Here is a 59,768-nt window from a genome sequence, read left to right as displayed (position 1 = left end):
TTCAAAGTCAATGTGTTAGGATTGCCTTGACTGTCGTGCTCGTGAAGCCATTTTGGGTAATTCAATCACTTAGAGCAAGCCATTGTCCTGGGTCCATCTGCTCAAACCTCTGGCTCCGGGTGGATCTTTTGAATATGAAAAGGTGTTTCAGATGCAAATTGCGGTGGCCATCTTGGTTGCCAGTTTTTAAAAAAAAAGTTAACTGCAGGGGTTTTCTCATTAAAAGTTTAATGTAAGTTTTCCGTCAATGAATTAAAAAATGCTCATTTGGCATATCGTGTCTTCTTGACAATTGGCAACCCTATGCTCACATCTGAAGATGAATGACAGCTTGAGGTTAGGGTGGCCACGCTGTGGTACAAGCTTCTGCAAGTTCCCTTCTGCTCCAACTGCCCTGTTCACACACTAATGCCATTGGTTGCACAGCATGTCTGCACTCGCGGTCCCAAGCAATTTGAAAGTGAGTAGACGCTTTGCTATCAGATTGGATGATTCTTGACTGTCGGTCAAACAGCTTTTTCTTCCCCATGTTCACTATTTTTTATAATTAATGAACAAAAGTCTTCTCCGGGGTTGCTTGCAGCAGTCTCCTGGGGAATGAGTGTTTAATTCCTGGAGACTCCAGGGCAATCCTGGATGGTTGGCAACCCTACAGGGGCTTGAGAAGCAATCAGATGGTTATGGACATCACTGGAATTCTATCTCAGCTGCAGGGGGGAAATGGTTTGGATAGCATGAGAATAAAGAAGCCCCAGAGTGCAAATGTTGGAATGCATTAGTATTTATGTTGGATCGAGCTCAGGGATGATCTTGTGCGGCCTCCCAGTCTCCGGGTGGTTCCCATAGTGACAGTGTAATGTTTTGCCTCGCACTATCACATGATCCTGGTGTTGCCATATGAAGCGGTCGCTTCCTGTGACTCCAGCAACTAGGCTTCCACTTTGCAGAGAAATACTTTCACCGGCAACGCCTGATTTCAGCTTTTACCAAGTTTGTATTTGCAGCAACAACAACACTTTTTCCCTGAAATTCTGCTGCGGATCAGAGGGCTGAAAATAAACTTAAAAGGATGGCCGACGGCGCCAGCAAACTGCCCCATCTGTTAGACCATCGCGGCTATTCGCTTCACATAAAAAATCCCAAGAGAAATATCTTTGTCACTCAGCTGGGAGAACGAAGGTAAAAGCGAACCGCCCCTTTAAAGTTTGGGACATTTTGTGCATTGCACTGGCACATTTGTTCAGTCGTTGTCGCTGTGCATGCCATATTTTTGGACGATTTATTTTATGACTATTACTGCTCAAATCATCTTTGCATAATTCCTCTTGGGTGTGTCGTGTTATCGGGTGCTAGCAACATTTTCAGCAGTGGTGTTCCAGCAAGGGCACCCACCAATCCTGCCACTCACATCCCTGGATATGACAGCAGGAAACTGAGTCTGTGCCCAAGTGATAGAGTGTCACAACATTCTAGACCTCTTTTTGAGGCTGGTAATGGGGAACCATAGAATGATAAAACTTTACAGCAGAGGGAGGCCGTTGAGCTAGTCATGTCTGTCTTAGCTATTTACTAGACCAATTCAAAACTAACCTCATTGTGCTGCTCTCTCTCTCTCCATTATAAAATAAAAACAGAAAGTGCTGGAAATAGCAGGTCTGGCAGCATTTGTGGAGAGAGAGGCAGAGTTAACGTTGAGTTATGTGACCTTTCATCTCTGTCCATTGTCCAGTACCATTCTCCGCTTTAAAAAAAGGCAAATGGTATGTTGGCCTTCATAGTGAGACGATTCAAGTACAGGAGCAGGGATGTCTTGCTGCAATTATACAGGGCCTTGGTGAGGCCACACCTGGAATATTGTGTGCAGTTTTGGTCTCCTTATCTGAGGAAGGATGTTCTTGCTATAGAGGGAGTGCAGCGAAGGTTTACCAGACTGATTCCTGGGATGGCGGGACTGACGTATTAGAAGAGATTGAGTCGGTTAGGATTATATTCGCTGGAGTTCAGAAGAGTGAGGGGGTATTTCATAGAAACCTATAAAATTCTAATAGGACTTGACAGGGTAGATGCAGGAAGGATGTTCCCGATGGTGGGGGAATCCAGAACCGGGGGTCATAGTCTAAGGATACGGGGTAAACCTTTCAGGACTGAGATGAGGAGAAATTACTTCACCTAGAAAGTGGTGAGCCTGTGGAATTCGCTACCGCAGAAAGCAGTTAAGGCCAAAACGTTGTATGTTTTCAAGAAGGAGTTAGATCTTGCTCTTGAGGCAAAAGGGATCAAAGGATATGGGGGGGAAAGCAGGAACAGATTACTGAGTTGGATGATTAGCCATGATCATAATGAATGGCGGAGCAGGCTCAAAGGGCTGAATGGCCTACTCCTGCATCTATTTTCTATGTTTCTATGTTTATCTGCTTTCGTTTAAAAGATGTTCTCCCTCAACCATCCCGTGGTAAAACATTCCATGATCCAACAATGCTGCACTTAAAGAAATTTCTCCTGAACTATCTCATCACTCAGTGATAATTTTAAGTTACTGACTGCTCTTCACTGACTCACCAGAGGGAATACTTTCCCTATTCACCCTATCAAAACTTTATAATTTAACAAAAAAACCCTGCTGAATCTCTTATACTTTACTCCAGTGGAGGTGGTGCAGAATGAGGTAGGAAAGAACTGGGTGGCCTCATTTTCCACTCCAGGATATCCTCCTCATATTGCAGCATCCCTGGAAGGAGGCAGAGTAAGAACCACTTGGGGGGAACAGTTGATGGTTTCTGACACTGGCAATTCCAGTCCTATGGTGCATTTTACCAAGGAGTGTTCTTGGTGGCAATAGCAAACTTTGCATTTGGCTGTCTGCTGATTCCAGCCTGTGTAACCAGTTTTACAAAGACTGACTTTGATGCCTAAACTGTTGAGCATCAGGCTACCTGCAGGCAGACACAGTCAGCCCCTGGAGCAGCCTCAACCACCTGTTTTCCTTCCATTGTTTCTCCTGTTCTCCCAAATGATGGGAGATTCTCAGTGAGAAACTCATTGGGCTGGATTTTCCCGGCCTTGTGGAGATGGGGATGGAGGTGGGACAGTAGCTCCCTGACACATTCCCTCCTCTGAGGGACTGTCCCAGGGTGGACTGGGAACCAGGTCGGCTTCCCGCTTCATGGAGGCAGGCAGCCAATTAGTGCAATTAAGGGACCATTTTGCACCGGGATGGGTATTTTAATGATGTCAAAGTGGCTTTCCCACACCCCCACCTCCCCCCGCCTGGCCAACTGTGTGCAGAGGCTGCCAGCTCAATCGAGGTGGCCTCCGGTGGCAAGCCAGGGAGCCATTGCAGCCAGAGACTCCATGTCCCAATGACAGGACCATGGGGATGAAAGGCTGCAGTCCCAGCCCTCTCCATGACTAGCCCTGCAGAAGGATTTCCCCTCCAACCTAATGTCCCTATCAGCTTCGAGCCTCTTTATTTAATGAATTCTATGCAGACAACAGAGGGCGCCTCCAAGTTTGCCTACCTGCCTTGGCAGCACCCACCTCTCCTGGTTGGGCTGCTGGCCTGACATCACTGCGGGTTCTCCGATTGGGCCTGCAGCCTTGGGAGCCCGCCTTAAGGACGGTAAGCACAGAGACAACCAATTAGGAGCTCGCCTCCCAGAAGGTTGTGGCAGCGGTGCACTGATAACATACTCAGGCTGGGGATCCCCATATGGGCCTGATGTTGGCTGTGGGTGGGGGGGAAGGGTCCCAACGCCTCCTGGAAAATCCTGCACATTGTCCCATATTGTGAATGTAACAAAAATGGCAGTGTCAGAAAACAGCACTAAGTTTCCTGAATTACTATGGAAACAGGGAAGAAGTAAAAATCATAGAAAAGAGTTCAGCTGTAGTCAAAACTACACTGGGTGGCGCAGTGGTTAGCACCGCAGCCTCACAGCTCCAGGGACCCGGGTTCAATTCTGGGTACTGCCTGTGTGGAGTTTGCAAGTTCTCCCTGTGACCGCGTGGGTTTTCGCCGGGTGCTCCGGTTTCCTCCCACAGCCAAAGACTTGCAGGTGATAGGTAAATTGGCCATTGTAAATTGTCCCTAGTGTAGGTAGGTGGTAGTGAATATGGGATTACTTTAGGGTTAGTATAAATGGGTGGTTGTTGGTTGGCACAGACTCGGTGGGCCGAAGGGCCTGTTTCAGTGCTGTATCTCTAAATTAAAAAAAAACATAAAATAAATAAATAAAACGCTGATATAAATCTTACTACAGTGATTTTCATAAACAATACACTCTGGCACCTCTGGGTGTCCAAATTATATGGCCAGGTAGATTCTGAAGGATACAACAGTGCAATCACTGGGAATTTGAGTAAATAGAAGGAAAGCAAGACTTGCATTTATACATAATCTTTCATGACTGTGGGATGTCCCAAAGAGCCAATGAAGTACCTTTTGAAGTGTTGTCACTGTTGTAATGGGTAAGGTAGCATGATGGTTATGTAACTGGACTAGTAATCCAGTGGCCTGGACTGATGATCCAGAGACATGAGCTCAAATCTCACTACAGCAACTGTGGAATTTCAATTCAATTCATTAAATAAATCTGCAATTAAAAAGCCGCTAGTATCAGCCATGTGACCGTGAAACTACTGAATTGTCATTTAAAAAAAACCCATCTGGTTTAATTTTTTAAAATTCATTCATGGGATGTGAGCGTCACCGGTAAGGCCAGCATTTATTGCTCATCCCTAATTACCCTTGAGAAAGTGGTGGTGAGCTGCCTTCTTGAACTGCTGCAGTCCATCTGGTGCAGGTACACCCACAGTGCTGTTAGGGAGGGAGTTCCAGGATTTTGACACGGTGACAGTGAAGGAATGGTGGTATAGTTCCAAATCAGGATGGTGTGTGACTTGAAGTGGAACTTTCAGGTGGTGGGGTTCCCATGCATCTGCTGCCCTTGTTCTTATAGAGGTCACAGGTTTGGAAGGTGCTGTTGAATGAGCCTTGGTGAGTTGCTGGCATGCATCCTGGAGATGGTACACACTGCTGCCACCATGCGCCGTTGATGGGGAGAGTGAATGTTTAAGTTGGTGGATGGGGTGCCATTGAAGAATTCCCTGTCTCTGACCTGCTCTTGTAGCCAGAGTATTTAAATGTCTGGTCCAGTTAAGTTTTTGGTCAATGGTAACACCCAGGATGTTGATGGTGGAGGATTCCGCGATAGTAATGCTGTTGAATGTCAAGGAGAGGTGGTTAGATTCTCTCTTGTTGGAGATGGTCATTGCCTGGCACTTGTGTGGCACGAGTTTGACTTGCCACTTATCTGCGCAAGCCTGAATGTTGTCCAGGTCTTGCTGCATGCGGGCACAGACTGCTTCAGTATCTGAATGGAACTGAACAGTGTGCAATCATCAACGAACATCCCCACTTCTGACCTTATGATGGAGGGAAGGCCATTGATGAAGCAACTGAAGATGGTTGGGCCGAGGACACAACCCTGAGGAACTCCTGCAATGATGTGCTGTGACTTAGATGTTTGGTGTCCAATACCCACAACCATCTTCCTTTGTGCTAGCTATGACTCCAAAAGAGTCAGAGAGTCCTTTACGGCAGAGAAGGAGGCCATTCTACCCATCGCGTCCATGCTGGCTCCCCATAGAGCAATCCAGTCAGTCCCACTCCCCAACACGATCCCCTTAGCCCTGCAAGTTTATTTCCTTCAAGTACCCATCCAATTTCCTTTTGAAATCATTGATTGTCTCCACTTCCACCACCCTCGTGGGCAGCAAGTTCCTTGTCATTGCCGCTGCGTAAAAAAGTGCTTCCTCACATTCGCCCTGCATCTTTTGCCCAAACCTTTCAATCTGTGTCCCCTAGTCCTTGTACCATCAGTTACTGGGAACAGTTTTTCCTTGTCTACCTTTTCTGTCATAATCTTGTACACCTCGAATAAATCTCCCCTCAATCCAACTTGCGCCAGAGAGAACAAGCCCAGCTTTTTCAACATAATCCTGTAAGTAAAATTCCCCCATCCCTGGAACCATTCTGGTAAATCTCCTCTTCACCCTCAAGGACCCTCACTAAAGTGTGTCCTTCCTAAAGTGTGGCGACCAGAACTAGACGCAACACCCTTGTTGGGGCCCAACCAGAGCTTTATAAAGGTTCAGTATAACCACCTTGCTTTTGTACTATATGCTTCTATTTATGAAGCCCAAGATCCGATATGCTTTGCTAACCACTCTCTCAATGTGTCCTGCCACCTTCAACGATTGATGCACATGCACCCCCAGGTCTCTCTGTTCCTGCACACTCTTTAGAACTGCACCATTCAGTCTATATTGCCTCACCATATCCCTTTTGTCAAAATGCATCACCTCACATCTGTCTATTAAATTCCTTCTGTCACTTGTCTACCCATTCTGCTAGCCTGCTGCAGGTGATTCGTATCCTCACTGTCGGCCACTCCTCCAAGTTTGGCATCATTGGCAAATTTTGAAATTCTACTCTGTATTCCAAGATCAAAGTCATTTATATATAGCAAAAAAAAAGCAATGGTCCTAGCACTGACCCTTGGGGAACACCACTGACTACTATCCTCCAGTCTGAAAAACAACTATTTACCACGACTCGCTGTTTTCTGTCCTTAAGCCAAGTTTTTATCCAACTGGATACTGACCCTCCTATTCCATGAGCCTCAATTTTGTTAACCAGCCTTTTATATGGTACTTTATCAAACGCTTTCTTAAAATCCATACAGACAACATCCACTGTATTCCCTTCATTAACCTCCTCTGTTACTTCATCAAAAAATTCAGTTAGATTAGTCAAGCATGATCTGCCTTTTGCAAATCCATGCTGGCTAACCTTAATTAACTCAAATCTCTCCAAGTGCCTGTTGATTTATTTCCCTGATTATTGTTTCTCAAACCTTACCCACCACTGATATTAAACTAACTGGCCTGTAGTTGCTAGGACTGTCCTTAGACCCTTTCTTGAATAAGGGTGTCATATTTGCCACTCTCCAATCCTCTATCCCCTCTCCTGTATCCAGGGAAGATTGGAAAATCATGGCAAGCCCTTCTGCTATCTCCACCCCCACTTCCTTTAGCAACCTGGGATGCAAGCCATCCAGACATGGTAACTTATCTATCCTGAGGATAGCCAGCCTCTCCAGTACCACCTCCTTCTCAATTTTTCCCTATCCATTGTCTCTACACTCTCCTCTTCTAATGATATTTTGTCAGCATCCTCTTAGTAAACACCAATACAAAGTACTCATTAAGTATTCTAGCCTTGCCCTGTGCCTGTAAGGATGTCTTACCCTCTTTGTCCCTAATAGGCTCTACTCAACCTCTTACCACCCACTTACTATTTACACACTGGTAGAAGATTTTTATGTTGACTGCCATTCTATTCTCATATTCTCTCTTTGCCAGTCTTATTTTCCTCTTCACCTCCCCTCTCAACTTATTGTATTTGGCCTGGTTCTCACTTGAAGAATTCACTTGATATGCATCATACACCCTCCTTTTTTGTTTCATCATATTCTCTATCTTCCTTGTCATTGCAATGACAGTGTTTTTGGTTCCCCTACCTTTCGTCCTTGTTGGAATGTGCCTAGCCTGTACCTGAAGCTTCTCTTCCTTGAAGATAACCCATTGTTCCATTACAGCTTTTCCTGTCAGTCTTGGGTTCCATTTTATCTTGGCTCGATCTTTTCTCGTCACATTGAAATTAGTCGTCTTCCAATCTAGCCATTCTACCTTATATCATTCCTTGCTTTTCTGCATTGCGAATCTAAACCTTATGATATGATGATCACTCTTACCCGAGTGCTCCCCCACAGACACTTGGTCCACATTTCCCAGCACCAGATCCAGCAATGCCTCCTTTCTAGTTGGCCAAGAATATGCTGATCAAGGAAGTTCTCCTGAACACAATCCAGAAATTTCTCCCCCTCCTTTCCCTTTACTCTAACATCATCCCAATCGATATTTGGACAATGAGTGAAGAAATTCCTCCTCACCTCAGTCCTAAATGGCCTGCCCCTTTATTATGAGACTGTGTCCCCTGGTTCTAGACTCCCCAGACAGGGAAAACATCCTTCCTGCATCAACCCTGTCGAGCCCTGTAAGAATTTTGTATGTTTGAATGAAATCACCTCTCATTCTTCTAAACAGAGAATAAAGGCCCAGTCTTTTTAATCTTTCCTTATAGGACAATCCCTCCATCCCCGAATTAGTTTGGTGAACCTTTGTTGCACTCCCTCCATGTCAAGTATATCTCTCCTTCCTTAGGTAAGGGGACCAACACTGTACACAATACTCCAGGTGCAGTCTCACCAAGGCTCTATATAATTACAGTAAGACATCTTTACTCTGATACACAAATCCTCTTGTTTTGAAGGGCAACGTACCGTTTACCTTCTTAATTGTTTGCTGTACCTGCATGTTAGCTTTCAGTGACTCATGAACAAGGACACCTAAGTCCCTTTGAAATTCAACACGTCCCAGCCTTTCACCATTTCAGAAATATTCTGGATAACCTCACATTTCTCCACATTGTATTCCATCTGCCAAATTTTTGCCCACTCGCTTAGCCTCTCCAAATCCCCTTGAAGCGTCTTTGCATCCTCCTCACAACTCACACTTCCACCTAGTTTTGTGTCATCTGCAAACTTGGAAATATTACATTTAATCCCCGCATCCAAATCATTGACATAGATTGTGAATAGCTGGGGCCCAAGCACGGATCCTTGTGGTACCCTACTAGTCACAGCCTGCCAATCCGAAAATGACCCATTTATTCCTACTCTCTGTTTTCTGTCCGTTAACCAGTTCTCAATCCATGCCAATATATTCTCCCCAATCTCATGTGCTCTAATTTTGTTTACTAACCGCTTGTGTGGGACCTTATCAAAAGCTTTCTGAAAATCAAAATATACCACATCCGCTGGTTCCCCGTTATCTATTCTGCTAGTTACATCCTCAAAAAGCTCCAATAGGTTTGTTAAACATGATTTCCCTTTCATAAATGCATGTTGACTCTGCCCAATCCTACCATTATTTTCTAAGTATCCTGTTATCACATCCTTTTGTTATAGATTCTAGCATTTTCCCTATGACTATTGTTGAACTAACAGGTCTATAGTTCCCTGTTTTCTTTCTCCCTTCTTCCTTAAATAGTGGGGTTACATTTGCCACCTTCCAATCTGCAGGAACCATTCCAGAGTCTATAGAATTTTGAAAGATGACCACCAATGCATCTACTGTCACTACAGCCACATCTTTCAACGCTCTGGGACGTAGATCATCAGGTCCGGGGGATTTATCTACTTTAAGTCCCATTAATTTCTCCAGTACTTTTTTTAACCGATATTAATATCTTGCAATTCCTCATTTACACCATTCTCTTGATTCTCCATTATCCCGAATTATCATTTCTAGCAGCTTCCTCACCATCAAGGCTAAACTGACTGGCTTGTAGTTGCTGGGCTTATCTTTACACCCTTTTTTGAACAAGCGTGTAACATTTTTAACATTCATTCATAGGATGTGGGCATCACTGGCTATGCCAGCATTTATTGCCCATCCCTAATTGCCCTTGAGAAGGTGGTGGTGAGCTGCCTTCTTGAACCGCTGCAGTCCATGTGAGGTAGGTACACCCACAGTGCTGTTAGGAAGGGAGTTCCAGGATCTTGACCCAGCCACAGTGAAGGAACGGCGATATAGTTCCAAGTCAGGATGGTGTGTGACTTGAAGGGGAACTTGCAGGTGGTGAAATTCTCATGCATCTGCTGCTCTTGTCCTCCGAGGTGGTAGGTCACGGGTTTGGAAGATGCTGTCTAAGGAGCCTTGGTGCATTGCTGCAGTGCATCTTGTAGATGGTACACACTGCTGCCACTGTGCATCGGTGGTGGAGGGAGTGAATGTTTGTGGATGGTGTGCCAATCAAGCGGGCTGCTTTGTTCTGGATGGTGTCGAGCTTCTTGAGTGTTGTTGAAGCTGCACCCATCCAGGCAAGCGGAGAGTATTCCATCACACTCCTGACTTGTGCCTTGTAGATGGTGGACATGTTTTGGGGAGTCAGGAGGTGAGTTACTTGCTTCAGGATTCCTAGCCTCTGACCTGCTCTTGTAGCCATGGTATTTATATGGCTACTCCAGTTCAGTTTCTGGTCAATGGTAGGCCCTAGGATGTTGATAGTGGGGGATTCAACGATGGTAATGCCATTGAATGTCAAGGGGAGATGGTTAGATTCTCTCTTGTTGGAGATGGTCATTGCCTGACACTTGTGTGGCGTGAATGTTACTTGCCACTTATCAGCCCAAGCCTGGATATTGTCCAGTTCTTGCTACATTTCTACACTGACTGCTTCAGTATTTGAGGAGTCACGAATGGTGCTGAACATTGTGCATTCATCAGCGAACATCCCCACTTCTGAACTTATGATTGAAGGAAGGTCATTGATGAAGCAGCTGAAGATGGTTGGGCCTAGGGCACTACCCTGAGGAACTCCTGCAGTGATGTCCTGGAGCTCGATGATTGACCTCCAACAACCTTCTTCGTTTGCGCTAGGTATGACTCCAACCAGCAGAGAGTTTTCCCCCTGATTCCCATTGACTCTAGTTTTGCGAGGGCTCCTTGATGCTATACTCTGTCAAATGCTGCCTTGATGTCAAGGGCAGTCACTCTGACCTCGCCTCTTGAGTTCAGCTCTTTTGTCCATGTTTGAACCAAGGCTGTAGTGAGGTCAGGGGCTGAGTGGCCCTGGCGGAACCCAAACTGAGCGTCACTGAGCAGGTTATTGCTAAGCAAGTTCTGCTTGATTGCACTGTTGATGACACATTCCATCACTTTTCTGATGATTGAGAGTAGGCTGATGGGGCGGTAATTGGCCGGGTTGGACTTGTCTTGCTTTTTGTGTACAGGACATACCTGGGCAATTTTCCACATTGCTGGGTAGATGCCAGTGTTGTAGCTAGACTGTAACAGCTTGGCTAGGGTTGCAGCAAGTTCTGGAGCACAGGTCTTCAGTACTATTGCCGGATTATTGTCAGGACCCATAGCTTTTGCAGTATCCAGTGCCTTCAGTCATTTCTTGATATCACGCGGAGTGAATCGAATTGGCTGTAGTCTGGCATCTGTAATGCTGGGGACTTCAGGAGGGGGCCAAGATGGATCATCAACTCGGCACTTCTGGCTGAAGATTGTTGCAAATGCTTCTACCTTATCTTTCGCACTGATGTGCTGTGCTCCATTTGGAATTCTCCAGTCCTCTGGCACCACCCATGAGAACTGCTACCGTTCCATTGTTCTTTAGGGAAGGAAATCTACTGTTCTTACCTGGTCTGGCCTACATGTGACTCCAGACCCACAGCAATGTGTTTGACTCTTATCTGCACTCTGAAATGGTCTAGCAAGCCACCAAGTACTGAGCTGCTACGAAAAATTCTAATAACTCCCTACTTAACAGCACTGTGGGTGTCCCTGTACCACACGGACTGCGCGGTTCAAGAAGGTGGTTCACCACCACCCGCTCAAGGGCAATTAAAGATGTATCATAAATGCTGGCCTTGCCAGCAATACTCGCATCCCGTGAATGAATTAAAAATATGTAGGGGACTCGGCAGGTGATTTGCATACAGCAAGCTCCCACAAACATCAAATATGATGATGATAAAAAAATCTTTCTTTTAGTAATGCAGGTTAAGGGATAAATATTGACCAGGATGTAAACCCCTGCTCATCAAATCGTTCCATGGCATCTTTTATGCCCATCTGAAAGTGCAAGCGGGGCTTCCATTTATCATCTCGTATGAAAGATGCTGCCTCTGGGTGTCCAACACTCACTTATCTGAGATTAGGTGCTTGTCTCTGGAGTAGGATCTGAACCCCCACTCAGGGGTGAGAGTGCTACCACTGAGCCAGGGCTGATGCTTTGAAATAAATGTCTGAGTAATATCACCTGGGCTAGTTTTCATACAGTTGAAAGCTGGTGGCAATGTCAAGTGTCAGTTCAAAACTTCACCAGAAATTTGGAGCGGCATTTTCTGTGGAGAAATTAGAACAGCTTCTGTATCCGTTTCCTCAAATTGGTTACAGCTTTTAAAATTCAGCTGATTAAGGCCTATCAGAAGATAGTCCAGTACTGGTCTTAAGATTTTGAGGCCCCATCCAACCTGTGCCATTCAACATGAACCCTTGATAGTTCGTTAGACAAGATCATTTCCCGTGACTTCAATAGGAAAGGAAATTTGGGCAGGATGTACCACCAGTTTTCTGCCCAGTGGTGAAAGTTAAATGTGGTCTGCTTTTAACAGCAATATTTATTTTTTTCTCAGGGATGAAGACGAAGATGTTAATTACATTCCAATAATCAGACAGGCAAGTTCTTTTTCCTTCCACGTTATCCTGTCCAGATGTAAAAGGTTTAGCATTTACCCTCTGTTATATTGCAAGAGTCGATGTAGAGTTATTAAATTGCATTGGACTAACACCATTTTCCACTGATGTTGTGACTTCAAAAATCAGTATTGATGGTGGATTTAATCTCTAGTATTTGCCCCTGATTTGTGCAGTACAGCACCTGAGATAACATTTGTAAATATTATCTCATCAAGACAGTGCAGTTCCAAGTAAGATGATGTCCTGTTGGCTTGTAAAATGGCATCCTAACTATACAGTATTGTGTAGCTGCATGTGTTGGTGTTATTGTGGAAGTCTTTGTTGGGACTGCTTGAATCTTGTCTTCAGCTGATGAAACTGTTAGTGAATAATGTTAGACTGACTCCTCAGATCTAGTATCTGTTTGGCTGCATAGTGCTATTAACTCCAGAACAAACTTCATTAAGACTGTCAGTCTCTGCAGCAGAAAATGGCAGGAAAATGCTAAACATTAACTTACAGAGAGATATGGGCCAGATAGTGAAATGAGCTAGCTGTTAACCTATTATCTGTGAGGCAGTGGTGGACCACTTAGGCAGGGCAAAAAATCCTGCAGACACCGACTGGTCCTACCCCCACCCTCTTTCCTCATCACCATTAAAAAAAACTCATCAGAATTAATGGGAACTTATGGAAACTATAAATATTTCCCTGATTTTTCATTACTAAATGTGATAAATTTATGTGCAGTCATTTTTTTGATTAAATATAATTAAATTATTCATTGGACATTTTCATATAAACATTAATACTGCAAGAGAACATGTTTATTTGAAACATTCTAATATGCATTATAAAATCATCTTCTTCTGAGAAGCTATTACTTGTCTTATATCTATATTAATCAACCAAAATGAACAGTAACATAAATCTTGCTTATAAAACTGCATTGTTGTTGCTTGCATGTCTGACAGCTCATGCTGTGCACGCAGGAGCTGGGTTGGTCGTGTGGTATCATGCAAGTGGTGAGGCTGAGGGTTCTGGCTTGTTATCACGTATGGCCTGGGCCGTGGCATTGTGCATCATTTACTTGCATTTTGGACCAGCCCGTGGACCTCCTGGAGGACCCTCGCGGACCACACTTTGCAGTGTTTCTCAATGAGGGATTGAATCCAGCCCAGACTGATGAGATGAAAGACTTTTCTCTTGGTAGTTGTAAAAGAGCAACTTAGCCCATCTGCTACTGAAACCCTCAGAGACTATTCGAATGCTCTCTTGGTAAGCCTCCCATCCTTCACCCTCCATGGGCTGGATTTTACCAAGCCCACGATGTTGCGCTCCGTGGCGGGGGGGGTGGGGGTGCGGCCAGAATATGGGTCCGGCAGGGGCCCGCCTCAGAGGCCGATGCCGCGAGGGCCCGACCCGATCTTCCTGACGGCGGTGAGGCTCTGTGGCAGCCACCCACCCCCGCTGCTGGGCGACGGGACCTGAATTTCAATATTTAAATCAATAAAATGGATACATTTTAAATAAATTTACCCTCCATCTTCCGGGCCGCCGTGATCCTCAGTGCGGCAGCCGTCACTCCCCACCTTCAATTCCCCGTCTGGGGAAAGCCGGAGTGATACTGGTGGGGAGGGGGAGGAGGTAAGATTCTCAGTACGGGGGAGGGAGTGGGGATGGGGTCAAATAAATGTAATGGGTGTAGGGGATGGTGGGAAGGGATGAACTTTAAACTTTGTGCAGTTTGGTGGCGGGGGGAAGGTCAGATGTAAAAAGTAAGTGTTTTTGGGCAGGAAAGGGCAAAGAGTTAATGTAATTGTTATTGGGGGCGGGAAAGGGGCGTGAGAAATTTATTTGAGAACTTTTGCGGGGGTGGGTGTAGCTTTAAAAATTTAAATCTGCTGTCAGGGCTGGCTGCCCTTTAAAAATGGAAAGCCCGCTCCCTTCACGTGATTGGTGGGGGGGGCAGTGGGCTGCCCTGGCTATTTAAATGAGCCACCGCGCAGGCAATTGAGGCGGCTCTTTGGCGTGCTGGCCGCCAGTTTTTGAGCTGGCCGCCGACATCAGAGGTGGGCTCTTAAAATCCAGCCCCACGACCTTCAGCTCATTTAAAACGCTACCCTATATTAGCAACAATCTCCACTTGCTCATCACCTTCGCCCTCGCTGACATACGTTGGTTTCCGACCTCAAAGCCTCAAATTTAAATTTCTCATCCTTGTGCTTAAATACCTTCATGGCCTCAGACTTTGCTGTTTAACTTTATTACTATTTCAGGCAGCCGGTGAGATTCTAGTGAGTGACAGTAAAACACTTCAGACGACTTTAGTGCTGAAGAAAGAAGTGGAAGTTGACCAAGTTAATGCTGAACTCGCAGTTAAAAGGCAAGAGTTTTTTCAACGCATGGAAGCTATTGCCCAGCGGAGGGTGGAATTTGAAAGAAGAGAGCAGGTGGTAAGAAAATGCACAATGTTATGCTAATTACTGCTAGTTTATTAATCTGAACCTTAAATTTGATCACTCTGCAAGACCTTCTGTTTAGATCAGTGAGCACTCAAGAAACTCGACACCATCCAGGGCAAAGCAGCCTGCTTGATTGGCACCCCATCCACAAACATTCACTCCTTCCACCACTGATGCACAGTGGCAGCAGTGTGTACCTAAAAATGAAACTCTTTGAAAACCATTCATTGAATGTGGGCAGCGCTGGCTGGGCCAGCATTTATTGCCCATCCCCAACTGCCCTTGAGGAGGTGGTGGTAAGCTGCCTTCTTGAACCGCTGCAGTCCTTGGGGTGTAGATACACCCACAGTGCTGTTAGCGACAGTGGAGGAAGATGATATAATTCCAAGTCAGGATGGTGTGACTTGGAGGGGAACTTGCAGATGGTAGTGTTCCTATGCATCTGCTGCCCCTGTCCTTCTAGGTGGTAGAGATCGCAGACTTGGAAGGTGCTGTCAAAGGAGCCTTGGTGCGTTGCTGCAATGCATCTTGTTTTTTAAAATTCTTTCATTGTTGCATTGAGATTGGTGAGCAAGTGAAATATTAATTATTTGAAAGCATACCGCCTGGTACTGCTGTCAAGAGATGGTAAATGCTTATGGCTGTTTAACCTGAAGGCATTTAAACTTATACATTTTGATTTCTTCCATTCTAAACAGAATATTATTTTAGCTGCAAAATACGTAATCTAAATAATGGCATTTTGTATTCTTTTAATTTTTGTCCGTAGAATAAACAAAGAGCCCTGAAGTTTGATAAATTTCTCAGGGATACTGAGGCAAAGAGATGTCGTGCAATTAAAAAATACCAGTTTGAAGTGAAAGAAAATGAGGTGAAACAGAAGGAGTTAAAAGAGCTACTTCAGCAATTTGAAGAGGTTAAAGCCAGGTACGCAACTGAGTCTCATTGCCCCCTTAGAGCACATGGTAAACATATAGCTTTCAAATGTTGTTGCCTTGGTGATACAGGGCATTTGAACCCTTTTCTTGGGTTCAACCAACCTTCTGTTCACTGTTACACAATTTGAAAAATAGTAGTTTTGAATCTGAAGTTGGAGGGAGATGAGCAGTTGGAGGTACTTGAATATTGAAGAACTCCAGACTCACACAATAAATAACGGAGAGGTATTTTCTTGTACCCTGCAAAGAGTAAAAAGTAAGCTGTCATTGTTATAACACTGCTTAAGATAATGTGGCTCTTGTTAGCATTCCATTATTATTGTATCCTCCCCCTCCCCCGATGTAGTCTCTGCTGCTCTCTGTATGCCAGCCGCATACAATGGTAAAAATATTTAAAGAAGTAAATTTAAAAATAACCTCCACTCACTTGGCTTAATAACATCATTTCAACTTCAGAGGTATCTGTTTCTGCTTTGCAATGCCCTTCACACTGCTGTTCTGTATAATGTATAGAAACATAATGGTTTCTTAGTTTCCTTGACATGGTGGAGTGTAGTTACCCAATGGTGTGCAATGCGATTAGGCTAACATGATACCACACCATGTGATTCAATTAAAATGTGGTATTTGTGTCATGTAATTATGTAAAAAATTATATTGCAAAGGTAGGTATGGACAATGGATGCTACTTGTGCTATTTAGATCATAATTCCATGGAAATCCACTATTCTCCTATTACAGCATTTAATTACGTCTGGAATAACTCCAGAGTTTTACCTCCATGACCATATCCAGAAGACTATTCCAAGTGTTAATCATACTATATGTGAAGAAGTGCTTTTTGACATAAGTCCCATTGTCCTATACATGCTTTAATTTCAAATACCACTCATAAACATTTTCTATTCCACTTATTGGCCGTGATTTTTCATTGGTTGGGAGGCCCTGCCCACTGGCTGAAAAGTTGGTGGCGAGCCCGCATCTGTCGAATCTGGGGAGCCAGACCGGAATTTTTCGCTCCCCTTAATTGGCCTTGGGCGGGACCTCCACCTCCTTGAGGCAGGAAGTCCCGCCTAATGGAGCTACCAGCCAATCAGCAGGCCGGCAGCTCTTAGTCCCAGCAGCATCACTGTGAGCGGTGGCCACTGCTAGGACTACACCCAGCCATCGGAAGAAGATGAAGGACAGCCCCGGAAAAAAGGTATGTTTTTAGGGCCTCACTGGGGACAATCGGTCGGGCCCCGGCGAGGCGGGTGGAGGTCGGTTAGGGGGGCAGGGGGAATGTTGTTTGTTGGAGGCGGTTGGGGCTTCGGGGGCGGCCCTCCGTGGGGCACAGGGTGCCTGATCAGGAGGGCCCCCCAGCCCGCAAGAAGGCCGCCTGGTAAAACCAGGCGGGCTTCTTCAGGCCTCAGCCGCCTGCCAGCCAAGGGTAAAATACCCGCAGCGGTGGGCAGAGGCCCTTAAGTGCCAGTTAATTGACCACTTAAGGGCCTTGATTCGCCTGGGGCGGGCGGGCTGATTCTCGATGCTGCCGCTCTGCGTAAAGTTGCAGCAGGGGGTCGTGTACGGCCCCATTGCCTCCCACTCAATTTTCTGCACCCCCCGACTCGCCACAAGCCCACTCGTTTGGTGGGGGGGCGTAAAATTCTGGCCAGTGTCTTCTTTACCTCCATAAGGTTCTCTTTCCTGTGCAAGGTTGAAGAGTGGAGATTTTTCTAACCTATGCTCATAACTCTTGTCACTTGGAATAAACTTAGTCAGTTTGTTTGCGCTACTTCCCGGATTCGGATGTTTTTCTTGTGTCTTAATGAGCACAGATGCAGCCTAACCAGATCACTAAAGAGTTTCCTCAGGATTATTTTACCATCTATATGGAAGAATGTCATAGCTTCTACACTATACACTTTTGATATTAACCGCAAAAATGTGCACTTGGCACTGGAAATGATGTTTTTGCTGATTAATAAGTGAAGCAAAAATTCAGATCATGCTCTTTTTAGCAGTGCAATAGTTTGCCTTCACTTAGAACAATGTAGACACTGTGTTCCTTGGAATAATGTAATGACCTGGCAGGCATGTGATGTATGTGAGGGTCTGTATTAATAGAAATAAAAGGAATGGAAGTCATGATTGGAAGAGCATGTGCTGTTAATTTAGGATTGAAGGACTGAACTCTGGCCGTTTCTCATTTTGAGTGGTAACCAGATCAAAATCTCTCTTTGGAATGTTTCACTTTTCATCAAAAGTGTTTAAATCCTCTTCCAGGAATATTTCAAACAAAAATAAAATCAAGAAAATGTTGTGTTCATTCTATTGCTATGTACAGCAATACAGTATTATGTCTCCAGTACACTTCTTGTGTGCCCTGTGATGAACAGAGAGGCTGCAATTTTTCATTGAACAGCTGACTCAAATGCTATCCTCATTTTAAAAAAATTAAAATTAATCTGCACTTTGTCATGCTCTTTCCATCTTCTTGCATTTCTGTAGTTTGTAGAAAAATTACCTGGTTGCTGAGTGGGTCACTGCACTGTCTTGTGTCATATGGAGCCTTAGAGTGCATGAAGGCTTCAGGTTCGATTCTTGATCCAAGCTATTAGCTGATCTCAGGTAGGGTAGAGGTGGGAGTGCACGATTTGACCTCAGTACCTTGAGTCAGGGGGGTAAGAAAATCAGAAGTTTCCAATCCTGATTGCAATTCATTGTCCTTTACTAGAAAGTATAGGATGGATTTACTCTAGTGATTAGGGTGGATTTTACCCTATGGATGCCTGCTAAGTGATCGACAGGCAGAGTGCACTGGCGATGAAACACTGGAGAAGAAGACTGGAAGTGTTTAAATTATGGTGCTAGAAATATTCTGAAAATAATTTGCCAAGAAAAATGTCCAATAAGGGAGAATTGATGAGACTGAAAATCCTGATAAAAGTTGTATTCTGTCGGAACACTATTAGAGACCACAATGAATGTTGTTGGGAGTGATATGGTCTGGAAAAGTGGATGATTAAAAGTCAAGAGATAGGCAGAACATAGCTAGATGATGTATTGGAATGAACTGAAGAAACCTCTGGAGCTGATGCAATTCATTTGTGTAGAGCCCAAAAAATAGAAATTACTAGCCAATGTTCACTGGAGTACAGATGGCAGAGAGTGAGTGAGAGACCCAAGACCATGAGTATTCCATTGTGCCTGCTCCTGTCCTCCAGTGACAATTACAAATATATGAGTATTGATTTTCTGTCTTCATTTACTGAGGAATCTATGTTCCCCAGGTGTAGTGATGAGGGAAAAGTGATGGAAACCAATTTCATCAGGTCTCCCTCCTCCCTGTGCTTTTCTCAGGCTTTCTCGGGGCTTTCTTAAAAAGTGTGAGTGGGGCTGTCCATTGAACTCCCACAGACCAGAAGGTTTGCAAGGCTCCCTGGGTCAGGCTGAAAGTTAAACAGGCAATGTAAGAGCTTTTGTTTTTTAGCAAGACTCCTTCATGATGATTTGAAGCAGCCAGGAGTGCAGGCCTGTAGTTGCATTTCATCCTTGTTTATTTTATAGATGCCCAGAGGAAGAAAAACATCTTAGTCTGTAAGGCCCAACTATTCACTGGATAAACTTGCCTAAATATCAAGGCAACCATGACTGTGCTGTTACAACTAAGGCACTGTTTATTCTATTTTGCTTTTATTTCACTGTTTATTCTAGTTCTACTTCTCCACGGGCCACAACATATATTTACATTTTTTCCCACTTACCAATACGGTCAATCATAGACTCTATTTTTATCCCAGAACAAAACACACCAACCAGGTTTCTTTAATAAAAACAAAATTATCAGTTTATTATAAAACCAGTCTCAACCAATAATGAAGTGAAGCATAAACACACAGATTGAAATATTAAAGTTCCCTTTTTACTTTAGCCCCTCACGCACACTCACACACACCCCGGTTAACCGGCAAAATAAAGGGATTTTTGTTTTCAGAGCTCATTACAGACAAAAAAAAAACACATGAGCTGAATACTTGCTGATTTTTGAAGAAACAGCAGATGAGATATGTTGTGTTCCAAAACTGGCATACAGTCTGGCCTCCAAGTACACGTAGAAGGGTCACTGGGATCTTTCAAAACAGTTCTTTCCAGACGGCGTTGAGAATTAATTTAGAAGGCTTTTCTTCAAAGACAGGAGACGAGATGAGTTGTCACAGTGGACTTCTCGGGGTCTTTGCGTTGCTGGAAAGTTGAGCTGGGTTGTGGTCTTCATTCCTTCCTTGGGAATTCTCTTCTCTCCTTGAAAGTTCTGTCTATTTTTATACAGTTCAAACCCAACTCAAGACAATTCAAAAGCAAAACCGACAACAGGAGGTCAACCTTTTGATCTCCATCAATTTTGACTTGTCACTTCTTTGGAAACAACTTCTCCAGGTGTCCAGAGTTCTCCATTGTTAATAGAGCTGGAAGTCAGGTAGTTTCCCGGAAAGGCTTGTTGTTGTTGTTGCAAGTCAAGTGGTTTCCCAGAAAGGCTTGTTTTCCTCAAAGACCTCTCAGTGCCCCTTTTAAAAAAAAAAACATTTCCAAGGACTGTTTTTCAAAGTCAAGTGGGGTTTGCATGACCCACTTTGAAAACCCCAAAGTTTAACATTTCTTCAATCTTTCAAAAATGAATCTTCAAAAAATATATTTAACAAAACAGAGGCACTTTCGACACAGCTTAATTTTACTTCTAAAAGAAACAAAGACTTACATTTATATAGCACCTTTCATGACCTCAGGATGTCCCAAATAGCTGTACAGTCAATTAGGTACTTTTGAAGTGTAGTCAATGTTGTAATCTAGGAAATGTGGCAGCCAATTTGTGCACAGCAAGCTCCCATAAACAGTAATGTCATAACTGTTTTAGTGATGCTGATTGAGGGATAAATATTGCCAGAACGCTGGGGAGAACTCCCCTGCTCTTTGAAAAAGTGCCATAGGATCTTTTACATCCACCTGAGAGGGCCTTGGTTTAAAATCTCATCCAAAAGACAGCACCTCTGACTGTGCTGTATTCCCTTAGTACTATACTGGAATGGCAGCCTAGATTTTTTGTGCTCAAGTCCTGGAGTGGGACTTGAACCCACAACCTTCTGCCACAGAGGTGTGAGTGCTACCAACTGAACCATGGCTGACATGGTTCTGCTCCTAACCAGAGGCTCCAGCAGTGCAGATGGCTTTTCCCCCAGGTGCGAGTGCACATATTTTAATTAGAATATTCTACTTTCTAATAATGCAACTACTCTATACAACATGTATTCTATGGTGTCAAGTCAATTTTTAAAATTCATTCACAGGATGTGGGTGCTGCTGGCCAGCATTTATTGCCCATCCCGATGCAACTGAGTGGCTTGCTAGGCCATTTCAGAGAGACGTTAAGAACTGGGTAAGGACGGCAGATTTCCTTCCCTGAAGGATATTAGTGAACCGCTTGGGTTTTTACAGCAATCTGATACTAGCTTTTGATTCCAGATTTACTTAAAGAACTGAATTTAAATTCCCCAGCTGCCATGGTGGGATTTGAACTCATGTCTCTAGATCATTAGTCCAGGCTGCTGGATTACGAGAAACATGGAAGAGACATGAAAAATTTGCAGCATAGATGGAGGCCATTTGGTCCACAATGTCTGTGCCAGCCAATAGAGAGTTATTCAGCCTAATCCCACTTTCCAGCTCTTGGTCTGTAACTTTGTAGGTTATGGCACTTCAAGTGCATGTCCAACTATTTTTTTAAATGGAATGAAAGTTTCTGCGTCAACCACTCTTTCAGGCAGTGAATTGCAGATGCCCTCCATTCTCTGGCTGAAAATGGTTTTCCCCAACTCTCCTTTAATTCTTTGACCAGTTTCTTTAAATCTATGCCCCCTGATTATTGACCTCTCTGCTAAGGGAAATAGGTCCTTTACATCCACACTATCTATGCCTCTCATAATTTTATACACCTCAATTAAATCTCCACTCCGCCTCCTCTGTTCCAAAGAAAATAACCCAGTCTGTCCAATTTATTTCATAACTAAAGTTTTCCAGTCCTGGCAGCATCCTCGTAAATCTCCTCTGTACCCTCTCTAGTGCAATCATATCCTTCCTGCAATGTGGTGACCAGAACTGTACGCAGCACTCTAGCTGTGGCCTAACTCGTGTTTAATACAGTTCGAGCATGACCTCCCTGCTTTTATATTCTATGCTTTGGTTAATAAAGGAAAGTATCTCCTTTGCCTTATTGAATACCTTATCTATCTGTCCTTCTACCTTCAAGGATTTGTGGACAAGCACTCCAAGATCCATCTGTTCTTCTATACTTCTCAATATCCTACTATTTATTGTGTATTCCCTTGCTTTCTTTGGCTTCCCCAAATGCATTACCTCCCAGTTCTCCAGATTGAATTGCATTTGCAATTTTTCTGCCCACCTTACCAGTCCATTGATACCTTTCTGTAGTCTACAGCTTTCTTCCTCACTATCAACCACATGTCCAATTTTTGTATCGTCTGCAAACATTTTAATCACACCCCCTACATTTAAGTCTGGATCATTGAAATATACCACGTAAAGCAAGGGACTGAGTACTGGGCCCTGTGGCACCCCACTAGAAACAGCTTTCTAATCACAAAAACACCCATCGACCATTAACCTTTGTTTCCTGCCAGTGAGCCAGATTTGGATCCAACTTGCCGCTTTTTCAGATCCCATGGGCTTTTACTTTTCTGACCAGTCTGCCATGGGGAACCTTGTCGAAAGCCATGCTGAAATTCATGTAGACTACATCAAATGAGCTACCCTCATCAACCCTTCTTGTCACTTCCTCACAAAAATTCAATCAAGTAAGTCAGACATGACCTTCCCATAACAAATCCACACTGACTGTCGTTAATTAATTCATACCTTCTAAATGTCGACATATACCGTCACTCAAAAAATGTTTCCAATAACTTACCCACTACTGAGGTTAGGCTGACTGACTTGTAATTACTCAGTTTATTCCTTTCTCTCCCTTTAAACAACAGTGCAGTCCTCCAGTCTTCTGGCACCACGCCTGTTAGCAGAGAGGATTAGAAAATGATGGTCAGAGCCTCTGCCATTTCCTCCCTTGCTTCTCTTAGCAACCTAGGATACATTTCATCCAGACCTGGTGATTTATCTACTTTCAAAGAAATTAAATCCTTTACAATTTCCTCTATCACTATGTTTATCGCATCCAATATTTCACAGTCCTCCTCCTTGACTATAATTTCTGCATTGTCCTCCTCTTCTGTGAAGATAGACGCAAAATATTAATACAGAACCAGGTCCATGTCTTCCGCCTCCAAACATGGGTTACCCTTTTGGATTCTAATAGGTCCAACTCTTTTTTTCCTTAGTTATCTTCTTGCTCTTTAGGTATTTATAAAACATTTTGTACTTCTCTTGATTTTACTTACCAATATTTTTCATGCCCTCGCTTTGCTTTCCTGATTTCCTTTTTAAGTTCACCTCTCCACTTTCTATACTCATCTAGACTTTTTGCTGTCTTGAGCTTCAGGTATCTGACACAAGCTTTCCTTTTTTTTGCCTTATCCTGCCCAGTATGCTCATCACCCAAAATCAGTTTCGCTGGGCTGGCGATGTCACTCGGGTGCCTGACAACAAGCTCCCAAAGTAATTGCTCTTCTCTGAGCTTCACCAAGGCAAAAGACTCCCAGGAGGGCAGAGGAAACACCATAGGGACATTCTCCATCCCTGAAGAAATCCAACATATCAACTCGACGGGAGTCCCTGTCCCTCAATTGCTCAAAGTGGAGAGGAAACATTCGGGCAGGTACCAAGCATCTCGTGCAATTTCGATGGGAGCCATTTACGGCGTCCCAGTAAAGATTTCCTCAACAATTGCTCCGGCACTTAATTCCCAGGCTACTGTTGTTACATATTGGAGAGTAGGCCCTCTTAACACAGTAATTAAGGGCTATATTTTGCTTTGTTTGAAATAAATGGGATAAATGGCTATTTTTAATCCCAATTAATGACCAGCTAACTATTCATGGGAATGTGCAGTTTATAGCTTTAGCTTTCTGAGAATGGGATTTTGCTAGTATGAGTAAAAAAAAATCCATCAGTCAGGACAAATTTACCATAAGGATCATCTAAGACTTCTCAAGCCATTTACCTGATTGACTGTCAAAAGGTTTGTTAACTCAGCTGTGGAATGCACAATATTTGTGTGAAACAAAATGCGCCTTTCACCAACCAGACCGAGAACGCACCGATAATCAATTAAACAGAGAAAGATTTTCAGTAGGGGATCATGGCTCTCAACTATACAAGGAGGCAACCGAGAAGAAGGAATTCATAGACATCCACTCTTCTATGCTTAGGTTAGGAAATGCCCTCTGGCAGTGGTATGGAGTAGCCAGTTGGCATCACTTATACTAGCATCACTTTTGCACCATCATATAGTTTGCACAAATGACACTAAGTACTGCTTGTAACAGCAGTGGGGGTAATGTAAATACAGTGGCTTCAAGAGCAGGACAGAGGCTGGGAATTCTGCAGTGAGTAACTCACCTCCTGACTCCCCAAAGCCTCTTTCCCCCATCTACAAGGCACAAGTCAGGAGTGTGATGGAATGCTCTCCACTTGCCTGGATGGGTGCAGCTCCAAATACACTCAAGAAGCTCGACACCATCCAGGACGAAGCAGCCTGCTTGATTGGCACCCCAGCCACCACCTTCAACATTCCTTCTCTCCACCACCGACGCACAATGGCTGCAGTGTGCATCATCTACAAGATGCACTGCAGCAACTCATCAAGGCTCTTTCGACAGCACCTTCCAAACCCGTGACCTCTAACATCTAGAAGGACAAGGACAGCAGATGCATGGGAACGCCATGACCTGCAAGTTCCCCTCCAAGCCACATACCATCCTGACTTGGAACTATATTGCTGTTCCTTCGCTGTCGCTGGGTCAAAATCCTGGAACTCCCTTCCTAACAGCACTGTGGGTGTACCTACACCACATGGACTGCAGCCGTTCAAGAGGGCACCTTCTCAAGTGCAATTAGGGATGGGTAATAAATGCTGGCCTAGCCAGCGACACCCACATCTCATGAAAAATTAAAAAAAAGTTGACTTTGAACAATAGTGTAAAACTGGTGAGTCGGTGGTCTGCTTTACACATCTCTCCCAATTAGTTCCATTGCCTCCCTATCACCCATTTTACACCATCACTCAAATCTATTGCAGTGAGCCCAGCAAAGGTGACTCCCACCTGAGGCAAATCCATCATGGTTAATGGCCTTTCTATATCTCAGCCAGCTCACTAGTTGGCTATGCTGCCACCTACTGGTGCTACTTCATCAAAGTTCAGCAGACACATGGGAAGTACACCAGCAAAGCACATGGACCACCTAAATCACAAGCACTGACAAACTTTTAAATCGCTATCAGCATATCTTGCATTGTGCAGAAAAGATAACGTCAATACCTAGAAGGAAAAGAAAGTGGCTTTTATAAATTTACGTCTTCAGTTAGATACTTTCTTGGGTTCAGTGGCATCAGTCACTCCCACAACCTCATCTCCAGTCCCTCATATACTGGAGTTTACTGCTCAATATCTACTTCCACAATAGCTTAATCCAGGGCAATAATAATGGGCTCCCTTGACATGCAAACTGTATATTGTGTCCTTTGCATGTGTCTCTGTGTGTACTTCTCTAATCTTACAGTAGGTTGACGGTTTAAACTTCAGTGAGATGAGGCCAGAACAAATAATTAGGCGTTTTTATACAACAACAGTTACATTCAGACACACTCCATGTCAATCTGTATAATTTATCTTTGTGTAATGGTACAACTTGGTGAACTTCCCTATGTCAGTGTGTCATTTTCCTGGGCCAACAAAATAACTTGTCTCCTGCATCCTAACTTCCTGAATCTGGGAGAAAGCTTGTCTGCTTTCTGTTTAAAAACCTGAGTGTCAGTGAATGTTTTCTGTCTCTATTATACCTCCGTGTTCACAAACAGATCACCTCTGTTGGGTGGCTGGGATCAAGGATTTCTTAAAACAATGGATGTGAGGTGTTTAGTAACTAATGAAAGATTAATGACAGGACTAGGCACCAACATGTTGCACCATGGACATTTGACAAAATTATTGACTCAGCCACAACATGGGGACAATTAATCTGTATATAAAGTGTATATCCAATCTAATGCCGTCCAATTTAAAACCCATTTCTCCCTATAAATAGTTAAGCATACAAATATCAATGGAGAGCTGCACAACTGTAATAGCTATTTCTTTTGGGCCTCCTTATCTCGAGAGACAATGGATATGCGCCTGGAGGTGGTCAGTGGTTTGTGAAGCAGCGCCTGGAGTGGCTATAAAGGCCAATTCTAGAGTGACAGGCTCTTCCACAGGTGCTGCAGAGAAATTTGTTTGTCGGGGCTGTTGCACAGTTGGCTCTCCCCTTGCGCCACTGTCTTTTTTCCTGCCAACTACGAAGTCTCTTCGACTCGCCACATTTTAGCCTTGTCTTTATGGCTGCCCGCCAGCTCTGGCGAACGTTAGCAAGCAAAATAGTATGCAATGCCAATGCAAATTACTTTTGCAATTACTTTTGCTGCTAGGTTATTTTAAAACACAAGGTTACAGACTTGAAGCAGGGTTGTCCAACCTTTTTGTGTGGGGGGCCGCATTACAATTTTTGTCTTACATAGAGGGCTAGTGAGACATTTTCGAAAAGATAAAGGCATTAAAAATGTATCTCACTATTAATCAAAACAACATTAAAGGTGCATTTTTGTGAAGAAGCTTTAAATGAGTAGACTAATTTATTGACTTACTTTCTGGTCACTATGTTGGACACTGATTTAGTGAGACACCTGGCTTTTTCTGCTTGCACAAGGAGTCAATGTTTGCCTGGACACTTCTTGTAGCAATGCGAGGTATTCCGGATAGATATCCATTGTCAGGAATGGTCTTGATCGCGCTCTCTCCCACTTCTCTCTCTCTGTCTGTTTGTCTGTCTGGCTTTCTCTCTGTCAGTCTCTCCACCTCCCTCTGTGTGGCGTTCGCCTCCCCCCCCCCTGCTTTTTGTGTTGTCCACCCACTCTCTGTGTCATCCCCCCAACCTCACTCTCTGCCCCCCACATTGTCGCCCCCCCCACTTTGTCGCCCCCCCACTTTGTCGCCCCCCCACTTTGTCGCCCCCCCACTTTGTCGCCCCCCCACTTTGTCGCCCCCCCCACTTTGTCGCCCCCCCCACTTTGTCGCCCCCCCCACTTTGTCGCCCCCCCCACTTTGTCGCCCCCCCCCACTTTGTCCCCCCCCCCACTTTGTCGCCCCCCCACTTTGTCGCCCCCCCACTTTGTCGCCCCCCCACTTTGTCGCCCCCCCACTTTGTCGCCCCCCCCACTTTGTCGCCCCCCCCACTTTGTCGCCCCCCCCACTTTGTCGCCCCCCCCACTTTGTCGCCCCCCCCCACTTTGTCGCCCCCCCCCACTTTGTCGCCCCCCCCCACTTTGTCGCCCCCCCCACTTTGTCGCCCCCCCCACTTTGTCGCCCCCCCCACTTTGTCGCCCCCCCCCCACTTTGTCGCCCCCGCCCCACTTTGTCGCCCCCCCCCCACTTTGTCGCCCCCCCCCACTTTGTCGCCCCCCCCCCACTTTGTCGCCCCCCCCCCACTTTGTCGCCCCCCCCCCCACTTTGTCGCCCCCCCCCCCACTTTGTCGCCCCCCCCCCACTTTGTCGCCCCCCCCCCCACTTTGTCACCCCCCCCCCACTTTGTCACCCCCCCCCACTTTGTCACCCCCCCCCACTTTGTCACCCCCCCCCCACTTTGTCGCCCCCCCCCACTTTGTCGCCCCCCCCCACTTTGTCGCCCCCCCCCACTTTGTCGCCCCCCCCCACTTTGTCGCCCCCCCCACTTTGTCGCCCCCCCCCCACTTTGTCGCCCCCCCCCCACTTTGTCGCCCCCCCCACTTTGTCGCCCCCCCCCCACTTTGTCGCCCCCCCCCCACTTTGTCGCCCCCCCCCCACTTTGTCGCCCCCCCCCACTTTGTCGCCCCCCCCCACTTTGTCGCCCCCCCCACTTTGTCGCCCCCCCCCCACTTTGTCGCCCCCCCCCCACTTTGTCGCCCCCCCCCACTTTGTCGCCCCCCCCCACTTTGTCGCCCCCCCCCACTTTGTCGCCCCCCCCACTTTGTCGCCCCCCCCCACTTTGTCGCCCCCCCCCACTTTGTCGCCCCCCCCACTTTGTCGCCCCTCCCCACTTTGTCGCCCCTCCCCACTTTGTCGCCCCCCCCCACTTTGTCGCCCCCCCCCCACTTTGTCGCCCCCCCCACTTTGTCGCCGCCCCCCCCACTTTGTCGCCGCCCCCCCCACTTTGTCGCCGCCCCCCCCACTTTGTCGCCCCCCCCCACTTTGTCGCCCCCCCCCACTTTGTCGCCCCCCCCCCTTTGTCGGCCCTCTCTCTCTGTCCCTTCTCCCTTTGTCTCTCTCTCCCCATTCTCTCCTCTCCCGGTCCCTCTCCTCTCCCCGTCCCTCTCCTCTCCCCTCCCCGTCCCTCTCCTCTCCCCTCCCCGTCCCTCTCCTCTCCCCTCCCCGTCCCTCTCCTCTCCCCTCCCCGTCCCTCTCCTCTCCCCTCCCCACTCTCTCCTCTCCAGTTGCTAATGTGAAAGATTTAGTGCAAATATAACCAGTTTCCCCAGCAAGCAGAGGCAAATATACCCACACTTTGGATCTCCCTTTTCAATTTGACTGCAGTGTTTATCATTTATGGTTTTTACCAACAATTTTCAGTGTTTTTAGCTTTATTTGTTTAAATTTGTTTAAATCCCCTTTAAATGTTCTGTCGCCACCCCTCTCAAAAACCCAATGCTTGACCCAACCGTCCTTGCAAACTACCACGCCATCTCCAACCTCCCTTTCCTGTCCAAAGTTCTTGAATGTGTTTTTGTCTCCCAAATCCATTCCCATCTTTCCCGGAACTCCAAGTTTGAATCCCTCCAATCAAGTTTTGGCCCTGCCACAGTGCCAAAATGGCTCTTATCAAAGTCACAAATGACTTTGACTATGACAAAGGTAAACTATCCCTCCTCATCCTTCTCAACCTGTCTGCAGCCTTTGATAGGGTTGACCATACGGCTCTCCTCCAATGCTGTCCAGCTGGGTGGGACTATTCTCGTCTGGTTCCATTCTTGTGTATCTAATCATAGCCAGAGTATCACTTGAAATGGCTTCTCTACCTGCTCCCACGTGGTTACCCCTGTTCCCCAAGGATCTACCCTTGGTCGACATTCTTTCTCATCTGCAAGCTGCCCCTCGGTGACATCATTCAAAAGCACAATGTTAATTTTCACATGTACACTTAGTACATTCTCAACCTCAATACTACCTCTCTCGACTCCTCCACTGTTGCAAAATTATCAGACTGTTTATCCAACATCTGGTACTGGATGAGCAGAAATTTCGTCCAATTAAATATTGGGAAGACTAACGCCGTTGTTCCCAGCTTCAAACTCCGTTCTTTAGCTAACAACTCCATCCCTCTCCTTGGCAACAGTCTGGGACTAAACCAAACTGTTTGCAATCTTGGTGTCGTATTTGACCCCGAGGTGAGCTTCCAACCCATATTTGCGCCATCACTAGGACTGCATATTTCCACCTTCCTAACATTGCCCGACTTTGCCCCCGTGTCAGCTCATCTTCTGCTGAAACTCTCATTCATGCCTTTGTTATTTCTAGACTTGACTATTGCAATGCACTCCTGGCTGGTCTCCCACATTGTACCCTTTGTAAACTTGAGGTCAGCCAAAACTCTGCTGTCTGCGTTTTATCTGGTACCAAGTCCTGTTCCCCTATCACCCCTGTGTGTGCTGACCTGCATTGGCTCCCTTTCAAGTAACGTTTTGATTTTAAAATTCTCATCCTTGTTTTAAATCCCTCCATGGCCTCACCCCTCCCTATATCTATAATCTCTTCCAGCCCCACAACCCTCCGAGATATCTGCACTCATCTAATTCTGGCCTCTTGAGCATTCCTGATTTTAATCGCTCCACCTTTGGTGGCCGTGCCTTTAGTTGCCTAGGCCCTAAGCTTTGGAATTCTCTCCCTCCACCTCTCTAACTCGCTTTCCTCCTTTAAGACTCTCCTTAAAATCTAGCTCTTTGACCAAGCTTTTAGTCATCTGATCTAATATTTCCTTATTTGGCTCAGTGCCATATTTTGTTTTATAATGCTACTGTGAAGCATCTTGGGCCATTTTATTAGGTTAAGGACGCTATATAAATTCAAGTTGTTTTTGTTAAAGCAGCAGCCATTACAAAGAAACGGTCTATTTGTGCTGTTTTCATATATTACATCCCTTTTTACTCCCTAACACATTTTTGTTAACCTATTCAAACAGAGCGAGATATAATGTCATGTTCTTCCTGGCCTGCACTCGGACATCTTTTTTCTGATCTCCTGGTTTATATTACAGAGACAATTGAATACAGTCTATTTTTAGATCAGTTGCTTAATTCAAATTATTGGATTGCTTAATTCAAATTATTGGATGATTTTGATTGAATTCTATTCTTTTGGTAAACTTTCTATAGCAGGTTTTTTTTTCAATTGAATAGTCACTTTTTTAACCATCTACAGGCACCAGAAACTACAGAGAAAGGTGTCAAAATACAAAGTGTATGAAGATTACCTCCTGGAGGTCATTGATAATTTGCCTGAAAGTAAGTACAGCGTTTATAGTTAGAAAATTGGAAATTTTTATTCTTGTATAAACTTAAATGAAATGTTCACTTTTTGAATGAGAAGGAAAGGCAAGGAGAAATTCCTCCTGTACAAATTACTACCCCAACCTGTTTTTTAAAAAAACACACTCCTTTATATGTCTTCACTTTAATTGCGTGTTTTCAGCTTCATGGAAATCTGCCATTACATGCATTTGCTATCTTTGGTGTGAAGATGGACAGTAAATTCTCTCACACTGAGCTCAGTTCCTGTCTTCCTCCAGTTAATAATAAAACAAAGGTGGTTAGATTGCTTTCTGTCACTGCTTCTGTTTCTTTTGAGTTTTTTTCCCTACATGCCTATATGTGCATACCCTTTAAGACCCTTATTCTAAGCTACAATGAACTGAAAACCAGTAGCTCTGAAGGGGTTCTATCGGCCTCCTGCAGTAACTTTGCTGAGAGACCAGAAGACTACCCAGGGAAACAACATAAATGTTTTGAAAAAGAAAATTTTCAAAATTACATATCTTAAAAGGCCACCTGCCAGAAGCTGATTGTCATCTTTAACATTGAGAAATGCGGTTTTAAGGCATTGCATTTAAATGATTAGAAGGAACCGACAGCAAGTGATTGCCTGAATGCAATTTCATTCTTTTATGGACATATAATAGTTATTATAACAGTTTGTTGCTTGTTATAAGTAGCTATGAACAATTGCAATTCTTGCTTTGATCTTGTTATATCTTCCAGACTACTTGGAGTATGGTGCAGAATCTCTGGTGATGAGTATCATTCGAAAGCATGAAACCCTTGGAGCCACCAATGAGAATTTGATAAATAATCTGAGCAGATTGTCAGATGAGATGGAACAGCGCCAGCACAACTTGGAAAGTCTGCGTCAAGAATATGATACCACAAAACTTGTATGGGTTTTATTAACTGTTGTATGGGTTGCCAAAACTATTTTATCAATCTGTTTACAGGAAATTTTCGGGCACATGGAGATAAAGAGAGACCAAAAATATGTTTATGCATTCTATCAATCCAATGATGCCATATTACTAACTTTGTTTAATAGATGGAAAAGCTAAGTAGGTCATTTAGTATCTGAAAGAAAAAAAAGCTAATGTTTGGCTTGGAAGGGTCTCACCAGAAATGAAACTGTCTTTTTCCTTTAGATGCTTACTGATCTGTGCATTTTCAGGTTTTTATTTCAGATTTTCAGCATTTACATTTTTAAAATCTTCTTGTTTGACATTTATGACTTAAAATGAGACATGTCAAAACTAGAGTATTGAATTTAAAGAAAGCTAATTGCATAGGTAAGAGGTAGATTGTGAAATTGGATTCTGTAGATAAGCAATGGTGAATATTTAAAGAAATATTTCAGACTTCTCAACAAATCCACATTCTATTGAGAATAAAATCTCCACAGGAAAAGTGGTCCATGCATGGATAACTGAAGTGATTAAGGATAGTGTTAAAAGAAGATGCTTATAATATTGCGAACAGTAGAGTAAGCCTGAAGATTGGGAGAGTTTTAGATACCAGCAAAGGATGAACAAAAAATTGATAGAGGGGAAAAAATAGAATATGAGAGTAAACTAGCCAGACACATAAGAGATTGTAGGAGCTTCTACAAGTATGTAAAAAAGAAGAGATAGTGAAAGTAAACATTGGGTCCCTTAGAGGCTGAGACAGAAGAAATTATAGCGAGGAATGAGAAAATGGCAGAGACGTTAAAAAGAATTTTATCAAGTCTTCACAGCAGAAAACAGGAAAAAAAATACCAGAAATAGTAGGGTACCAAGGATCTAATGAGAGTGAGGAACTTAAAGAAATTAATATTAGTAAAAAAAAAGTACTGGAGAAATTAATGGGATAAAAGTCAACAAATCCCCTGAACCTGACGGTCTAAATCTTAGGGTTCAAAAAGAGGTGGCTGGAGAGATAGTGGATACACTGCTTGTGATCTTCCAAAATTCGCTAAATTTCGGAATGGTTCCAGTAGATTGAAAACTAGCAAATGCTACACAGATATTCAAGAAAGGAGGGAGAGAGAAAACAGGGAACTACAAGCCAGTTAGCCTGACATCAGTTGCTGGGAAAATGCTAGAATCCATTACTAAGGAAGTGGTAACAGGGCGCTTAGAAAAGCACAGTAAGATCAGGCAGAGTCAACATGATTTTCTGAAAATGAAATAATGTTAGAGTTAGAGCTTTTTGAGGATATAACTAGCGGGGTGGATAAAGGGGAACGAGTGGATGTATTTTGAATTTTCAAAAGGCATTCGATAAGGTGCCACATGAAAGATATGGGGTAATACATTAGCATGGACGGAGGATTGGTTAAAGGACAGAAACCTGAGAGTACGAATAAACGGGTCATTTTCATGTTGTGAGGCTGTTACTAGTGTGCCACAGGAACACTGCTGTGGCCTCGGCTATTTACAATCTATATTAATGACTTAGATGAAGGGATCAAGTGTAATGTATCCAAATTTGCTGATTTGGTGGGAAAGTAAGTTATGAAGAGAAAACAAAGGGGGGAATTTTAAACTGCAAGGTTGAGGGGTGGGCGGGGGGGGGGGTGTTGCTGGCTGTCAGTGCATGTGGAGGGGAAGTTAAAACTACAAAAATGCCAGCATGATCCTACTCTACTGGCTGGCATCCTTCCATCTACGAAAGATGATGGACATGCAGCAAACAATCCATTTAGGTAGGGTTTCTCTTGGTGCATCTTTGCTGATGGCTGTGAAGGCCAATGCCAAGCCGAAAGGTTACCTTTCTTTGTTTGCTGCGTAGCCTAGGCATTGTTTTTAGGAGGTGCAGACTTGCCTAGCATCTGCACCCCCCTCTCAACCTTGTAGGCTGGCGTCCAGAAGAAAGGCGAATGCCTATACATCTGGGGCCTATTCGGTTGCAGGAGTTACCAGAGGTGTTAACCTGAGGGCAACAACAACTGCCTAATGGGACTCCACTACTGATTTTGTCACGTTTATTCCCTTAGCTCTTGATATTGTTGTTGTTAATGTTGAAGGCACCAACCAGCAATGTGGAGCCTACTGACTTCCATATATTTAACTGGTGCGTGTTTCAAGGAATGCGAGAATCTCCTGTGGAACAGGCAGGTCGGCAATTGTCATATGCAAAGTGGCAATTGATTGAAGATTTAACACTGCATTCTGACTTTAAATGCCAGTGCCTAGGTTTCCAGAGGCTCAGCATCTTTGTTCAGGTGAGCAGAGCTTGGAGAGTCTTGTGCCCTCCAACGGGGGCTTCCCAATGCTGCCCTGGTCTCCAACACCTTCTCCTGCTCATTTGTGATGTGTAGCTCACCATGTGACAACATATCTACCTGCTTTCAGACTCTGCTGAGTTGTGTGTATCTGAACGGGTGGAAGGTGCGCATGATTCGTGCTTCCTCGGACTGTGCGACCTTCACTGAGGACTGCTTGGCCTCCTCCCACACCAGTTTCTGAATGACCGTTGCAGGATCTGCGGGAGATGAAAGACATGAATTAAACAAGAGGAAACTGTTCAAAGTCGTCATTGTGCAGATGATGGTATTTCAGTTACTGGTGACGTCAGTTCAGCATGACTGAGTACTGTGTGCTATGTGGCTGTGTGCTATCTAATTCTGTCACCAAGTATCTAGGAGACCCCTATCTCTCTATCTCCAAAGGCCATGCACTCTGCTACTTTGCTGATCTCCATCGCCTCCTCCTTTGCACTGGTCAGGGTGGCTAGTACCGGAGGGCCACCTCCAGTTCTTTGCTTCTCCCTGGAGCTCTGTGCTCTCTTCTGCAAGGAGAGAAAGCAGAGAGTTAGGAGTGTGAGAAATGGGATGGAATGATAATATTTGTGGAGGGTGACTGTGAGGGATGGGTGTGAAATGGCAATAAGATGAAGGTGAGTGTCAGTGATGGCTGCTCAGATGGGGACGTGAAGAGGTGCCTCAAGAGAGAGGAATGGATGGAGCTGCCCTTTCAGTGCTGCATCCATGTGCGAGATACCACACCTCCTGAGCCACCTCCAGGCACACCTGTTTGGCTTCCGAGGCTAGCCTCTTTCTCCTGTCTGTTGGAAAGAGTGTTTTTCTGTTACTCCTTACATTCCACAGCATAGCCTCCAGGGATGTCTTAGAAAACTGGGGAGGCAGCCTTCCCACATGGTGATTCCATCATTGCACTTGCACCGTCTGTCCTGACAGTTCTATGATGAATCCATGCTGAAGCTTGCCAGGATCCCTTTAAATAGAGAGCCTTTAACTTTCTGGTCCGGACTTTGATCACGCCCGCCTGCTCCATTAATCGACAAGTGAGATGCTGATGCTGATGCTGTGGATGAGTTAAAAAGCCACAGCAAAGCCTGATCCAGTAACTTTTCTCAAATTTCTGACTCACTGCCAGCCTCCCCTGATGCAAGTGCGTCCAAACATTAAATTATCATAGGATCAAAAGAAATAGGAGCAGGAGTAGGCCATTCGGCCCATTGAGCCTGCTCTGCCATTCAAACAAATCATGGCTAATCATCTACCTCTTTTTTCCATTTTCCCCCACTATCCCCATATCCCTTGATGTCATTAGTATTCAGAAATCTATCGATTTCTGTCTCGAACATGCTCAATGATTGAGCTTCCACAGTCCTCTGGGGTAGAGAATTCCACAGATTCATCACCCTCTGAGTAAAGAAATTCCTCCTCATCTCAGTCTTAAATGGCCTGCACCTTATTCTGAGACTGTGTCCCCTGGTTCTAGGCTCACCAGCCAGAGGAAACATCCCATCCACATCTATCCTGTCACACCCTGTAAGAATTTTGTAAGTTTCAATGAGATCACCTCTCATTCTTCGAAACTCTAGAGAGTACAGGCCCAGTTTCTGCAATCTCTCCTCATAAGACAATCCCACCATTCCAGGGATTAGTCTGGTGAACCTCCGTTGCACTCCCTCTATGGAAAATATATTCTTCCTTAGATAAGGAGATCAAAACTGTACACAATACTCCAGGTGCAGTCTCACTGAGGCTTTGCACAGTTGGAGCAAGACATCTTTACTCCTGTACTCAAATCCCCGTGCAATGAAGGACCAAAACCCCAGGCAATTGCAGCAAGACTTCCTTACTCTTATACTCTAAGTCCCTTGTAATAAAGGTCAAAATACCATTTGCCATCTTAATTGCTTGCTGCACCTGCATACTAGCTTTGAGTGACTCATGAACAAGGCCACCCAGGTCTCTTTGGACACCAACACTTCCCAACCTCTCACCATTTAAGAAGTACTCTGCCTTTCTGTTTTTTTCTACCAAAATGGATCACTTCACACTTATTCACATTATATTCCATCTGCCATGTTCTTGCCCATTTACTTAGCCTGTCCAAATCCCCTTGAAGCCTCCTTGCATCCTCCTCACAGCTTACATTCCCTCCTAGTTTTGTGTCATCAGCAAGTTTTGAAATATTATAATTGGTCCCCATATCCAAATCATTTATATAGATTGTGAACAGCAGGTAAAGCAAGCAATTAAGACGGCAAGTGGTATGTTGACCTTTATTACAAGGGAGTTGGAGTATAAGAGTAAGGAAGTCTTGCTGCAATTGCCCAGGGCTTTGGTGGGACCACACCTGGAGTACTATGTGCAGTTTTGGTCTCTGTACTTTAGGAAAGGTATACTTTCCTTAGATGGGGTGCAACGAAAGTTCACTAGATTGATTCCTGGGATGAGAGGATTGTCTTATGAGGAGACGTTGAGTAGAATGGGTCTATACTCTCTGGAGTTCAGAAGAATGAGAGGTAATCTCATTGAAATATAAGATTCTGTGAGGGTTTAAGACAGCAGATGCTGACAGGTTGTTTCCCCTGGTTGTAGAGTTTAGAACTAGGAGCCGTAGTCTCGGGATAAGTGATTGGCCATTTAGGACTGAGATAAGGAGAAATTTTTTTACTCAGAGGTTTGTGAATCTTTGGTATTCTGTACTCCATAGGGCTCTGAATGCCCAGTCGTTGAGTATATTCAAGGCTGATATTGAAAGATTTTTGGACTCTTATGGAATTAAGGGATATGGGGATCAGGCAGGAAAGTGAAATTGAGGTCGAAGGTCAGCCATGGTTTCATCTAAAAGCATAGGAGGCTCGAGGGGCTGTATGTCTACTCCTCCTCCGATTTCTTATGTCAGAAGAATGCCAAGCCACAGTGAGGTCTGTTGCTGCAGTCATTTGTTCAGTGGACTTTTTCTGTCCTTTTATTCATCTTTTCCACTATTGGCTCTATGTTTATCACCATTGTTCTCTGTCACCTTAATAACCCTCATAGTCTTTTTTTTAACCCAGTCTCCCTTGAGATCTTTCAGGTATATTTCCTCTCATTTTGTTAGATCACATGCTCTGTAATATCAGGCTTTCCCATGGTCTGTCTATGTTCTGCATTACTGTGCTCTCTTAGGTGGTCTGACTCGCTCTCGCTCTCTCTCTCTCGCTCTCTCTCTCTGTGCCAGTTGGTTATTTTTACATATCTCTACAAATATTTTGACCCCGGCATCTTGGTAAACATTCAATTCTGTATTAAAACAGAGCTGTTCAATTATTTTCACTATGGTAAATGAAAATATTCATTACAGTATTAGTTGTATGAGTCCCTTTGACTGGCTTAACATCTAAAAATCTTTGTTTTTAAATAGATGATGAATGGTCAACTTTCACAACTTCGAATGGAATGTGATGAAATAAAGGAGAGGAACAAACAGATGGAACTGAAACTAAATCTACACCGAGGCAATTTTATTCACCAGGTAAGTGAAAGGTAATTAAGGAGAAAATTAAAGAAATGGCAGTAACAAAGAAAGTACAAGAAATTTTACTCGTAACTATATGAGGCATTTGAATCACTTACTAAAGATGTGAAGTTATAAGTGGAAAAACAATTTTGTAGCTTAATTTTTAAACCAAGTTTAAAACCTGTGGTTTAACATTGGGTGGAGGATGTATCGTTTTATAACAACTGGACCATTATACTGTACAAAACACTGTGTACTATAATATAGTCCATCTCCCTGGCATGGTTTGCAGCCAAAAATATTAACAATTTTGACAACTTCCCTGATTCTGCTTCTTTAATGAATTCATTTTCTGTCACTCTCCATCCTTTCAGTATGATTCTTGTGCACTTTTCTTAATGTGATGCTTGTTTCATTCGGTCTGAGTTTTATTATTTGAATCTTACGCCATCGGTAAATGTGCTGTTTTGATATATTTTCAATGTCTCTGTGTGGGTTCCACATATGTTCTTCTATTGCCCCACCAAGAACAAATATGGAATATTGCAGGTGCATTCCCCATAATTAATTGACAGAAAATTTGAGGAAGCTGCGTGCGATTTGTTTATGATATCATGAACGTGCTATGCTGAATGATGAATTCAAAATCATCAGTTGAATACCTAAATTAAACTTTTAAAAAGAAATCTGGAAACCTAAAGTCAACTTTTAAAAATGCAAGCAGCTAAGATGGCCACTGCAATTTGCATTGAAACACCTCACATTCCAAGGGATTGAGGTGGAGATGCATATCTGAATGGCCCTCATCCAGAACAATGGCTTGAACATTGAATGAGCTAGCTGGTATCACCTTCATTAGCAAGACATTCAAAGGCATCTTGGAACATTAACACTAGTGAAGATGAACCTCAAGGAGTAAATATTTAAATAATAAGACCTGCGAGAGATTGGGATTCTTAGACTTGTATTCTCTTTTGCAATTTAATGAGATCCACTAGGACAATCATGTGACAGTCTCTCCATCTGTGTGAAAACTTGGAGTTCCTTTTGGATACATCAGACAAGCATCTGAGGTTTTAACCAGTGCAGGACCCTGGTCTTGCTCTCTCGCTCGCTCTCGCTCTCTCTCTCTCTCTCTAGGGAACACTAAGTTTCAAACCTTGCCTGCAGGCTGCAAAACATCCAAGTCTATCATTGCTGCAGACAGACACTCTAGGGTAAAAAACATCTACATCATAGTCTCCAAGAAAACCCTGAACCAGCTCGCCACCTCTACCAGCAGAAACTTCAGGACCACGATTTCAGCTGGAAGACAATTGAATTACCCCGACTCTACAGACTGTATATTGTTTTATTTATTCTGGACTCTAATCCAACCAAACTATCCTTCTTCACTCTGTATCCTATTTGTGTGTGAGATTCTCGTGTGTGTATGCATGAAAGTCAGAGCGTAGTTTATTATTTTACTTAGAACGGGTTTGATTTTAAGTACAATAAACTAAACCCTTTATAGCTTAAACTCAAGAAAACCTGTCCGATTGGTTCTTTTATGATCATTGCACATAAAGGGTTAAACACTTACTAAATTGGTAAGCACATTAACTGTTTAAAAGAAATAAACCCTGTTATGGTCAGATAAAGAGAGGGAGAAGAGGGGAGCCTTTCGACTCCTCCTCACCTGATCATAACAATATACACTCTCGGGGCTGAATTTTATGCACTCGCTGCTGGGAGCGGCAGTGGACGAGAATAATGGCGGCCCGCATCTGCAGGCCGTGCGCCGCCATGCCATCGCGATCTTCCTCGCAGTGGCCCACAATAATATGCCGGTTGGGCCACCCTCCCAATCACATGGAGGGGCGGGCTGTCCAACACTAGCAATGGCGTCCGCTGCCTGTGCGCAAGCGCTGGTGCCATTTGTAAAGCCCGGCCAGCTAATATCAATTTTTAAAGTTATACCCCCCCCCCCCCCACTGTACTGATTAAAAATCTGCCGCCCCTTTCCCACCCCAGATAACAATGTCATTCATTACTTGCCCTCACCACTCCCCCCCCCGCCCCACCAAAGCACTTACCTTGCACGCTTGATCTTCCCCCCTCAAACTGAACAAATGCACAGGTCACTCCTTCTCACCATGCCCTATACTAATAATGTCAATTTGGCCTCATCCTCCTCCCCACCACTGCAGCGCCTGCTTTCTTCAGACAAGAAAGTGAAGGCGTGTGAGTGCCGGCCGCTGCTCAGATGATCGCGGCCCAATGGTAAGATTGGAGTCAATTTTATTTAAATGTATGCATTCTGCTAATTTGAATATCTTAATCTGGGTCCTGCCGCCCAGCGGTGGGGGAGTCGCCACAGAGTCTCACCACCACTGGGAAGATCAGGCCCGGGCCTCCCGGTGTCAGGCTCCGTGCCGGGCCACTGCCGGAATGATCTTCTGCCACCCCCCCCCACTGCGCCACGGAGCCCAACGTTGGGAGCTTTGTAAAATCCCGGCCTTGATGTGTCAAGTTGTGTGTTGGGAGCAGACATTTCTTTTGTGTTTATCTCTTCCCTTTTTTAAGGCCTAGGATTTACAGGAAGATAAGAGATAAAATATACTGGATTGGAGGTAGGGTTGCAGGGGAGGCTGCCTGAGAATTCTGCAACATGGTCAGTCGAGAGAGAAGATGAGGTCAAAAGTCAAGCTAGGAAGGATGCAGGTGGGAAGAGTTCCTGCTGTCAGAAGGAAGAGTGGGAGGGTGTTAGTAAAAGGAGCTATGGCCTTGGAGGGAGAGAGGAAGAGCTAAAACTGAGAACATTTGTGAAGACTGGAATGTGGAAACAGTGTGGTCTGAGAACAATTTATGCGACTGCAGTCTTTGGAGATGGTGGTGCTGTGGCAGAGGCCAATAAAGTTCCTGGAGTATGAAAGTACATATTCAGGGTGAACGAGCAGACAGGTCAGAAGTTACTTGTGTGAATTCAGTGGTGGATGTGCAGGTATTCAGGTCAAATGAGCAAACAAGTGGGTAACGAAACATGGGGCAGACAGAAGTCCTTCAGAGTTCGCCATGTTTCACCTGGAGTCATTCATTATTGGTTCACTACACCTGGAGTCATTTTCAGCTCACTGTGAGGTATTCCAACTCAATGGCTGGCATTTTACTGAGCTCCCGACATTGGGCTCTGTGGTGGGGGGTGCGGGGGCATAGGTTGTTCCGGCAGTGACCCGCCACGGAGCCCGACGCTGGTGGGGGCTGGGCCCGATTTTCCCAGTGACGGTGAGGCTCCAAGGCGGCCCTCCCACCCGCTGGGCGACGGGACCCGGATTAAAATATTCACATTAGTAGAATGCATACATTTAAATAAAATTGACATCGGTCTTACTGTCGGGGTGTGATCTTCTGAGCAGCGTCTGGCACTCGGGTTACTTCACTTTCCCGTTTGGGGTAAAGCAGGCGCTGCAGTGGTGGGGAAGGGGAGACCTTAAGATTTTTAGGGCAGAGGCGGGGGGACGTGGTCAAATTTACATCATTAGTGTAGGGGATGGTGGGAAGAGGTGACCTGTGCACTTTATTCAGTTTGTGGGGGTGGGGTGAAAGTCAAGTGTGGAAGGTAAGTGCTTCGGTGGGGGGGTGGGGAAGAGGGCAGATAATGAATTTTATTGTTTATTGGGGTGTGGAAAAGGGGTGGCAGATTTTTTAATCAGTACAGTGAGGGGGGGCATAACTTTAAAAATTTAAATTAGCCGGTAGCGCTTTAAAAATGGCGCCACCGCCTGCGACATACAGCTAACAACATTGCTAATGTTGGAGAGCCTGCCCCCCCTCCCCCCGAAGTACCCTGATGGAGCAAACTAAGCTGTCTCGAAATAAAACTGCTTTTCCTGTCAAATAATATGGATGTTGGTTGTGGACACGTTTGTGGCACAGAATTAGTTGCACTATCCAAGTAACTGAAAGAATGCAACCCATAGGCAGGGAGGGTAGGTTAGTGGGATAGGGAAAAATATCATTGATGTTAAATCACTGAACATTGAAGTCAATGAAAGGAAAACTAAGCTGGGTCTGTAACAGGTGGCCCATCTGCTACTGTCCATTTTGTACTCTGCTGAAGCTGTAAATTCCACCAATAGATTCAAGATGCTAAACTTCAAAGGAGCATTTAAGACTGGATTATTTGACTGGGCCTGTCCAATGTATGTGTATGTAAAGAGGATGTGCTCATAATAGTGGGTGGAGATCTGTGATGTTGGGTCGAAGTGACTTTTCTGTAAAAGTTGGTGTCCTGCAGGCCCCCACCTGCCAAGAATGAGGCACATTAATTTCGCCAGATGGACATTAAATTTTAAATTGTTGCTGGGAAGAAGAGAAGGCCTGTGACCAGGGGTTGCCAGACCCTTGGTTGGAAAGACATTTTTGCATATAAACAGACACTGCTTGGAACAAAGGAGCTATCCCCTGCTCCAATACAATCCACAGGCTTAGTCAAACCAGTCACATGACTAACCTGTTTGGCAGTCTGGGTTTTGTCTTCTGAATTGTGCAGTTTGAACTGAAAGCCCAGAAAGCAGAATGCTCCTGGACTGAAGAAGACCTCCTGTCTGTCTGATCCCATCTCTTTCTCAAGGAACTCCAAAACCCACTGAAGACACGTGGACCCCAAGAGAGAAATGTCTCTTACAGTGAACAAGGTTTAAGAAGAATATTGGGCCCCAACGAAAAGCAAGATCGACATACAATCAAGGACTCTAAAGCGAGCTTGAAGCACAGTAACAAAACTCCCTCTTCAGAGATTGCTTCAAACCTTTCCACTTTATTTTTTCTTCTGTTCTTTCTCTCCCTATTTGCATGTGTGTATCGCGGATGTATGCTGGAGAGAGAGCTGAGGCGGCTTGAGTTAACTAGGGGGCAACCGAGTGAAAGCATGGCCAATATGGAGGGGCATAATTCAGGGCTAGGTACAAAATTGCCAAAACGCACTCAACTAATTCCAAAATTCAATGAGCAAGATGTGGAGGCATTTTTGTGTCTTTTGAGAAACTGGCAAGGCAGATAAAATGGCCAGTTGAGACCTGGTCTCTTACTACAAAGCAAGCTAACTGGAAAAGCCTATAAGGTTTATTCCCTGTTGCCAGGTGAGAGTTCATCAAATTATGAACTTTGGGGCATATGAATTCGTACCCGAAGCCTATCGCCAAAAGTTTAGAACCCTCAATAAGCAAGCTATCAAACTTATCTGGAGTTTGAAAGAAGTAAGTAGCTGGCTTTTGACCAGTGGCTGAGGGCTCTTAAAGTACAGCTCAGCTATGAGAATCTCAGGGAAGTAGTTCTGTTAGAGTAATTTAAAAACACTCTCCCACTTTCCATAAAGACCCAAGTAGAGGAGCAGCATGTTCCGAGAGCCCGGCAAGCAGCCTTCCTCGGTGATGAGTTTGCTTTAATTTATAAGTCAGTTTCCCAGTGGAGAACCTTTCCTGATCACCACCACAAATCCGAAAAGGACAAAGGGTGGGAAAATGATAGAAGCCCAGGCAGTCCTGGGAGAGAAAAGAAAGCTGGAGACACTGGGGGGGCCCTCCTCCAGCCAAAAAGGAAGGTGCTGTGAGCTAGAGTGAGACCTGGAGACCTGTGTGCTTCCATTGTAATAAAGCAGGGCATTTAAAAGCTGACTGCTGGAAACTTAAGGGAAAACCGGTGGGGTTTATCAGGCACACCCGCTCAGTGAAGAAGAGAACCTGATGGAACAACTGTGGATTTAACTGCAGTAAGAGTGAGACCCAGGAAGCTTACGGCTGCAAGTGCAGGGAAATTTATTAGATTCCTGAGGGTTATCAAGGTTTTGTGTCTGAAGGGAAAGTAACCCCATACCCCTTGAGTGGGGCAGGCAAGCCCATAGTGATTCTCAGGGACACGGGGCCACTAGATCCCTTTTACTGGGAAAAGGCCTGACCTTTCCCCCAGAGAGTGCAGTGAGCACCAGAATGGTGGTGAATGGTATTGGAGGGCAGTGTATGCATGTACCTGTACACCAGGTGCACCTGGAGTGCAACCTAGTTTCGGGACTGGTGACTGCAGAGATTGTTCCTAGTTTGCCTGTGGACAGGGTTAACTTGCTCCTAGGTAATGATCTGGTGGGGGTGAAGGTGGTAGGTGCCCCCCCAGTAGTGAAAGAAAAACCACAGGAGACTCCAGGACGGTATGTTGCCTCCCTGGTGCTTGGGTCAAGGATGTCTCAAAGCAGTTACAGGACATTCTGAAGGGGGAGGGTGAACAGCCAGTGGTCGTGGTACACATTGGTACAAACAGTGTAGGTTTAAAAAAAAGGATAATGTCCTAAAAGCAGAATATAGGGAGTTAGGAAGTAAGTTGAAAAGTAGGACCTCAAAGGTAGTGATCTCGGGATTACTAACAGTGCCACGTGCAAGTCAGAGAAGAAATAGCAGGATATATTGGATGAATACGTGGCTGAAGAGATGGTGTGAGGGGGAAGATTCCTGGGACATTGGGACCGGTTCTGGGAGAGGTGGGACCAGTACAAACTGGACGGGTTACACCTGAGCAGGACCAGGACTGATGTCCTAGGGGGAGTATTTGCTAGAGTGTTTGGGGAGGGTTAAACTAAAATGGTAGGGGGATGGGAACCTTTGCAAGGAGTCAGAGGAGGGGGGATCAAGGACAAGAACAAAAGACAGTAAGGGGAATAAGAAAAGTGATAGGCAGGGAAATCAAGGGCCAGAATCAAACAGGGCCACAGTGAAAAATAGTGGGAAGGGGACAAGTAATGTTAAAAACACAAGCCTTAAGGCTTTGTGCCTTAACGCGTGGAGCATTCGCAATAAAGTGGATGAATTAATTGCGCAAATAGATGTAAACGGGAATGATATAGTCGGGATTACGGAGACATGGCTGCAGGGTGACCAGGGATGGGAAATGAACATCCAGGGGTATTCCGTATTTAGGAAGGACAGATAAAAAGTAAAAGGCGGTGGAATTGCATTGCTGGTTAAAGAGGAAATTAATGCAATAGTGAAGAAGGATATTAGCTCTGATGATGTGGAATCTGTATGGGTAGAGCTGAGAAACACTAAGGGGCAAAAAACCTTAGTGGGGGTTGTATATAGACCACCAAACTGTAGTGGTGATGTTGGAACTGGCATTAAACAGGAAACTAGAGACGCATACGATAAAGGAACATCTGTAATTATGGGTGACTTTCATCTGCATATAGATTGGGCAAATCAAATTAGTCACAATACCGTAGAGGAGGAATTCATGGAGTGTATACGGGATGGTTTTCTGGACCAATACGTTGAGGAACCAACTAGAGAACAGGCCATCCTAGACTGGGTATTGTGTAATGAGAGAGGAATAATTGACAATCCAGTTGTGCAAGACCCCTTGGGGATGAGCTACCATAATATGATCGAATTCTTCATCAAGATGGAGTGTGACGTAGTTGATTCTCAGACTAGGGTCCTGAATCTTAATAAAGGAAACTACGAGAGTATGAGGCACGAGTTGGCTATGATGGATTGGGAAACGTTACTTAAAGGGATGACGGTGGATGGGCAATGGCAAACATTCAAAGAGTGTGTGAATGAACTGCAACAGTTGTTTATTCCTGTCTGGCGCAAAAGTAAAATGGGAAAGGTAACCAAACTATGGCTTACAAGGGAAATTAGAGGCAGCATTAGATCCAAGGAAGAGGCATACAAATTTGTCAGAAAAAACAACAGACCTGAGGATTGGGAGCAGTTTAGAATTCAGCAAAGGAGGACCAAGGGATTGATTAAGAAGGGGAAAATAGAGTACGAGAGTCAGCTTGCGGGGAACATAAAAACTGACTAAAAGTTTCTATAGGTATGTGAAGAGAAAAAGATTGGTGAAGACAAATGTAGGTCCCTTACAGTCAGAAACAGGAGAATTTATTATGGGGAACAAAGAAATGGCTGAACAACTAAATGCATACTTTGGTTCTGTCTTCACAAAGGAGGACACAAATAACATACCAGAAATGTTGGGAACACAGGGTTTAGTGAGGGAGGAACTGAAGGAAATCAGTATTAGAAGAGAAATGGTGTTGCGGAAATTGATGGGATTGAAGGCCGATAAATCCCCAGGGCCTGATAATCCATACCCAGAGTACTTAAGGAAGTGGCCCTAGAAATAGTGGATGCATTGATGGTCATCTTTCAAGATTCTACAGACTCTGGAACAGTTCCTACAGATTGGAGGGTAGCTAATGTAACCCCACTATTTAAAAAAGGAGGTAGAGAGAAAACAGGGAATTATAGACCAGTCAGCCTGACGTCAGTCGTGGGGAAAATTCTAGTGTCCATTATCAAAGATTTTATCGCAGAGCACTTGGAGAACAGTGGTAGAATCGGGCAGAGTCAGCATGGATTTACGAAAGGGAAATCATGCTTGACAAATCTACTAGAGTTCTTCGAGGATGTATCTAGTAGAGATGATCAGGGGGAGCCAGTGGATGTGGTTTATTTGGACTTTCAGAAGGCTTTCGACAAAGTCCCCCATAAGAGATTAGCGTGTAAAATTAAAGGGGGGTAGTGTATTGAGATGGATAGAAAATTGGTTGGCAGACAGGAAACAAAGAGCAGGAATAAACGGGTCTTTTTCCAAATGGCAGGCAGTGACTAGTGGGATACCGCAGGGATCGGTGCTAGGACCCCAGCTATTCACAATATACATTAATGATTTAGATGAGGGAACTAAATGTAACATCTCCAAATTTGCAGATGACATAAAACTGGGTGGGAGGGTGAGTTGTTGGAAGGATGCAGAAAGGCTTTAGGGTGATTTGGACAAGTTGAGTAGTGGGCAAATGCATGGCAGATGCAGTATCATGTGGATAAATGTGAGGTTATCCTCTTTGGTAGGAAGAACAGGAAGACAGATTATTATCTGAATGGCGATAAACTCAAAGAGGGGAATATGCAACGAGACCTGGGTGTTCTCGTACACCAGTTGCTGAAGGTAAACATGCAGGTGCAACAGGTGGTAAAAAGGGCAAATGGTATGTTGGCCTTCATAGCGAGAGGATTCGAGTACAGTAGCAGGGATGTCTTGCTGCAATTATACAGGGCCTTGGTGAGGCCACACCTGGAATATTGTATGCAGTTTTGGTCTCCTTATCTGAGGAAGGATGTTCTTGCTATAGAGGGAGTGCAGCGAAGGTTTACCAGACTGATTCCTGGGATGGTGGGACTGAGGATGAGTGAGTATGAGGAGAGATTGAGTCGGTTAGAATTATATTCGCTGGAGTTCAGAAGAGTGAGGGGGGATCTCATAGAAACCTATAAATTTCCATCAGGACTTGACAGGGTAGATGCAGGAAGGATGTTCCCGATGATGGGGGAATCCAGAACCAGGGGTCATAGTCTAATGATACGGGGTAAACCTTTGACTGAGATGAGGAGAAATTTCTTCACCCAGGAAGTGGTGAGCCTGTGGAATTCGCTGCCGCAGAAAGCAGTTGAGGCCAAAACATTGTATGTTTTCAAGCAGGAGTTAGATATAGCTCTTGGGACGAAAGGGATCAAAGGATATGGGGAGAAAGTGGGAACAGGTTACTGAGTTGGATGATCATCCATGATCATAATGAATGGTGGAGCAGGCTCAAAGGGCTGAATGGCCTACTCCTGCTCCTATTTTCTGTGTTTCTAGGTTAGAGAGACAGGGTCATGGCAGGAGACGGACCCCTCCAGTTTCCCTGAATGTGTAGTGGATCAGGCCATGATCAAACCAGCTCCCCCAGAGGAGACTGCATTGGCACTGCAGGCAGATGACGTGAGGTCTGCCTGTCCGAGACTTTCTTTGGAAAGTTAGGAGACCCAGGGAATTAATTAAAATGGATTTTCTCTAACTGAAGCTCAGCGAGCCGACCCAGTATTGCGAGAGTTAGCACAGGCTGCCCAGTCTGAAAGTGAAGTGGAGGGAGTCCCTGATTGCTACTATTTAAAGAATGAGCTACTGAAGAGGAAAATGAATTCTCCTCACAGACCTCAGAGCAAGGAGTGGACAGTGGTTCATCAGTTACTGGTGCTGCAGAGGTACGGAGGAGAAATATTAAGAAGGGTCCACAAAATTACAGGGGCTATACATGTCGGTATATGAAAGACCAAAGCCCGCATAAGACAGCAGTTTGACTGGCCAAAACTCCAAAAAGATGTGGTGGAGTACTGCAGGAATTGCCACATGTGCCAGGCTGAAGGGAAACGCCAGCCTACAGTGAAACCTGCACCCCTTAGTCCTGTAGTTAGGAGGACCGTCCAGCAGATGGCTGGTGAACAGTAAGGGACCCCCTGATCAGAACAAAAGGGGACGGGCAGGCACATGGCTGGCAAAAGTTTAGAAAGGGCTGCGGGGTGTGGGGGGGAGTGGGTGGAGTTAGATTTAATTAGCCCTAAAATGGAATTTTTTCCAAGCGAGTCAGTAGTGGGCAGATCTATCCTGAACTCTCTCTCAGTGCTTTGCTGAGTCATGCAAAGGGTTTTGACTTCAGGGAATGGATGGTTCCCTTTTTCTCTGACAGTGAAGGAGTATTCTTTGTTAATCTCCCCTTTGTTCTCTGGGACACTCCTACCTGGAGGTATGTGTGCAGACTCTACTCCACTCCCCTGTGGCACTTCGACTAGGTGAGGCATCACCATCACAGGTTCTCTGTCCCCTAGAGGTCTGTCTTTGTCTCTGCAGGTTTCTGTAAATGCTGTTAGCAACTCTGGTGGGGTGCTTCTAGAGTCTGCATTTACGTAGGAGGATGTGGGGTCTAACTTTGCATATTTTTCAAGGTTGGCTGACCGGACAATGTATAATTCAAAAACATTTTCAAAGTGCTGATTCATTCTTTATTTTTTTCTCTTTATAGAGTGAAGAGTTTGGTGCCCTCTTATTGGCTATTAATAATCTGGCAGATCAGTGCTATCTTGGGCATTATGGGATACTAGAAGAAATTGGCATTTTGACAAAACTGGACATGGTAAAGGTCAGAATGTTTAACTTTGCTACCTATGTAAAAGAAAGCTGTTAACTTGCACCTCCATAACATTGCCTTACTGCACCCAACCCTGCCTCAATCTGCTCAGCTTGACTCTGTCTGATTCTGTGACTCAGTTGCTAGCATTCTTGCCTCTGAGTCACAAGGTTGCAGGTTCAAGTCCCACTCCAGGACTTGAGCACAAAAATCAAGGCTAATGCTCCAGTGCAGTACTGAAGGAGTGCTGAACGGTTGGAGGTGCTGTCTTTTGGATGAGACTTTATCCTGAGGCCCCATCTGTCTGCTCGGTTGGATGTAAAAGATCCCACGGTACTATTTTGAAGAAGAGTAGGGGAGTTATCCCTGGTGTCCTGGCCAATATTTATCCCTCAATCAACATCACAAAAACAGATTAGTTGGTCATTATCACTTTGCTGTTTGTGGGAGATTGCTGTGCACATAGTGGCTGCCGGGTTTCCTACATTACCACACTGACTACACTTCAACAGTACTTCATTGGCTGTAAAGTGCTTTGAGACGTCCGGTGGTCATGAAAGGTGCTATATAAATGCAAGTCTTTTTCTTTTTTCCATACCGCAGCTCATCTGCTGTTGAAACACCCGTCCATACATTCGTTGCCTCCAGACTTGACTGTTCCGATGCTCTTCTGGCAGCCTTCCGCCTTGCATCCTCCGTAAACTTGAGCTCATCTAAAAATCTGCAGCCTGTATCCTCATTCGCCCCAAGTCCTGTTCGCTCATCGCCCCAAGTCCTGTTCGCTCATCGCCCCAAGTCCTGTTCGCTCATCGCCCCAGTGCTTGCTGACCTATATTGGCTCCCAGTTTGACAGTGCCCCGATTTTAAAATTCTCATCTGTATCACTAATGTCCTTTAGGGAAGGAAATCTGCTGTCCTTACCTAGTCGGCCTACATGTGACTCCAGACCCACAGCAATGTGGTTGACTCTTACATGCCCTATGAAATGGCCTAGCAAGCCACTCAGTTGTATCTAACTGCTACGAAGTCAATAAAAAAGAATGCAACCGGACGGACCACCCGAGATCAACCTAGGCACTAGAAATGACAACGGCCCTGTCAATCCTGCAAAGTCCTCCTTCCTAACATCTGGGGGCTTGTGCCAAAGTTGGGAGAGCTTCCCACAGACTAGTCAAGCAACAGCCTGACATGGTCATACTCACGGAATCATACCTGACAGACAATGTCCCAGACTCTGCCATCGCCATCCCCGGGTATGTCCTGTCCCACCGGCAGGACAGACCCAGCAGAGGTGGTGGCACAGTGGTATACAGTTGGGAGGGAGTTGCCCTGGGAGTCCTCAACATCGACTCTGGACCCCATGAAGTCTCATGGCAGCAGGACAAACATGGACAAGGAAACCTCCTGCTGATTACCACCTATCACCCTCCCTCAGCTGATAAGTCAGTACTCCTCCATGTTGAACAGCACTTGGAGGAAGCACTGAGCATGGCAAGGGCACAGAATGTACTCTGGGTGGGGGACTTCAATGTCAATGGGAATCAGGGGAAAAACCCTCCGCTGGTTGGAGTTATACCTAGCGCAAAGGAAGATGGTTGTGGTTGTTGGAGGTCAATCATCTGAGCTCCAGGACATCACTGCAGGAGTTCCTCAGGGTAGTGTCCTAGGCCCAACCATCTTCAGCTGCTTCATCAATGACCTTCCTTCAATCATAAGGTCAGAAGTGGGGATGTTCACTGATGATTGCACAATGTTTAGCACCATTCTTGACTCCTCAGATACTGAAGCAGTCCGTGTAGAAATGCATCAAGACCTGGACAATATCCAGGCTTGGCTGATAAGTGGCAAGTAACATTCACGCCACACAAGTGCCAGGCAATGACCATCTCCAACAAGAGAGAATCTAACCATCTCCCCTTGACATTCAGTGGCATTACCATCGCTGAATCCCCCACTATCAACATCCTAGGGGCTACCATTGACCAGAAACTGAACTGGAGTAGCCATATAAATACCATGGCTACAAGAGCAGGTCAGAGGCTAGGAATCCTGAGGCGAGTAACTCGCCTCCTGACTCCCCAGAGCCTGTCCACCATCGACAAGGCACAAGTCAGGAGTGTGATGGAATACTCTCCACTTGCCTGGATGGGTGCAACTCCAACAACACTCAAGAAGCTGGACACCATCCAGGACAAAGCAGCCCACTTGATTGGCACCCCATCCACAAACATTCACTCCCCCCACCACCAATGCACAGTGGCAGCAGTGTGTACTATCTACAAGATGCACTGCAGCAACGCACCAGGGCTGCTTACTCAGCACCTTCCAAACCCGCGACCTCTACCAACTAGAAGGACAAGGGCAGCAAATGCATGGGAACACCACCACCTGCACGTTCCCCTCCAAGTCACACACCATCCTGACTTGGAACTATATCGCCGTTCCTTCACTGTCGCTGGGTCAAAATCCTGAAACTCCCTTCCTAACAGCACTGTGGGTGTACCTACCCCACATGGACTGCAACGGTTCTAGAAGGCAGCTCACCACCACCGTCTCAAGGGCAATTGGGGATGGACAATAAATGCTGGCCTGGCCAGCGATGCCCACATCCCCTGAAGGAATAAAAAAAAAATCCCTCCAAGGCCTTGTCTTCCTTCTCTCTTTAACTTCCTTCAGCCCAAGAACCCTCTGAGAGTGATACAATGCTATTGCACATCTCTGATACTCATTGCTGCACCATTGGCAGCCCTGCCTTCTGCTGCCTGGGCCTCAGTCTGGAATTTCCTCCCTCCAAGTCTCCATCTTTGTAACTGTCTCTGCTCCTTTAAGATACACCATCAAACCAGCTCTTTCACCAAGCTTTGGTCGTCTGCCCTAATATCCCCTCTTGTGGCTTGGTGCCAAATTTTTATTTGAATGCACTCCTATGAAGTGCATTGGGAAGTTTTAACTACATTAAAGATGCTTTTTTTTTTATTCGTTTATTGCCCATCCCTAATTGCCCTTGAGAAGGTGGTGGTGAGCTGCCTTCTTGAACTGCTGCAGTCCTGGTGGATGCATACCCGCAGTGGTGTTCGAGGGAGAGCTGCAGGATTTTGTTCCGATGACAGTGAAGGAACAGCGATATGATTCCAAAACAGGATGGGGTGCAACTTGGAGGGGAGTTTGCAGGTGGAGGTGACCCCATGTATCTGATGCCCTTGTTCTTGAAGGTGGTAGAGGTCTTGGGTTTGGAAGGTGCTGTCGAAGGAGCCTTGGCAAGTTGATGCAGTACATCCTGTAGATGGTACACACTGCTGCCACTGTGCACTAGTGGTGGTGGAATGAATTTTTAAGATGATGGATGGGGTATCAATCAAGCGGGCTGCTTCGTCCTGGAAGGTGTCGAGCTTCTTGAGTGTTGTTGGAGCTGCACCCATCCAGGCAAGTGGAGAGTATTCCATCACACTCCTGACTTGTGCCTTGTAGATGGTGGACAGGCATTGGGATGTCAGGAGATGAATTGGTGCTGTAGAACTCCCATTCTGTGACCTGCCCTTGTCGCCACAACATTTATGTAGCTGGTCCAGGTCAGTTTCTGGTCAATGGTATTCCTCCAGGATGTTGATGGTGGGGATTTCAGTGATGGTAATGCCATTGAACATCAAGGTTTGATGGTTAGATTCTCTTTTGTTTGAGATGGTCATTGCCTGGCACTTAAAGGTGCAAATATTACTTACCACTTATCAGCTCAAACCTGGATGTTGTCCAGGTCTTGCTACATGCTTCAGTACTGAGGAGTTGCAAATGGTACTGAACATTATGCAATTATCAGCAAAGATCCCCACTTCAGACCTTATGTTGGAGGGAAGGTCATTGATGAAGCAGCGAAGATGGCTGTATCTGGGACACTACCCTGAGGAACGCCTGCTGTGATGTCATATAAGTATGTAAATTGTTTCTGTTTTTCTCATCGTTGTTTTCAAATAATCTCCATGGCCTTGCCTGTCACTATCTCCAGCCCTACAAACATCTGTGATCTCTTTGCTCCTCCAAATCTTATCTGTTGCACATCTCTGATTTTCAGCGCTGCACCATTGGTGAGTGTGTCTTCAACTACTAAGGCCCTGAGTCTTGGAATTCCCTCCCTAAACCTCTTAGAAACATAGGAACAGGAGTAATCCATTCAGCCCCTCAAGTCTGTTCCACCATTCAGTGAGATTATGATTGATTTGATCTTACTCCATCCACCTGCCTTTGCCTCTCTTTTCCCCTTTAAGATGCTCCTTAGAACATACCTCTTTGACCATACTTTTGGGCAGCATATGTGGCTTGGTTTGATAATGCTCCCGTGAGGCACATTGGGCCATTTTACTATGTTAAAGGTGCTATATAAGTGCAAGTTGGTATTGTATGGTACTAATAGTCTCTCGATGTCATTGACTTTTAACATTAACAATTGTTGGCTAGGAGATTTCTCATCTTCAGATCAGTTCCTATCAGTTGTTATTGAACACAACAGCAATGATCCAAGAGCAATTTGAACAGGTATCTGTAAAGTGCTTCTGTTAAGTTCTTCTCCAAGATTTCCTGAGCAGCAGCTATGACTAATCACACCTTACTTCTTTCATATATCAGAAGTACTGCATCTAAACAACTAAAAGCATTCAAAAAAGAGCACTGCAGCACAGTGCCTGGGAGCTCCTTAGACACTATAATAAATATTGGTACATCTATCATTAATTTCACAAAAGAAAGACAGACTTGCATTTATATGAAATAATAAACTCTACATAGATGTTCAGACTTGGAAGTTTGCTTATTATTAGATTTAAAAACTAATTTATTTTGTTCTCATCAATAGGAATTCATCATGGAAAAGAGAAGTGTTGCACAAACGGCAGAACAAACTGACTCTACATCAGTTTCCACTGGCACCTCAGACCAAATTCAGAGCAAACCAGGAGTAACTAACCAGCTGAAGCCACAGATCAAGAACTCGCTTGTAAATTCCAGCAAAATCGTAACCAATCAAAAGAACAGAATAAAGCCAACAAACACCAAGGCTCGATGAACAGTGTTAACATCCTTGTTTCAGTGGCAATTTGATGTTTTGACTGATTACGGTGAAGCGTCTTGGGACCTTTTACTAGGTTAAAGGCATTATATAAATGTAAGTTGTTGTCTGATAGAAGTAGACGGAATTTGACTGTGGTCCCTGCCCCCCTCCCCAGCCCCAATCATCTAAATGCAGTAGGTGGGTAAGGGACAAGTGAAGTGACCTAGATCTCTGCAGCAGGGAAGTAAGGTTCATCACAGTACTGTCAGGAGTGGGCTGCAGGCGTCCCTGTCAAATTTCCCTTGATGTTTCACTGATGTGTTGCCTAATTTTAGGTAGTAAAGCAAAGGTAAATGTAGCTTTTATATACAAGATTCAGAAGTAAAAATATAGAGAAGTTCATTTTGTGATGGCATAATACATTACTATTTGGGAATGCAGTAAAACTGCCATTTTCAGGGTGCAAAGTGCTTCAATCTGAGTGGAATATAACTTCGTCCTGTGCGTAGCCAAATTCAAAAGGTACTGAGACAGTCGTATGTGCTTCCTAGGCAATTTATCAACTCAGTATTGAGACTTCACATCATGAGCAAATGAACACATTCATTCACAGTCACCTTACATTAAAATACAGCTGGAACACTGCAAACATGTGTCTGCATATAGTTCTGATCCAACAAGCAGATTGAAAGTTAAAATCTGCAGTGTAACTCCCAGTCTAGCCATGTGAGCCTTGCGCTCTATAACTATTGGTCTCAAACTAACAATACAATATATTTGGAGTTAGGAACATAGGAACAGAAGTAGGGCACTTAGACCCTCGAGTGTGTTCCACCATTCATTGAGTTGATGGTTGATCTGTGGCCTATTTCAGAGACCTGCTTTTATCCCATATCCCTTAATACCTTTGGTTAACAAAAAAAATCTCAGTCTCAGATTTAAAATTAACTGTTGACCCAGCATCAACGACTGTTGGTGGAAGAGAGTTCCAAAACTCAACCACCAGTTGGGGCGAATTTTGGGCTCTGCCCCATGGTGACTTCAGAGGTGGGGAGAGCATATAATTGGACGGGATGGCAGTGGTGGGGATCCCGCCTCCACCCAAATTACGTCTGGGATGGAAAGGCCTGTGTCGAATCATTAATTGCCCAATTAAGGGCCTCATCCCACCGCCACCAGTATTCGCCTAGAGGCAGTTGGACTTGTTGCCGCACAGGGAGCATGCCAAGTAAAACCATGCTGGTTGCTTGCTAGCTCTGCCGGTAGGGGAGTGGGATGAGTCTCTCATTAAAAAGCACCGTGCCTGAGAGAGAGAGACCCAGCTTCAGGAAGTGTGGTGGGGGGGAGGCTTGCGTGCTGAGAGCCACACTCCTGCCCTTGCTGCTGACATCCCATACCCCGCAAAACCCCTCCCGCCCTGACTTACCTACAGCCTGGTTCAAACGGTACCAGTGAGTTCAGTATCGGCAGCAGCAGTGGCGGTGCTCAGATAAAGAGCTGCCAGCCTCTGATAGGGCGGGACTTATGTTACCGGGGTCCTCAATCCCAGGGAAGGCCCGCTGTTCTCCACTTAAGTGCCTGATTGGCACATAATTTGGCAGGCCTTCCCCAGAGGAGGTGACGAGAGGCTCTTGGTGGTGCTTTAGCCGGTGGACGAGACCCCTGTCGCCAGGATAAAATCCTAGCCTTTGTGTGTGGATGTAATTTTCAGGCTCTGTCCGCTGGTTCTAGATTCGACAACAAGTGGAGATAGTTTCTCTCTATACTCTAAAAATAGAAAGATTTAAGGTACTGAAGAAGGCCATGTTGCCCATCATCTCTGTGCCTGCAGTATCTTGCCAACTTTATTCAAATTAGCTGTTAATGTTCTAAATTCTGGAGAATGTAACCCTAGTTTGTGTAATCAATTCTTGTAATTTAACCCTTTGAGTTATCATTCTAGCAAATTTTTTTAAACTCTTTTTTTTTTCTCATTCATGGGATGTGGGCGTTGCTGGCCAGGCCAGCATTTATTGCCCATCCCTAATTGGCCTTGAGAAGGTGGTTGTGAGCTGCCTTCTTTAACCGCTGCAGTCCATATGGGGTAGGTAACCAACCTCCTGTGGGGGACTTTATCAAAAGCCTTTTGAAAATCCAAGTGTACCACGTCCACCGAAACCCCTTTATCAATTCTGTTAGTAACATCCTCAAAAAACTCCAACAGGAAATGATGTATTTGAACCCCTGGGTCTGTTAATTCATGTCCTTTAATATCTTTCCAATGAGTGTATACTGCCATTCCTGGTTATTGCTTCGAAAAGTATGGCCTCACACTTCTCATTAAATTGAATCTGCCACCTACCTGTTCATTAAGGAATTTGCCCGAATGAGGCTTTGACACATAAGATTCATGAGAATTGTTCATGGATCATTAACTATGAAGTAAAACAAAATGTTCCAATTTCTTATAAATAATAATGTGAGTTAAGATGTGTGTTAGTTTCAAATTGTAGATATTTTGATGCTGCAGGCAAAAATACCACTTGAAAGCACTGTCAATTATGCCTTGCATCACTTCGAGAGTAGACTTATGGGGCAGTAATTGGCCAGATTGGATTTGTCCTGCTTTTTGTGACAAGACATTCCTGGGCAATTTTCCATATTGCCGGGTAGATGCCAGTGTTGTGGCTGTACTGGAACAGCTTGGCTAGGGGCGTGGCTAGTTCTCGAGCACAAGTCTTCAGTACTATTGCCAGGATGTTGTCAGGATCCATATCCTTTGCTGTATCGAGTGCCTTCAGCCTTCACGTGGAGTGAATCGAATTGTCTGAAGACTGGTGAAGCTCAAGTTTCATATTCGAAAGTTTATAATACATCTTTGCACGTGTGCATGTTAATACATAGATTACATTTCTGCAAACATAGAACTGGTAATTTTGCACCTAGGCACATATGACTCTATTATCTTCATATTGAAACCATAAAGAATGGTAGAAAAAGTAGGAGAGTCTAAAGACTTGACCATATGAGGCAAACAGGAGAGTTTCTAGTTTTCATTATAGGAGATGTAAATAGTTTCATTGCAGATGGATTATAATAAAGCAGTCAGCCACCATGCTGCCATGAAAGAGAAGATAAGTAGAAGTGTGTTAACCGATTACTGTCTTTAGGCACAGAATCTCCAGGCACTCCCTCCTCATTGGGAGACAAGTGTCTCAGATGAGGTAATTCCCATACTCCAATCTGCATATGCTGCTGTCTGTGGTATGTATGACGTTTACCTGCAAGCAACTAGTTTGGAATAGGGATTGTGAGACATATATGTCACGCAAGTACCCAGCTCAGTAGACATGTTATAAGTTTGAAAACATGCAGAGTGCGTTGACAGTGTGCATGGTATGTATTGCTTGCCCACATGTAATGGCCCACAGCGTACATATGAACAAGGAACAGGAGTAGGCTATTCGGCCCCTCGGGTTTGCTCCGCCATTCTCCATTATGGCTGATCTGTTTGTGGACTCAACTCCACTTTTTTTTTTAGAGATACAGCACTGAAACAGGCCAACAACCACCCATTTATACTAACCCTACAGTAATCCCATATTCCCTATCACCTACCTACACTAGGGGTAATTTACAACAGCCAATTTACCTATCACCTGCAAGTCTTTGGATGTGGGAGGAAACCGCAGCACCCGGTGAAAACCCACGCAGACACAGGGAGAACTTGCAAACTCCACACAGACAGAACCCAGAATCGAACCTGGGTCCCTGGAGCTGTGAGCTTGCGGTGCTAACCGCTGTGCCGCCCTTGATCCATAGCCCTGCAGATAATGACACTTGAGGTGAACATCCAGATTCCTTTTCACTGAGTGGAGGGATTCTGCTTCAACTATCCTTTCAGGCAGTAAGTTCCTGCCTACCCCTGATGCACTTTGACTCCCTTGTTTGTCAAGAATCTGTCTACCTCTACCTTAAAAACATTCAATGACCCTACCTCCACCACTCTCCGGGGAAAGAGAGTTTCACAGACTCACTACCCTCTGAGAGAAAAAATTCCTCCTCATCTCTGTCTTAAATGGGAGACCCCTTATTTTTAAATTGTTCCCCCTAGTTTTAGTCTATCCCACAAGAGGAAACATCCTTTCTACATCCACCCTGTCAAGTACCCTCACAATATGTTTTTATAAACCTCTCATCCTTCTAAACTCCAATGAATACAGACCCAACCTGCGCAACCTTTCCTGATGAGATAACACTCTCGTCCCAGGAATCAGTCAAGTGAACCTTCTCTGAACTGCTTCCAATGCAATTATATCCTTTCTTAAGTAAGGAGACCAAAACTGTACACAATATTCTAGATATGGTCTCACCAATGCCCTGTACAACTGTAGCAAAACGTCTCAATTTTTATATTCCATTTCCTTTGCAATAAAGGACAACATTGCATTTGCCTTCTTAATCACTTGCCTTGTATACTCTTTGGTATTGCAGCAAAATAAAATGCCCTGGTATTAAATCTAATTTAAACTTGAGCATGTTTGTGCTTTTTGAAACAGTTGCCAGACTGCTGTACATACTCCCTCTCTAATACTCCATCAAGCTGACACTGAAGTGCTGTTAATATCCATTGTAAGGCAACATTACAGAGTTAGGCTAAATGTGAGCTCACATTGGCAACCTTTTTCACCTACTCCCTTTCAGCCACTTCCTTCCAAGTTTTGGACTGCTCTTGTGCTTTGCTTGGTTAGAAGATGGCTCTCTGCTCCAAAAAGGGCCAGCTTTCTTTGTCAGATCTTCTACAACACAACCTCAGAAGCTACTTCATGAACTAGAGCCTCGAACCCTGGCTGCAGCCATTTTGACACCTTTTCAATAGGAAATCTTTAAGCATGACTAACTGCTAATTAAGAATGATGAATAACCTACCCCTTGACCTCGGAGCACACTGTGTATATATAATATTGAAATGAGTGGGTCACACATTTTAGTATGAGCTTAGCATGTATGAGCAACACTCAAAGATTGGCAGTCTCATTAGTGCTATCCTGGGAGAAAATTATCAACCGCAGTATAAAAAAATGTACAAGATCTAGTAAGCCAAGCAGAGCACCTGTACCATAACCTCAAATTCTATTGAAGCAGAGATTTTGCATTTGCATTTTCTAAGGCAAGCCCATAAAACAAGGATGATTAAGGAGAGAAAATGAGAAAATAACTAGCCAAAATAATGGAATAAATTTACCACTCAGCAAGTTAAAGTTATTCAACATACTTTAATACAAAAGTAGCTTTCAGTCTTGAATGAAGAGCCTGGCAACATATAATAGATAATCTAACCGGTAACCTTCACAAGCCATTTTTTCCCTTTTGAGTTGAGATGTGCAATTGCATTTCTTAATCACATTAACATGTTAAGCCGCCTGACATATCAACAATTCCAATGATTAACTCTGAACAGTTTGAAACATGGAAAAATTATTAGAGGCTTCGGCTGCCTTTCAAAAGAACTTAATGAAGTTTAAAACTGGGCAAGAACACTCTTGCCAGGTTGAAGAATGAGGCAAAGTGGTCAGTGGCAATTGGAAGGTTGTCATTGAGTTACCTGTGGAATGTGGCAAGATATCTCCGGAATGATAGGTATGATGTGCATAATGAAACAATAGGTAAAATTCTTGATAATCCTATCAAATATTTGTTTGAGCTGGTGGTAGTTAGTTCTCAAGTTCATTGTGACCACAATGTCAAGTGTACTATTCTTGTGTTCCTGATAAATAAATCCCAATAGGTCACACCTACGGCAGTTTGTTCACTTCAGACCAAAGCTATTCATTCCATTCACAAACCTTTGATTATGCATTTTTCTTATAGCAAAGTACATTCAATAGGCATTCAAAATTAAACAACTTGTATATTGTTATAGTTTACAAGTGATAGAAATATTATGATGCAGTTTTTGCCTTTTGGAATAGGGTGCAAGAATATTTCCAAACAGTTTGTCAGAAGAACATGGGTTAGATTTTAACTCCCATTAGCTAATGGAAACTGGACTGCAGTGGAGTTAAAATAGGAGGTGGTAAATTTATTGTCTTGTTCCTGCTCTTCCAGGGCCTATCTCCCTGGGCCTTTTGATGGGTGGCCAAGGCATCCACCTGAATCAAACAGGAGCTTTATTTATCTATGTTAAAGTTCCCTTAAATCAGTTAAACTAACTTTTTCATCATGAGAACAAATTACAAACACAAACCTCATTATTCCCTTTAGTTTCACAACTGAAATAACAAGTACAAAAATTAGCGATGTATAATTATGTCTTCAAATGGGTAGGCTCTTCAATGAATTTCAGCTTTTTAAGGATGGGTCACTGCAACTTAAATTAAAAGTTACTCACATTCCTCAGGCTCTCTGTACTTTTCCTTCTAAAGTTGTGTTTTAAGTAGAATGCTATTTAACTTCTTCTTCTTTGGCCTCCTTGTCTCGAGAGACAATGGGTA

The 59,768-nt window shown here is 44.5% G+C and overlaps 1 protein-coding gene across 1 annotated transcript; it reads left to right on the top strand.

Moving 5' to 3' along the window:
* The first annotated feature begins 915 nt into the window (after positions 1-915).
* si:ch1073-416d2.4 (coiled-coil domain-containing protein 42 homolog) lies at positions 916-57,854 on the top strand. The gene is made up of 9 exons (XM_068038265.1): positions 916-1,179; positions 12,333-12,379; positions 14,659-14,831; positions 15,610-15,767; positions 30,424-30,506; positions 31,260-31,432; positions 37,187-37,297; positions 48,153-48,269; positions 53,101-57,854. The coding sequence occupies exons 1-9, from the start codon at positions 1,070-1,072 to the stop codon at positions 53,308-53,310; spliced, it is 1,182 nt and encodes a 393-aa protein (XP_067894366.1). The 5' UTR covers positions 916-1,069; the 3' UTR covers positions 53,311-57,854.
* Positions 57,855-59,768: the final 1,914 nt, after the last annotated feature.

This window comes from Heterodontus francisci, chromosome 9, assembly GCF_036365525.1.
Source record: "Heterodontus francisci isolate sHetFra1 chromosome 9, sHetFra1.hap1, whole genome shotgun sequence".
NCBI lineage: Eukaryota > Metazoa > Chordata > Chondrichthyes > Heterodontiformes > Heterodontidae > Heterodontus > Heterodontus francisci.
This window is presented reverse-complemented; position numbering and strand designations above follow the sequence as displayed.

Bases quoted from the DNA above. Each gene is read 5' to 3' on its own strand.
- si:ch1073-416d2.4 (XM_068038265.1), top strand. From the start codon at position 1,070: ATGGCCGACGGCGCCAGCAAACTGCCCCATCTGTTAGACCATCGCGGC. The intron at 12,380-14,658 runs GTTCTTTTTCCT...TATTTCAGGCAG, and splicing joins TCCAATAATCAGACAGGCAA to CCGGTGAGATTCTAGTGAGT. The intron at 31,433-37,186 runs GTATGGGTTTTA...GTTTTTAAATAG, and splicing joins AATATGATACCACAAAACTT to ATGATGAATGGTCAACTTTC.